The sequence below is a fragment of the Equus asinus genome, chromosome 9 (assembly GCF_041296235.1).
Source record: "Equus asinus isolate D_3611 breed Donkey chromosome 9, EquAss-T2T_v2, whole genome shotgun sequence".
In the NCBI taxonomy this organism is placed as follows: domain Eukaryota; kingdom Metazoa; phylum Chordata; class Mammalia; order Perissodactyla; family Equidae; genus Equus; species Equus asinus.
In genome coordinates this window covers 93,859,602-93,930,636 of record NC_091798.1, presented here as the reverse complement: position 1 = coordinate 93,930,636, position 71,035 = coordinate 93,859,602, and the positions used below count along the sequence as shown (strand labels likewise).

Below are 71,035 nucleotides of genomic sequence, written 5' to 3'. Positions count from 1 at the left end.
TGTTCAGAGCAAGGGAAAGACGTGATTCCAGCAGGTGGTCTGGAATGGCCAGGCAGGTGGGAGCTTCAGGTGGGCTGGCCCCTCAGGAGGCTCCGGTGCAGTGGATTAATTGTGCAAGGGCTACAAGGACCCTCTCAAGCCACATCATACGCATCTGTTCAAAAGCAGTAAAATCTCCAAGAGTGTGTCTGGAGTGGGGAGGGGCACATTCTTAGAAAAATGATTTGCTTTTCCATTTAAATGTTAAATCAGTTGATCTGACTCTTACATGTCCTTCCCTTTTCCATGTGGGAAAGTGTGGTTTTAAAGACCTGCTTAGCAGTTTAGCGACAGGTTCTGCTAGTTTGGCAGATTTTGACTATTAAAAATCAGCCAGAGAAGCAGAGGAAATGGACAAATAGTGCAAAGGTAAAAAGGTAAGCCATGTGGAGGTATGTGTGTGTGTGAGAGAGAAAGAGAGAGAGAGATGTTTTAAAGAAGATTGCTGATGGCAAAAAAAAAAAAAAAAAGGAAAAGTGATGCTAGAAGAATGTCGTATAGAACTAGGCAGAGGAAGCTGACACATCCAAAATCATTAGCTAGAGATTCCAAATGCATCTAAAACAAGGGGCTAGGGCATCTCTGGGAAGACCTGAGTGGAGGTGGCAGGAAGGAGGGTCGAGCAAGAAAGTAAAAAATTGTGTAAGAAATGACTCTTCTACCCAGTGACCTTTAATGCAATTGCCCTGCCACAGTGGGTGTCTAATAAATCACAGCGATGGTAACAAAGTGGCAGTGTGATGTAATGGAAAGATAAGGGATTTACGCTCTGGAGTCCCAGGAACTGTGACCGTGGGCAAGTCACTTCATGTCTTTTGAGCCTTGATAGCTTTATGTGTAAAATAGGGTCCATAATAATTCCTGTCTTCACTATTTGACAGTGTGGTTGAGAGAAATATTAGTAAAAGTCTGTTTAAAAAGTTAATATGTGCCGAAGTCAGTGACGGGAATAGAGAGGGAAGGATTTTCTGGGGTGCTAGTGACATCTGCTTCCTGGCCTGATGCGGGTTATCTGGGTGTGTTCACTTGGTGAAAAGTGGCTGAGATTGGTGCATTTTTCTGTATGTCTGTTATATTTCTCTAAAATGTTTACTTTTAAAAGGTAGAGTAGTTCAAAATAGTCTTTAAAGTTAGGATGATGATAAAGAAAAGGAAAATTACAAATGTGGGTCAGAAGCTCACAGTCTTTATCCTCTTCTCTCTTCCTAGCCATCTTACTATATCTGGAGACTCAGGACTCACAAAGGGATCGATGATAATAATCAGTTGCTTTCTCTGTGTGTTTTTTGCCTGGATACTGAACAGTATTTTCCTGGTAAAGAAGCGGGAGGGATTAACTGGGAAGTTTCCTGCATGTGAGAGGGGTGAACGATAAAAAGAAAGGAGCCCAAGCAGTTCACATCAAGGGAAAGACGTGATTAGAGAGATGTGACACGCAAAGAAATTATCTGAAAAGTGAATTCAGTTGAGAAAGTATAAGCCCCAAGGAGCCCTGAGCAGCTGGTCATGATCAGGTTCTCCATCTTTCTGTCAAATGTAATCGTATCTGAGTTGGCAGGCTATTTATTGCTAAAGTCGAAGGGCCAGATTTTACACTAAACATATTTACACATTTACATTCATGGCCCTATAAACACTCCACGTTTCACTGGCTGTGACATCAAACACATTTGCCAACAAAAAATACATGTCTAATTACAAAATCATAGGAGAGGAGGCAAGCAGCAGCTGTTGGGCAGTGAGCGTGCATGTCCGTGTGTGCATATGTGTGACCCAGCTGCAACACCAGGAAACCCGGGAGCAACAAGAATGGATGCTGACAATGCAGGGCCCCCTGCACTTGTCTTCTGCTCCCCAGGCCTGTCCTTGTCTGGTTCAGTTCTAAAGGGGGAAGGGAACCTCTGGCATTCCAATTAGTTCCAAAGTCACCCCCTTGGAGGAGTCCAGAGACACCAGGGTGGTTCCTGGGCAGATTCTGGATTTGGACAGATTCTGATGCTGATATGACCTGTAAGTCGCCCCCAGATGACTTTTCTGAGTCAGTAATAAAAACAGGTGTGAGCAAAATGTGTAGCCAGCAGAGAATTTTTAAACTAAAACTAGAGTACTCAGTTCCTGGCTTTGGGCGGTAAGCTCAGATCCCTACCCATCCACAGCAGTTGTAATAACACTATTAGCTGCTCCAAGCTTGGGCCTTGGTCAAGCAAGGAAATCAGAGCCACCAGGGCCAGAGAGAGAAAAACAGAACAGACGCAGCCTCAACCACTGGCCTCAGACAAGCCTTTAATAAACTACACAGGCTGGGGTTCCATCAAAATAACCACCTTCCATCAGAATGTCCACCTCCCCCAGCTCTCTCTCAGGACAGGCTACAGGAAGAAATGGTAATTTAAAAAAAAAAAAAAAAAAAAAAAAACTTTGAAGGGCAGAAGGCTTTCCCCACATGGATGCTCACTACATTCACTGTAAGAATTTTGATAACAAGATATCCACAGTTCCAGTCCTTCAGCAGAAAGTTTGGGCAAAAAAGGGCTGCTGAGCAGGGGATAAGGAAGTAGAGATGGGCAGACATTCAGATGTCACAGCGAGTAAAAAATGGGAAAGGTCCTCACAATTTTTTTTCCTTCTCCCCAGATTCTTTTTCTCTTCTTTTTTTTTAAGAGGAAGGGAAGTGGCTCTCAAATAAACGCACGGGATAGCGATGGAGAGGAAACACGTTATTGAGCAGACGCGCTAGCTTATTTTAAAGAAATAAAATAATTGCCCAGTGGAGAAAAAAAGAAATCAACCAAGAAACGATCTAAGGTCACGACACCATGTGTGGGACAAGGAGCAATTCAACCCATAAGGGCTTCATTACCTCGGCAATAGATAACATTCGGCTAAATCTAGCTGCAGATTACATCTGGGCAGCACAACAGAGCCCTGAATGGAGAGGCTCCTTTTTGTGTGGTCCCGCTCGCTCGGGAGCCGCCTGAACCATTAGCCCCAATATAGCCCTCTCTCTATTAACTGCAATTCCCTCCCGCCTGCCCTCCGGTCATTTGTCTCCAGGCTCTACGGGGCGTTTGATGAGCAGAGAAACAAGGAGAAGGGGAGAAAAGCGTCGGGTTAATGAGTTGTAGCAAATCCACACTTTGTAGCTGGGAGGAGGAGAGCTGGTGGCCAATGTTTGTCCAACTGGTTTATTTTTCGAGACCCAGGCTTTTGAGGAAGGCTCGTTCAAGCAGACTTCGTCCTTACAAACACACAAACATCCTTCTGTTTGCCTTCAAAGAAAAGGGGACCCGAGCTGGATTTGCATGCGAATGAGGAGCCCCCGGAGGAGACGTGCTGGCCCATCAAAGGCCGCGGTAGCTGGGCGCCCGGCGGCCTTTGTTCCAGCACCTGCTCGCCCGCGTGGCCTGACCGGGCGCGGCCCGCGGCCCGAGGCCCAGCGTCCACTCCTCGCCTGCCCCGCGGCCCTGGCCTGCGGCCCACAGCCCGAGGCCCACGCCCGCTGCTCGCCTGCCCCGCGGCCTGCGCTTCCCCCACCTCGTGCGTCCGCAGGCCAGCCTCGCTGGGCCAGCGAAATCCACGGGGGACCCCCAACCCGGAGGGCGGGGAGCTGAACTCGCGGGACGCAAAACTCAAGGCCGAGGCAGGCGGCCGGGGTTACCTGTCCTGAGGGCTCAGGGGCTCGCGATGCGCCCCGTCTCTCGTCTCTCGGGAGGGCGCGGCGGGAGCGCAGCTGGGGCCGCCGCGAGGGCGGCGCGGAGGGAGGGCCGGGGCCTGCTCGCCGCCCCCTTCGGAGCTCGGACGGCCTGGGAGGTGGCGCTGTCCGCCCCTGTCTCAAAGAGGCGGGAATCCGGACAGAGAGAGGGCCGAGCCGGGACTTCCCGCTCTCGGGACATCCAAGCATCATGCGAATAGTAACGATACCCACGGTTTGGCCCCGCGGCTCCCTTCATGACTCAGATCCACGCGTGACACAGGCCGCGAGCGGCCAGCGGGGCAGGGCCGCTGGGGTCGGCCAGCTGACCCCTCTCCCCCGGCCGCGGCGGCGTCCGCACCTCCTCGGTTCCAGCCTCCTCTCTCCGGGCCGAGCTAGGGCAAAAGCAACTTTCGCATATAAGATTACGGTGTAAGGATATTTGAATTTGTATCTGTATGTTCAGTGGTAAATTTGAGTACGGGTGAGTGTGTTTACTTTAAATGCTTAATCTCTTCCAAATATTTCATTGGAAAAAACCCCAGAACTTATTTTGAGGCTGAGAGTCAGTTTTTTCCTCCCTAAAAAGGGACAAGAGGGGAGGGCATCAAGAGTGAATGTCACTGGAAAATATTGGCCTTTAATGCAGTCTTCGTTAACTTGCTAGGTTAAATCTGCAGATCTTCAGATATATATCTGTCCATATATTTGAAAAAAATTAATAAACAGATTTAACTTCTCCAACTCACTGATATTCAGCATTTCAATTACATATTACATATGCCTTGGTTTTATTTGGAGCCGGTAATAACATCTGTAGTCATCAAAAACTAAAGTCTCACATTTTTTCAAAGAACTAGAAATTACCTGCAACAAGCAGTTAATAAAAACAGAACATTTCAAAAAAGATATCCTAAATCACCTAAATTGTATAAATATTAGTTCAATAAACATGTGATGCATTTTCGTTTTTATTCTTTAAATTGTGTACTATCCTAAAACTGAAAATTTCTCTTACATACCCCAGTTATTCATTTACATTAGAATGTTGATGTTAAGTTTGCCTGTTAGGATAAAAACTTGTTTATGCAATTACTGGAATGCCTTCAGTCGAGAAAATAATGGCTTTAAATACTAGAACTTTCAAGTACAATTTATTTTATGTATGTAAATATTTTCTTCTTCAGGTCTTTAAAGCTATTTAATTCATGATGATCTCTATTAATTTTATTCTATTCATTTTTTACACTAAAAATTACCTATTTGCTAGTGTTGCTTCGATGACAATATATTAAGTTGCAGAGTTTTTACAGATACGAACAATATTGTGCTCAAAATTGAGTGGAAATTAAATGAAGTGGGAAGCTCAAAAATCAAAAGTTCTATAAACTTATCTTAGGGTGACTACGGCTTTAATTTTAAATAGCCTCAAAACTCTTCAAAATGGAACAGAATGAGATTTGAAAATGTATACCAGAGTGACTCCTTTTACTTGTAGTCATTTTAAAATAATTTCTGCTCTTCTGCATTGGTTTTGACTTACAAGGCATACGTAAAAGATCATGGCACGATGCTTTTGTTAAATTCTCTTCGAAAATAGTATTTGTCTATTCTATAATGGGTTCCTACTTATCTCACATAGAAACTTCTTTTAACAGAAAAGAAAATAAACCAAGAAGTGGACCACTCAAGCCAATTCTTTTGGTAGATTTTCTTTGAAAATTAAGCTTTTTATTCTGAAAAAGTGTAAAAATCTTACATTAGAATAGTACAATAATAATTGCCAGTAAAATTTACAATACTCCTTGTAAAGAATACGCAGTAAGTACAAAATAAAAATTCCGCATGTCTATTATGATACAAAACACAGGTTAAAATAAGAAATGATGGTTTTGACTTTTTTCCTTGTGTAAACATGTTCATCATTTTTTCCTTTTCATGAAAGCGTACACCAGACAAGTGTCCTCAAATAAAAAGTATCTCTTCGCTGGCATTCTTCGGGACCTTTACTATTTTTGTATTATTCTTTCTTTGCACTTGATTGACTGACTTTTGTTTTTAACGCCTGGACCTGAGAATCTCTAGACCTCAAAAAGGCTTAGATTTTTAAAAACTTCCCCAAAGTCAAGGAAGCCCCTCGTGCTTAGACAGGACGCCACCCCCCCACCCAGCACCCTCTTCCTCCCCACCGCGGTCGGTCGGGGGCTGCAGCACAGGGCGACTTTGCATAAATAGAGGGACCCGCAGAGCCCAAAGGCGCGCCCCAGCTGGTGCCAAACACTGTCTCGTCTGCGAATCCGAAGCGGCGAAAATGGGGCCGCGCCGGGAGGAGCGATCGAAACGCCGAGCCACCGAGACGGAAAGCGGCCGGGGTGCCTACCTTCTCCCGCTCGGGCGCGCCGGCGCCGCGTTATTAACAATTGGAAATCCTAGCCGCGAAGCTCTCCACGCTGGACAGGGCGGGCCCCGGGTGCAGCGTCCCCAGCGCGGCCGACGACGAGACGGTGGAGGCGGCGGCGGCCGCGGCGGCCACGAGCGAGCGGGTGAGCGCGGCGGCCGGGCCCACGGCCGCCTGAGCCGCGCAGCCGCCGCCGGCCCCGGGCGCGGGGGGCGCGGGGGGCGCGGGCGGCGCCGCCCCCGGCGAGGGCGCGGGCGAGGCCTGCGCGGCGGCGGCGGCGGCCTGCGCGGCGGCGGCGGCGGCGGCGGCCGGGCCCAGGCTGCCCCCGATGATGCTCTCGATGGAGAAGGGCGAGCGCGCCAGCGCCGAGGCGCCCGCGCCGCCCGCCTTGGCCGCCGCGGCCTGCAGGGGCCCGGGCAGCGCGGCGCCGAGCGGCGGCGGCGGCCGGTAGGCGAAGGCGGTCCGGGCCAGCTCGGCGGCCGCGCCGGGCGGCGGGGGCGGCGGCGGCGAGTGCGGGTGGAAGGCGGCGGCGGCGGCGGCGGCGGCGGCGAAGAGGGCGGAGGGCGGCGCGTAGGGCGGCAGCTGCAGGCCGTAGCCGCAGCCGTAGGGGCCGTAGCCGTAGGCCGGCGGGGGCGGCGGGGGCGCGGGCGCGAAGAGCGCGGCGGCCGCCCCCGGGTCGCCCGCGCCCCCCGCGCCCCCCGCGCCGCGCAGCAGCAGGGACTCGGCGGCCGCGGCGTTGGGCGGGAGCAGCGGCTGCCGCTTGAAGCGCTTCCTCCGGCGCAGGAAGCTGCCGTTGTCGAACATGTCGGCGGACTCGGGGTCCAGCGTCCAGTAGTTGCCCTTGCCCGGGTTGCCGGGCTCGCGGGGGATCTTGACGAAGCAGTCGTTGAGCGAGAGGTTGTGGCGGATGCTGTTCTGCCAGGCGGGGAACTTCTCCCGGTAGTAGGGGAAGCGGCCGCTGATGAACTCGCAGATCTCGCTCAGCGTCAGCCGCTTCTTGGGGCTCTGCAGGATGGCCATGGTGATGAGCGCGATGTACGAGTAGGGCGGCTTCACCAGCGGGTTCTTGGCGCCGCCGCCCGCGCCCCCGCCGCCGCCGCCGCCGCCGCCGCCCGCGCCCGCGCCGCCGCCCCCGCCGCCCGTGCCCGCCCCTGCCGCCGGAGCCGGGCCGGGGGGCGCCGGGGAGCCCCCCGCGCGCGGGGCCAGCAGCATGTCATCGTCCTCTTCCTCCTCCTCCAGCTCCTCCAGCTCGTCCTCCCCGGCGTACGAGCGCCGCCGCCGCCGCCGCTGCGCGGGGACCGCCAGCCGCGCCCCGCCGCCGCCGCCGCCCTCGTCGTCGTCCTCCTCTTCCTCGTCGTCTTCGTCCTCGCCCTCCCCCACCACGTCGATGTCTGTCTCCTCGGCGAGGCCCGAGGCATCGGACATCTCCGTGCTCAGGGTCATGACTGTGGCGCGGCGGCGGCGAGGCGGCTGTGCATAGGGGCGCCGGGCTCCGGGCTCCCGCCGCGCCCCAGCCGGGGTCCCGGGCGGCGGGCCGGGCCGGGGGGCGCCACGCTGGGGGCGCGGCGGCGGCGGCGGCTCGAGCTGCGCGGGGGCTGCGCGGCGGCGGCCGAGGCTCGCTCGGCGACTCTGTAACTCCTGTGCTGCCGCGGTGGCCGCGCGGGCTCCGCGCTCCCTCGGCTCCGGGCGCGCAGGGCCGGGCGGGGGCCTTGCCCTGCCCTCGCCGAGCGCCCCTCGCCCGCTCAGTCGAGGAGGGGGTGGCGGGGCCCCGCGCGAGCTGGTCAGAGTGCGGGCGCGCGGGAGGGCGCGGGACGGGTGAGTCTGGGGACGGAGCTCGGCGAGGCGAGGGCTGAGTCCAGGAGAGGGCGGGCCTTTCCTCGGCTTATAGCAGAAGGAGGCCTGTCACATGGTGTGCACGTCAGAGCGCTACCGAGGGAAGCGAAAGCAAGCCGAGGAAATCAGCCCTGCTCGGGAGAGAAAGTTCCCCGGGAAGAGGCAGCAGCCGCTGAGAAGACGCGGGAGGAGAGAGGACCCCACGCTCCTCGCCAAAGCGGCGGAGACCTGAAGCGCGCGCTGGCCCGCGGTGATCTGGACCCGGGGCCCCTGCGCGCCTCGGAGTTCCCAGCCCCCTTCTCTTCCATTGGCCCTCAGCCCTAGCCTCGAAGCACTCCCGAGACGCGACGGTTTGACCACTCGATGGCCTGTAGGAGCCGTCCAGCGCCCGTCGTCTGAGGTGGTCCCTGGGGAACGGCTGTGAGGTCTGTTGGGTTCTCCCATCTCCCCCAGATTGGACCAGCGGCTCGCCGTGGAATCTGATGAGAAGCCCCCCCTCCCCCAGTTTAAGCACAATAATAATTGTTTATTGACCTTTTAACCTGTACCCTTCGGTTCTTCTCCAAAGACGTTTGTTTTCCGCCATCTGTTAATAAAAATGCTTTTAGGCTGGCGTTTTAGCCACTTATCTGCAATTGAATGCCCTAGAAACTTGACAGCTAAACTAAGCCACTCTAATGAGAGGATCTGACAAATTTCGTGGGAATAAAGAAAGTAATAATTGAATGCAGAGAAAAAATAGACAATTTTAGTGAAAACCCAAATACACACAAAAAAATCGCACCTGGGAACCACTCGAAAAAGTTCTTTCATAATCTGGTAAGGGTCTACAGTAACACGAACATTCTAATCAACACTTCACAGTAATCTCAAAATACTTCAATTACTCTAACATATATACATATCTCAGCACAGGAGAGCTTACTAATAGAAACTACAACGATAAGTAAAAACTTCCAGACCAGTTTTTTAAAATGTTTTCAGAAAATCCACTAAATATTTCCAATAGTTACTGGTGAAAAGAAACGAAATAATTTTTAAAATAAGATTCAAGTTCTGTTCAACTCAATTTTCTTTTTCAGGTGACAAGATAGTGCAAATGACTCGAATATGATGCTCTTTTTTATATACCTGTCTTTGTCATCAACTCCAATTATTTTTGCTAGTGGAAAAATCCTAATAGCTTGTGGAATTCACACTCACATAGCCATATCTTTCGGATTTTTGCATTTCCTAAATACTTCTGTTTCAAAGTGGAGACCTTGCCTCAAAATTTTAGCTTTCTGATTGAAATGACAAGAAGTGAGAATCAAAAATCAATGGCTTTGTGTAGACACAATCATCAGCTGCCCTTGTGTATGTCTTTTTATCGACCAAGTACTTTTCACGTTTTCAAATGTTTCGTTACTCCCCTTACCAATCGCAGAGCCTCAAAAATAAACTGTCCCCCCATCTAAGACTTCTTTTATAATTTGAGGTTTTTGTTGCTGAGGACAGCTACCGACTGTTACGCTTACAAATGACCCATAAAGTCCATCACAGATCTTTGAAAGATCTATGAAAACGCCTCAGAGTTCTAAACAAGTTATTTTGCATTGACTCTCGTTTGATATATGGCTGAACCGTTGAATTATTGTAAGGGGCTCTGCGTTAACCTGAGCCAACATTAATCAGCACTATTAATCAGGCATTACATTGCTTTGTTGACGTAGCCAGAAGTCCTTACCAAGGAGTTCTCTTCTACCTTTGAAAGTTTAAGCTGTGTAAGTACTCAACCGATATCTAAATAAACACCGTGATTTTCGCTGGACTGAGGGTTGGTGTGTGGCGGAGTATTTAGAGATGAAGCGGAGAGCGAGAACTTGTTCGCAGACCGCGCGTCATTTGGGATGATCAGTTGCAGCCGTCTTCCTCTCTGGCACCACTGCCCTGAACTTGGCTGGACCCGGAGGGCGCGGAGATTGCCTCTACGTTCCGTTGGTCCCTTCCCAAAGGGTTCTAGGGCCCTTCCCTGGAAACGTTTGAGAAACGTGGCAAATTATCTTCTGGCCACGCAGGGGGAAGCGTTAGGATGTAGTGCAGGTCAGAGCGGAGACCAGCCCGGGGGAGGCCTGCAGGGCAGAGTGTTAACGGAGGTTGGGGTAAGCTTTGCTGAAGCCACCCATGGGGCACTGCACGTGCTTCGTTTGCTTTAGTGAAGCTACACGTCTGCGTGCGACCTTTAACTCCAGCGCTCGCGCCCTGCCACGGGCATCCTGGAGCGAGTCCCTCGCTCGCGCGCTGCCGGCTCCCGGCGGCGGCTGGGTGTCTCCACCGCACCCATCCAGCCGTACGCGGGACGGGACCCTTTGCCGCGAGGCGGGCGTGGACCACGCCGCGTGGACGCGGACAGTGGCGGGGTGGCCCGGTGGGGAGGGCTCCCCCTGGCGGCGGCGCGGTGGGGCCCGGACCCGGAGCTCCCCTGCGTTTGGCGAGTGTGGCCGGCGCTCCCGGGCTTCCCCGCACTAGCCTGCGGGCCGCCGGGTTTTTCTTTCGTGAGGCCCCACTTCCCCTTCTCTGGAGCGACTGGGCGGGCGCAGAGGCGTTCCCTGGGGCTGCTGGATTCTGATATTCCCGCGGGCTGCTTAGGGGCGCCAGCAGCCCCCCGAGATTAGAGCTCCGGAGGCTGCGGGACCTCGGGAGGAGGCCCCCCGACCGAGAGCTCCCTGGGGTCCAAGGGCCTCCTTCGCTGGGCGAAGGCTGGGCAGAGACTCTGGGACGTGAATACCGGGGCGGTGAATCGGGTCTCCCGTCTTTGGCCCCTGGCGCATCCCGAGAGTTGCCCCGTGAACGTGTTTCCAAACTCGGCGGACCGTTGGGGCGCGTTCCTCCTCCAAGAGTCGTTCCACCAGACTGTGTTGTGCTAGTACTTTGTGCCTGGACTCTGGGTTCTGGAGAGAGAGAAAGAAAACGGGAGTCCCTGGCGTAAGGGTGCTCACAGTCTCGTGGGGGAGCCAGGAAAATAGACCGTTATCACGCTCAGTGTCCCCCAGCCGACAGCGAGCCATGCCTGGGGGTCCCTGCCCGTGCTCGGCTCCATTCTTTCATCCCGCGCTGCCCTTCCTGCGGCTGTGCATCTTCCCTTCTCTTTGTAAACTCTGACGTCTGAACCCCAAAAAGGGCTCTATTCGTTGTTGTTTTTTTTTTGGTTTTGTTTTGTTTTGCAGTGTGTGTGTGTTAAGATACACATAGCATAAAATTTACCATTTTAAGTGTACGGTTCAGAGGCATTAAATAATTCACATTGGTGCAACCATAACCACTATCTATTTCCAGAACTTTTCCATCATCTCAGACTGACACTCTGTACCCACTAAAGAATAGCTCCCATTCCTCCCCACCCGACACCCCAACCCCTCAGCAACCACCATTCTATTTCCTTCCTATGAATTTGACTACCTTATATAAGTGGAGTCGTACGACATTTGTCCTTTGTGTCTGGCTTATTTCATTTACCATCATGTCTTCAAGATTCATCTGTGTTGTCACGTGTCAGAATTTCATTCCTTTTTAGTCTGAATAATATTCTGTTGTATGTTCATAGCACGTTTTGTTTATCCACTCACCCATCAGTGGGCATTTGGGTTGCTTCCTTCTTTTCTGTTCCTTTTTGAACTTCCACTCACCTAGCTCTTTGTAACACTCTGCATGCAGTGGGCGCTCAATAAAGATTTGTTTCTTCATTTTCTGACATCTTTTTCATCCCAGAAAGCCTCAAAGGAACCCCCTTGTCCAAAGAGAGCACACACATTAATGGAGTCACAGTGACAGCTGTCACCGTTCTTCTGGATTTGTGACCTGCTCACAGTTTTGAGACTTTCAGACTCAGACTCTGCACATTATCTTCAGGAAAAAAGTAGGAGTGGAAGCTCCACCACAATTAGTTCCAGACAAAATTGTGATCGTTCTCCACCACCCCCCATCCCAATACACACTTTTTACATCCTTTTTATGCCTTCTTACTTGTCCTAAATCCTAGGGGCCCAAGATGACCTTAAAATGTTTCTCTGGCTGTCCAGGGCCCCTCACTTCAGCGTTCTCCTGTGGTATAATATTACATGCCATGAGTGTTCTTTACACGTGCCATTAAGCTAATTTCAAGGTCACGACAATGGGTGAAGTGGGTACCTCCATATGATGGCTGAGGAGACAGACTCTGAGAGTTGCTGCTAGCCATTACAGAGGCAGTGAGGGCAGAGCGGAGCCCTCCAGCAGCACGTCTCAGTTCCAGCAGCCTCTCCCAATACAGGACTCCAAGGGCCAGTTCTAGGCAAGGTATTACTGGCTGACAGTGGTTGGTACCTCTCCCAAGAGTAGGTACATATTAACCTGAAAATTCTGTTGATAAAATGCCATAATCCAGTTTCAAACGGTGGGTCTTCAGGCAGTATAGTTAAGAGGTGAGATTCCTTTGTGAAGAAGATATTTCACTGGCCTCCTGGGTCTTACTAGGCAGTCCATACTTGCATAACAGCTCCTTAAACAAGCGTTTTGTGGCCTGAGCAAGACTCAGAATCCCTCAAGAATTCAGAATGTCAGTAAAGGTCTAAATCTGTGTTTTATAACAGCAAAATTATTTACACTGACTCAGGAATTTTCATTACTGCAGTTAACTTAGACTAACCCTCCCACCCGACACACACCAGCACAGAGACTTATTTAGCTCTGGGTCTCAGTGGTTTGCAGTGGCAAACATTTACATTTTGCACCCCAAAATCAAAAATTCAAAAGGTATTTTTATCATGAATTTAGCTGCAAAATACACACCTCTCCCATCCAGAGAGGACTCCTCCTTTTGGGGGCCACCTTCATGCAGGACCCTCAAGGGTATGAATTTGTGGCTCTGTAAACTTCTACTGTTTATCTACATTGTTTAGTGAGTTAATTTCCTGGAAGCAGACTTAGTATTTTTAATTCCAATATAAGAATTGAAAAAATAATATTACCACATCTAGAAAGAGTGCATTTACTTATTTTTTATTTGTAGTCACCCAGGGGCTGTGACTGTGAAGAGAAATTTCTCTGGTTGGGAAAGATGGGGCTCCCTAAAGTGATTCTGGGAGGGGGGGGCTGTCTGCAGGACACACTGAAAATGAAAAGGAGCCTTATAAGGCACAAGAAAGCCTTGTCATGAGTTGTAATTCTTTGTGTGTTTAAAACGTATACGGTGACCACCTTTTTCTGTCACACGCGTGCACACACACACACGCACAGTCTTTATTGCCTGATGTCCAGGTTTCAACCAAGACTGAACTATCAGCCCTCTGCTCACATGTGCAAACACGCTGAAACCTCCATATCCACCCTCAGGGGCAATCGCCTACCTGACATCAAGCTGGGGTCCGGGGGAGGGGGCAGGTTGACTGCAGTCAGTACAAACATGGGCCCCTGTGCCTCAGGCAGTCTCCATGTCCTCCACTAGAGGCACGTGGGAGCAAGTCGCTTTTGCTAGAAAGCTTTGGTTGGCTAGCCTTCCAGAGCAGAACAACCTGGAAAGAGCCTGAATCCAAAATTTACAGAAAGGTAAATACAAACAATGAATGATCACTAGTAATGAAAGACAGCCAAATTAGAAAGTGGTGAAATGTCATTTTCCTTTATCGGATTAGCAAATTACGTGAGGTGATGGGCGTCATGGCAGAAACTCAATCATACACTGCCTGTGTGGAGTGTAAAGTGGTACAAACCTTCTGGCAATGTGGCCATACAAAGCATGGACCTTAAGTGCCATTCTTTTTAATTCATTCATTCTAGGATTCTATCCTAAGGAAATAACCAGAAAAACGAACAAAGATTTATGTAAGAAAATGTTTGTTGCAGTGATTTTTTTAAAGAGACAAAAATTGGAAACATTCTAAATGCCCAAGAGTTCAATATATTACTATATATCCTTAACGTGGAATATTTTGCAATCATTAATAATTAGGTCTGTGAACAGTTTTAATAACTTAAAAAAATCTTAAAGTTAATAGTAAATTAAAAGTCCAGATAGAAAATTATATATAGTATTTTATTAATTATTTAATATGCTACTCGTGTAACTAGTATGACTGGATGGAAGTGCCCTAAAAGGTCAGTTGCTTACTTCTGGGAGGTGAAATTATGGGTGGTTTGTATTTTGTTATGTATATTGTACTTTTCTTTGTTTTCCAAATTTTTCACAAAGAGCAATTTCCAAATTGCTGAGTTGAGACACCTGAGAAGGACAATTAGCGTAAAAGAAAGACTAACAAACTGGACAGTTTATGTCATCGGAAGCGTAATTATTGGAACAGGCACCAAGAACTTAAAATAAGCATGATAAATATATTAAAGAGGGAAGGGAACTTATTAGTAACATTAAGCAAGTGAAACAAATAATTTAGAAAAAAACCCTAGCAGAAACATTAAGTTTGAAGAATGTAATAGATGAAATAAAGAACAAATAGATGGAAAAAATGGCAGAAAGGCTACAGCTGAAGAATGGACTGAGTCTGAAGATCGGTTTGAGGAAGTCTCCCAAAAGTAGCTGGAAAGGACACACTTCTGGCTCTTGAAAGCAATGCAATCGGCACTGAGAGAGAGCAGAATAGGATGGGACAGGATGGAGTAGAAAATACAGCTGCGTGGCGCATAATAATGCTAAGAATAGTTTTTGAAACTTCTACTTCAGTTATTTTTGTATTTTTATTTTTTATGTATGTGTGTGTACTGAGTTGCTGTGTAAAACGAATCCCAGTGTGGATCACAATAAAAAGTGTTCGAAAGTTACTATTTTAAAGGAATATATTTACGTCACACTCGCTATTCTTTTCTAACTTCTCTGGGCCTTTGCTCATTAATTATCATCTTTCTCTCTTACCTCTTGTCTCAGCCCCTTGTATCTAAAAACAAAAACAAGAAAAAATGTTCCTCTCTCCTGTGCCGCTGCAAACCAGGGCCCCTCCCCGCTTCCTCTCCCCACCTAACTTTACCAAAGGCTGGTTTGTCCCCATTGCTTCCACATCACCTCTCGCCCACTCCTTAGGCCCTCACAGTGTCATTCCCACCCCGAACACCATTGCCACATTCCAGGGTGCCATGGAAGAGTCTGGCTCGCAGATTCTGGAAAAGCTGAGTTCAGTAGGGACAGCAGTGGCCTTTACTGCAGCACCGTGGGTTTTTTGGGTTTGTAAAGAGCATTGTGACTCTTCCAGCGGGGTATAGATACAACGGAATATCTTCCTGGTTTATTTTCCTATGGAACACCAGTTTGGGAAATGAAGCCCAAGGAAACAAACATGACCTAGAGTTAACAGTGACTGTCTAAGTGCCCAGAGTGAGGATCTTCTCATACATTTACTTAACATACATTTATTGGGTTTCTACTGTGAGGTAGGTACTGTTCTGGGCACTTAGGATACATCAGTAACAGATGGACAAAGCTCCTCGCCCTAAGGAGATTTATATGTTTAGCAGGAGAGACAGACCATAGGAAATAAACAAAGTGAACATTAACTGATGAATTACTTCTGTAGTATGCTAGAAGGTCATAGATGCTATGGGGAAAAGCAGTAGGCAGCATAGGAGGTTTGGGAGCAGTGGTGATACAGTGTGGAAGGTTAGGATTTTAAATAGAGAGCAAAGACTAGGATAATGATACGGCTGCATCTCTGGAGGAGGAGAAGCCCAAGCAGAACAAGCAGCTAGGGCAAAGGTCCTTAGGCAGGAGCAGGCTTGTCACATTCAAGGAGCGGCAAGTAGGCTGGAGTGGCTTAGCGGACTGAGCAGGGGGAGAATCAAAGAGGAGATGAGGTCAAAGGGGTGTGGGGTGGGAGGAGGCCATCAGGTAAGGCCTGGTAGGCATTATAAGGACTTGGGTTTTTACTCTAAGTGAAATGGGGAGCCATTTGATGTTGAGCAGAGCCGTGACCTGCTTGGACTTAAATCTTTAAATGCTGTCACGGATTCCTCTGGCTGATCTATTGAGAATATGCCATATCAAGCAAGGGAAGAAGCAGGAAGACAGGTTGGGAAGCTGTTGGAGCAAAGCAGGTGAGACCCAATCGTGGCTTAAAATGGGGGTAGCAGCAGGGGTACAAATTATTACAGTTTATCCAATTGTACTTTTAAACCAGTCTCTCCTTCATCTGCATCTTCTGTTACATTCCATACTGTTCTCAGTTGGCTTAGTTATAGGTGACCTCTTTTAGGAGCAGTGGTTGAATTCTGGATGTATCTTGCAGATAGAGCCCACAAGATTTCCTGACATTGAATACAGGCTTTAAGATCAAGACAGAGGCAGGGATAACCATCCCATCTGGCCTTTCTGCAGCATTTTTGGCTCTGCTCCATCTTCGCTTCTTTTTTTACGTCTTTTACCCTCCATCATCCCCTGAATGTTGGTGTTCCCCAAGATTGTGCCTTCAACTCTACCTCACTCTATATTCTATGCCTTGGTGAAACCATCCACCCTTTTAGCGTTATCTGTTATTATTATGCAAGTAACTTGAAAATTCTTATGTCCCCCCAGTTTCCCCCTGTGCTTCAGGGTCACATTTCCACCTGTCTGCTGGACATATCTGCCTGGACTTTGTGCAACTCAAATGTTCTTTTCTTACTTCTGAACCCACTACTCCTTTGGTACGCCTCATCACTTCCATGTTAATAGTCTTGCCATCTTGCCCAGTAAGAAACCAGTCGAGACGTGAGGTCACTGTTGACACCTCTGTCGCTCCATCACATCCAGTCTGTTGCCAAGTCCTTTCAACCTTCTACAGGGCCTGGCTCAAATGCCACAACCTCAATGGGATATGATCCAATCTCATCATTTTAAAGCAGTTTCTTCTAGAACTTTTATAGTTTTAGTCTTTCCATTTAGGTCAGTGATTCATTTTGAGTTAATTTTTGAACATGGCATGAGGAACGGATAGAAGCTTACTTTTTAAATTTAATTTTGTTGTTTGCATATGTATATCCAATTGTTCCAGCAATGTTTGTTGACAGGCTATCCACTGAATTGCCTTAGCATCTGCGGGTGGGAGGTAAAATGGTATAATCACTTTGAAACACAATTTGGCAGTTTCTTTAACAGTTAAATACACACCTATAATGTGACCCAGTCATTCCACTCCTAGCTATTCACCCAAGAGAAACAAAAAAGAATATGGCCATTCAAAGACTTGTATGTGAATGTCCATAGCAGCTTTACCAGTAACAGGCAAAAACTGGAAAAAACCCCACATGTCCCTCCACAGATGAATGAATAAACAAACTGTGGTATATCCATACGGTGGAATACTACTCAGCAATAAAAAGGAATAAACTACTGATACATGCAACAACGTGGATGAACTTCCCATCATTATGATGAATGAAAGAAGCCAGACAATAATGAGCACATTCTGTATGACTCCATGTATATTAAAGTTCTAGAAAATGCAAACTAATTTAGAGTGACAGAAAGCAGATCAGTGGTTGCCTGGAGATGAAGGGGGTAATGAAAGGATGGCTTACATTGGGGCACAAGGAAAATTTGGGATTGATGAATATGTTACTCCCTTGACTGTGGTGATAATTTTATAGGTGTACACATGTCAAAATTTATCCAATTGTACTTTTAAATCAATCTCTCCTTCCTCTGCATCTATGTTCTGACTTGGCTCAGTTATAGGTGACCTCTTTGAGGAGATTATATTAGCCACTTTCATACCCACATACGGTGTTTAGCACATTCCTGGCATGCTGTGTTTAGCAAGACTTTGTTGGCATGAAACAAATCTACATAAATCTACTGCTCTTCTATGTAACAACTGTAACTAGTTTGGTAGGCATGATAAATATTTCAAAGTTAAGGATTTTTCTTAGGTATATTTGTGAGTTTAATGCAATTATAATAAAAAGTATTATGGCTTTTTAATACGTCATTCAAAGATTAATATTGAAGACTAAATGAATGAGAATGACTAAGAAAGTTTTGAAGAGGAAGAGTGGGTGGGCATTGGAGCTTGCCTCACCAGGTGTTACTGTGCAGCTGCAACAATCACGTAAGAGCAGAGCAACGGTGCAACTGTGAAGTCCAGAAACAGGCCATCGGCTGTGACCATGGACACTGAGCACATAACTTAAAGGGGCCCCACAGATTAGACGGGAAAGGCAGGGTTTATTCAGTAAATGGTGTAGGACAGCTGATCAACGTTTCTTGGTGTCAAAAAAAAAGTTAGATACCTAGCCCATATACCAGAATAAATTCCAGGTGAGTAAAATGGGTGGTTCTTAGAATCGGGGAGAGGAAGGCAAGGATATCTCACCTGGGGAGGGTTTTTCAAAATCCCATGCTTTCTCCTCCTCCCATCCCACAACTGCAATGTTTTAGTTGATAGTAAATACAAATGGTAAAACCATTTTTAATTAAAAAAATAGGAGTTATTTATTGGCTCTTGGAATGGGCAAGGATTTTAAGTATCAGAGAATGGAATAAATCATAAAGAAAATGGTGGATAGATTTTGCTACGTAAAAATTGTGTAATATATATATATAAAAAGAGGCAAAAGGGAAAAAATAAGATGGGGAAAGTAACTGCAACAAATGTGACCAGCAGAGTTTTAATAAAATTAAAAATAGTCCTTACAGATTGATTTTTAAAAATAAAAATAACTTTATTTGAAAATAGGCAGACAATGAACGTTTAAAACTGTTGCACCTTGTTTGTAATTACTTTAACTGCTAGTAATTAAAGAAATGCAAAATAGACAGATACTATTTTTCCCCAAAAAAGGGGGAAAGTTAGCTACGCTGGCAAGGAGTGGGGACATGGGCACCCCTGGCTTGTTGGTGCGACTGGGTGGCGTCTGGCAGGAGGCAGTCAGTAGGAGCCATAAAATGTTTATATTGTTTGCCTGGCAATCCCACTTCTAGGAGTTGACCCCAAAGAAATAATTATGTGTATAAAAAGTGCTTCATAAAAAAAAATTACTTCATGCAGACAATCCCTCCATGGGAATTCGAGCCCGTGAAAGGACAAATTTTGTGGGTCTCTTGACCGCTGTAGCCCCAGTGATAAAACAGGGCCAGGTACGGAGTAAGCACCCCACAATATTTGTTGAATGCATAAACATCTTTACTTTCTAATTTTTTATTGTGAAATATTTTAGACATATGAAAAGATATATAATTTTTTATTGCAGTAATGTTGGTTTATAACATTATATAAATTTCAGGTGTACATCGTTATATATTTTGATTTCTGTACAGATTACATCATGCTCACCACCCAAAGATTAATTAATTACCAAAAGGGGGAAAGTTAGCTACCCTGGCAAGGAGTGGGGACATGGGCACCCCTGGCTTGTTGGTGTGACTGGGTGGCGTCTGGCAGGAGGCAGTCAGTAGGAGCCATAAACATGTGCATAATCACCCCTTTCACCCTCCCCCCCTCCCCTGCCCCTCCAGTAACCACCAAGCCAATCTCTGTCTCTATGTGTTTGTTTGTTGTTTTTATCTTCTACTTATGAATGAGATCACACGGTATTTGACTTTCTCCCTCTGACTTATTTCACTTAGCATAATACCCTCAAGGTCCATCCATGTTGTCAAAAATGGCCGGATTTCATCATTTCTTATGGCTGAATAGTATTCCATTGTGTATATATACCACATCTTCTTTATCCATTCCTCTTTTGATGGGCACCTAGGTTTCTTCCAAGTCTTGGCTATTGTGAATAGTGCTACGATGAACATAGGGGTGCATGTATCTTTACACATTCATGTTTTCACATTCTTTGGAAAAAATACCCAGCTGTGGAATAGCTGGACCATATGGTAGATCTATTCTTAATTTTCTGAGAAAGCTCCGTACTGTTTTCCATAGTGGCTGCACCGGTTTGCACTCCCACCAGCAGTGTATGAGGGTTCCCTTCTCTCTACATCCTCTCCAACATTTATTGTTTTCTGTCTTGTTAATTATAGCCATTCTGACTGGAGTGAGGTGATCTCTCAATGTAGGTTTGATTTGCATTTCTCTGATAGCTAATGATGTTGAGCATCTTTTCATGTGCCTGTTGGCCATCTGTACATCTTCTTTGGAGAAATCTCTTTTCAGACCTTTAGCCAGTTTCTTAATTGGGTTGTTAGTCCTTTTGTTGTTGAGCTGTATGCATTATTTGTATATTTGGGATATTAACCCCTTACCAGGTATATGGATTGCAAATATCTTCTCCCAATTGTTAGTTTGTCTTTCTTGTTGAGGTTTCCTTTGCTGTGCAGAAGCTTTTTAGTTTGATGTAGTTCCCTTTGTTTATTTTTTCTATTGTTTCCCTTGCCTGGTCACACATGGTACTTGAAAACATCCTGCTAAGACCAACATTGAAGCACGTACTGCCTATGTTTTCTCCTAGAAGTTTAATGGTTTCAGGTCTTACAATCAAGTCTTTAACCCATTTCGAGTTCATTTTTGTATATGGTGTAAGATAATGGTCTACTTTCATTCTTTTGCATGTGGCTGTCCAGTTTTCCCAAGACCATTTATTGAAGAGACTTTCCTTTCTCCATTGTATGTTCTTGGCTCCCTTGTCGAATGTTAGCTGTCCATAGATGTGTGACTTTATTTCTGGGCTCTCGGTTCTGTTCCATTGATCTGTGTGTCTGTTTTTGTGCAGTACCATGCTGTTTTGGTTACTATGGCTTTGATGTATAGTTTGAAATCAGGGAGTGTGATATCTCCAGCTTTGTTCTTTTTTCTCATGATTCCTTTGGCTATTCGGGGTCTTTTGTTGTTCCATATAAATTTTAGGATTCTTTGTTCTATTTCTGTGAAAAATGTTGTTGGAACTTTGATAGGGATTGCACTGAATCTATAGATTGCTTTAGGAAGTATGGACATTTTAATTATGTTAGTTCTTCCAATCCAAGAGCATGGAATATTTTTCCTTTTTTTTGTGCCTTCGTCAATTTCTTTCAACAATACTTCATAGTTTTCAGTGTATAGATCTTTCACCTCTTTGGTTAAGTTTATTTCTAGATATTTTGTTCTTTTTGTTGCAACTGTAAATGGGATTGTATTCTTAATTTCTCTTTTTGCTACTTCATTGTTAATGTATAAAAATGCAGCTGATTTTTGTATGTTGATTTTGTACCCTGCAACTTTACTGTATTCATTTATTATTTCTAAAAGTTTTTTGGTGGATTCTTTAGGGTTTTCTAAATATAAAATCATGTCATCTGCAAATAGTGACAGTTTCACTTCTTCCTTTCCAATTTGGATCCCTTTTATTTCTTTTTCTTGCCTGATTGCTCTGTCTAGGACTTCCAATACTATGTTAAATAAGAATGGTGACAGTGGGCATCCTTGTCTTGTTCCTATTCTTAAAGGGATAGCTTTCAGTTTTTCTCCCTTGAGAATGATATTAGCTATAGGTTTGTTATATATGGCCTTTATTATCTTGATGTACTTTCCTTCTATATCCATTTTATTCAGAGTTTTTATCATAAACGGATGCCGTATCTTGTCAAATGCTTTCTCAGCATCTATTGAGATGATTATGTGATTTTTATTCTTCATTTTGTTAATGTGGTGTATCAGATTAATTGATTTGCAGATGTTGAACCAGAAAAGATATATTTTTCAAAAATACAGGGGCTGGCCCTGTGGCTGAGTGGTTAAGTTCGAGTGCTCTGCTATGGTGGCCCAGGTTTTCATTGGTTTGGATTCTAGGCGCAGACATGGCACCGCTCATCAGGCCACGCTGAGGAGGTGTCCCACATGCCACAACTAGAAGCACCCACAACTAAAATATACAACTATGTACTGGGGGGATTTGGGAAGAAAAAGCAGGAAAAAAAAAAGAAAAAAGAGAAAAAATTGGCAACAGTTGTTAGCTCAGGTGCCAATCTTTAAAAAAGCAAAACAAAACACTCAAGTACCCACCACTCAATTTAAGAAAGAAAACATGACCAATATGGCTGAAGTCCCCTGCTGCATGCTTTAGTTTTAAAACGAGAAAACATAAATAGAAATTTAAAGCAAGGTCACCTTAACCTTGTGATCAGGCCAAAAATTCTGCACAGAATTTTCTCTTTTCTTTTTTTAAATTGTGGTAAAGTATACATAAAATTTACTATCCTAACCACTTCTAAGTTTATAGTTCAGTGGCATTAAGTACATTCACACTGCTGTGCCACCATTACCATCATCCAGCCACAGAACTCTTTTCCTCTTGCAAAACTGAGGCATTAAACATCCACTAAGCAACCCCTCCCACTCCTCCTTCCCCCTGCCCCTGGTAACCATCGTTCCACTTCCCGTCTCTATGATCTGATTACTCTAAGTACCTCATCCAAGTGGAATTGTACAATATTTGTCCTTCTGTGTCTAGCTTTTTTCATTTAGCATGTCTTTAAGATTCATTCATGTTGTGGCATGTATCAGAATTTCCTTAAATTTAAGTCTGAATAATATTCCCCTGTGTGTTGACATATATACCACATTTTTGCTTATCCATTCATCTGTGGATGGACACTTGGGTTGCTTCCACCTTTGGCTATTATGAATAATGCTGCTATGAATGTTGGCATACCTATATATCCTTGAGTCTCTGCTTTCAATTCTTTTGAGAATATACTTATTCAGAAATGGAATTGCTGGATTCTATGGTAGTTCTATTTTTAATTTTTTGAGGAACTGCCACACTGTTTTCCATAGTGGCTGCACCATTTTATATTCCCACCAACAGTACACAGGCTTCCCATTTTCCCACACGCTCATCAATACTTATTTTCATTTTTTTTTTAATAGTAACCATTCTAATGGGTTTGAGGTGGTTACTCTCACTTCTTTTTGTTGTTGTTGTTGAGGAAGACTCGCCCTGAGCTAACATCTGTGGCAATCTTCTATATTATGTGCGGGTCATTGCCACAGCATGGCTGATAAGTGGTATAGGTCTGCACTTGGGATCGGAACCCATGAACCTGGGCCACCAAGGTGCAGTGTGCTGAACTTAACCACTCGGCCACAGGCCAGCCCTCCTCTCGCTTCTTCACAGCTCTAGTGTGCTTGGGAGTCATCCCTCTTATCTCTTGCACAACACCTGTCGGTGTGAACATGCAAGAGCTTGGAATAGAAAATATACTCAAGAAGTTCTCAGATAACAGAACCACATCCCTGTGAGGTCTTTCCAGAGTAGTCAAGAAAGGGCCTGTAAAACACACACACACCATTGCACTCACACAGAGCCTCTGAAGTTCCACTTTTCTCCTCATCCAGGAGAGACATTTCCAGCAAGCCAGGCATGGAGGTCATTACCACACTCCGCCACTAGGGGCAATATGCTCCCCAAGCAAGGCTGACTGAGGATCAATACTCCCCCCTCCCTTTGTGGGGCAGAAAGGACAGAGACAGGGCCTTAAAACGACCAAGGAGGGGCTGGTCCAGTGGCACAGTGGCTAGTTTGCATGCTCTGCTTCAGTGGCTGGGGTTGGTGAGTTCGTATCCCAGTGTGGACCTACACACAGCTCATCAAGCCATGCTGTGGCAGCATCCCACATATGAAACAGAGCAAGATTGCCACAGATGTTAGCTCAGCGACAATCTTCCTCAAGTGAAAAAAAGGAAGATTGGCAACAGATGTTAGCTCAGGGCCAATCTTCCTCACCAAATAAATAAATACATAAATAAAATGGCCAAGGGATCTTTTGGGAATGATGGATATGTTCACTATCTTGATTACGGTGACAGTTCCGCCAATATATATATCTCAAAACATATCAGACTGTATACTTTAAATATGCACAGTGTATTGTATGTCAATTACTCCTCAGTAAAGCTGTGGTTTTAAAAAATTTCCCCATCCCTGAAAAGAATTTGGAATCTCTCAAAATGAATTTTGTTAAAAAAAACAAGGAAGGGCAAAGTAAAAAAAAAAACTAGAAAGAAGAGCAAGCTAGGAAATAATTGGGCAGGTTTCCAGACTCCATTGTCCTCGGGTTTGATCCCCAGATGACCTGATGGAGACAGACCCTTGGCACCCGTGGGCCTACGTCTTCTGCCCTCGTTCTGCTCGTGACGGATTCAGACACTTCGCTTGTGGGGGAGTCAGGCTGGCAGTGCTCCTCGTTTGGCTGAGATTTTAGGTCCTACTACAGTCTGCTTTCCAGTTTCCTCTTCTGGAACAGCCAACGCTTCTCATCCTCTGACAGGCTGGCACTTTTGCCTTTTTTTCCTGGACTCTGTGCCCCAAATGAGAAAAGTACTGCCTACGGGGCTGCACGATTCCTTCCCTGATCCAGGCAAATGGCGCTAACCCTGCTAATGAACGCTTAACCGTCTTTGGAAATTGTTCTGAAAATCCTGTCCGCCCTCCTGAACCACTGCTCTCCGTCCCGTTCGGTTTGTCTGAAACTCTTTCACTAGCGGTCCGTTAAATTGACTCGTGGCAGGGTCACCTGTTGTTCTTCATGAACGTTTGGGCCTGATGTCACAAACGGCCAAGAGAAGTGGCGACCACTGTCTAGGAGCTAAGGGACCCCATGGTTTCAACAAAAACACCAGCCATATCAGATAAAATTTTGTGAACAAAGATAATCTTAAAGACTCGTTGCCAGCTACTATATAACAAATTACCCCCAAATTTAGCAGCTTAAAACAATCATTTTCTTAGGCTCACAACTCCTGTGAGTCAGGAATTCCCAAGGGACAGACAGGTTGATACGTCTCTGCACCACAATATCTGGGGACTCAAATTTGAAGCTGGGGTGACCCAGGGCTGGAGACAGGAATCATCTGGAGTTGTCTTTATGTGTTTAACGACCTCAATTCTAGCCGTCACCTGGGATTGTGGGCTGGAACACTAGCATGTGAGCTTTTCAGATGACCGGGGCTTCTTCACAGCGTGGCTGACCAGTCTCCCAAGAGACCCAGTGGAAGGTCTATAGCCTTTATGATGTGGCCTGGGTCATAATGTCATCTCCTTAGGCACAGGCCAGTCCGATTCAGAGGAGGGAGCTGTGTCAGTTCACTAGGGCTGCCATAACAAAGGACCACAGACCGCGTGCAAGGCAGTGAACGGCTGTGCTTCAGAAGCTCGTGCTTCCTCCCAGAACTTCTAGCAAATTATCACTTCTGGCCCATTGATTTGCTCTCCTTGAAGGTCCTTTGGCGCTTTGCTGGTTTGCAGTCGATACTCACTGTTAGCGCCTGTCCTTCGGCTTTGACCAATCTCGTCTTCCCTCAGAGGATTTCTTGCCTGTTAGTTTTACTTTACATGCAAAGTAAATTCAAACATGTATTATTATCAAATTTTAGGAAAAGTGGATATTAAGTACCTACTATAACAGTAAATCTTATGCCTCATTTGTCGCCATGATCGTTACTACTCAAGATGACTCTTACAGTGCAGAGCAAACTGCACACACAGGCGGAGCTCCCACCAGACCCGGACGGGTGTTGCTAACCCTCTGTGGCCCCAACAACATCAGCAGATGTTCTGCAACACCAACCATTGAACAAAGAGCGCACAAAAGCCGTTCTTGAAAATCTAAATGTGCCTTTAAGAAGTAGGCTAGAAAAAAAGAGTGGAGACCACGTTACTCCACCCTCCTCTAATTTCCCATTCCCTTTTCTGCACTGCCCACTCTTGCCTCCTTGCTTTTCCTTGCCTCTGTCCCTTCCTGCTCCCTGGAGAGCACACGTCACAGGCCCACTCAGACCTGACCCAAACCTCTGGAGGTGGGGCCCGGGAATTTTTCTGGAAGCTCCCCCGGGAATTCCAGCGACCAGCTCAGTTTGCCAACCACAGCTCAGGGTGATCAAGTTCAAGGTCCTCAAGCTCAGACTAAAAAGACCTCACGCCAGCCCAGCTCCACAATCGCATGCCCCTGAAAGCCTGCTGCCCAGCCTGCTGCCTGCCAACATCCTGTTTTTCCTCCAAACTCCACCTCCTACTACCTCCCCCACGTCCCACCCCTTGCATCCAGAATGACTCCTCCCATCCTCAGCATCCCAGCTGCATTCGCTCCTCCACACCGCAGTCCGCACATGGTGGAGAAGTGTCCCTGCTCGCCTCTCCGGGACTCGTGCACGACCCGCCGACTGGAGGGCAGGTTCCGCATCCTCACGGGGCGGGCTGGGTATCTAGGCGGCTGAACTGAATCAGAGTCTGCAGGTGTGTGCAGGTGAGCGGTGGAGTCCTGGGTCGGTGGGTGCCTCCTTCCTCGTGGGAGCTGCTCTCCAGCGCCTCTGTCAGCCAGCTGCTGAGGGCGTGTTACCCCAGGCCTGACGTGACCAGGCAGGCTGTCTTTCAGGTTTGACAGACCAGCAAAACGCAGGCCCCAAACCAGGAAGGCAGATGTCACCCGTGGTTACGGCAAACTTGAAAGGGCCCAGGGTCCAAGGAAAACGGCCAGGCCGAGGCCCTCCTGGCCTCTCCCTGCTGAGAAGGACACTCACCTTCCCTCCTGTCCCCTCTCGGACTTCACATCCCAGACAACAGGGCCCACAGCTGCCTGGCACTGCCTGCCTTCCCTCCCGTGCCCTCTGCCGTGCTCTGATGGCACTGCAACCCACAACTGGCTCTCCCAAGTCAATGCTCCCAGTTTCCAGCCAACAAAAGCTCCACAGATTATGTAAAAACTCAGTCACCCCAAGACTTCTGGCATCGCTCATCTGGAAACTGGGGACGTGGCATAGCCCAGCGTTCAGAGGATTGAAGCCCTTGCTTCTTGCTCTGGCTGCTCTCCAGGAGGAGGGAAGGCAGGACCCTCAAGTAACAGCAGTGGTGACGCAGCGTGATTCTCTGAATTTAGGGTGCGTCCGAATCATCTAGAGGGCTTGTTACAACACAGATCGCTCCACCCCACCCCCAGCATTGCTGATTCGGTGGGTCTGAGGTGCAGCCTGAGAATCGCATCTCTAAACAGTTCCGCTGTGATGCTGATGCTGGTCCAGGGAGCAGACATTGAGAACCACAGTGTCTGGAGGGGCCATCAAGCTACCACTGACTTGTTCAGTCTAGAAAACTGCTTCTCAAACTTGTCTGCGTATTAGACCTATTAGAATCACTTCTGGATGTCCAGGCTGCATCCGATTACAAATCAGAATTTTGAAGGTGGGAGGAAAGTACCAGTATTTTTTAAAACTTCCCAAGTGCTTTCAATGTGCAGGCAAATTTGAGAACCAGTGATCTAGACCAGGAGTTCTCAACCCTGGTTGCAAATCAGAATCACATGCAGAGTTTGAAAACTTATTCCTGCCAGGACTCCCCCAGGCCCCAACTAAATCAGAATATCTGAGGGCTGGGCTGCCTGCCTGCCTTCCCTCCCTCCCTCCCTTCTTCCTTCCTTCCTCCTTTCCTTTCTTCCTCCCCTCCCTCCCTCCTTCCCTCTCCTTCCCGGAGGCCCAGATTTTTCTAAAATTTAGCCAGTGTTGGAGATTACTAATCTGGACTTCAATGTGCCCTTATCATAAACTGCCATTTCTGTTCCAGCTGATAAATTCCTTCTTGTTTTGAACAAAAGAGCTAGGCGTATTAATTATTTTCATTTTTTGAAAACTGGAAGAGACTGGTCTGAATAATCTGGGTGGAGGTGGGAGCAGGGGGAACGAATCTGTCAGGGGGGACCCTCTAGCAACACAGCCAGACCTTCTCTAAAATTTACCTCGAAGGGCACTTCTCAGAGCCGGCCCTGGACCGGCAACATCAGCATCCCCTTGGGAGCTTGTCAGAAATACACATTCGCGGGTCCTACTGCAGAAATTCTGAGGGTGAGGCTCTCGAATCTGTGTTTCAACAAGTTGTCCAGGTGGGTTCGACACGTGCTCGAGTTTGAGAACCCCTGGCCGGGAAGATAGCAGCGGGGAAATGAAGATCACGGTCTTCTGTTTCTGATGTTGATTCCCCTCTATTTTTCTTCACACACCCTCACCTCACCACCTCTCAAAGGAAGACTGTGGCAATAGCAGCAGCAGTGCCAGAAGCTGCCCGACTTTACCCCTTGGGTATCAGTGTGAGATGGGCTGGTCGAACCTCCAGCACCCCTGCTGAGTGTGGGCTTCCATCCCGACCTTTTTGTTTAACCTCAACACGTGGTTTTCGTGTCCTTAACATGATGGCCACAGGTAATCCTCACATTCTGATGGCCACGAGCATTCAGTAGACACTGAGATGGCACTGCTGTCCCACTGTGGTTCAAGCATCTTAGGAGGCCCCTGGGGCTCCTGTCTGCCCCTCGTCTGTTCCCCATTTCCTCACCAGATGGGGTCATACACTCTCCAAGTTTCATGCAAGCCACACACAGGAGGCTGTGTGGCCAGGGAGCTGGAGGCAGGCCCTGAAGGACTGAAGCCATCAGTGTTTTAGCAGAAGCCAGAGCCTTCCTCTCAGCCTGGAGGCCAACAAAATAGGAAGCAGCTCAATTTTTTGCCAAGAACCCTTTATCAAGGGTTAGCAAGCCCCTCAAGCAGAATGAGGCCTCAGGGCCTATTTGGAATGGACCCAGACCGCACACGGAATGTGTTGTTAGGCCTGTAAGGTAAGATGCCCTGGGCCGGTGCTCTCGGCAAGGAAGGAAACCTACTTTCACTGAGCACACACGATGTCTCAGGATTTTACTACGCAATTCTACTTAACCCCCAAAACAACATCATGAAGCTGGTGGTGTCATAGAAACACAAACATAGGAAACAAATTCAGAGAGACTGGACCATGCACCTGAGACCCCGCAGCTAGGAAACCCAGATGTGCGCTCTCCCTGTTACCCCGCCGGCCCATCTCGGGGGGCCTGACATCCACCCCAGGGATAAATGTCAGCCCTCGATTGTTTCTACCATTGCACTGTACTTCCTGACACAAATGCGGAAAATAAATACAGTTTTAAAAAGAAACCAGTGTAAATGTGTCCTGAGTTTTAAGAGGTGATTTTTGGGATGCTCTATAAAAATCAAAAGCACGAGCAATTATGAAGGGCACCTTGGATGTAATGGCATCAGAAAGTCTCCCTTATTCCTAGCACCCTCTCGGATCTGTTTCTCCCTCACTCTCCTGCTGCCCAACTTGCTACCCCGTCAAGAACTTTCATCGCATCTCCAGTAAGCCGGCTAGAACTAGTACCACACCCAACCTCTTTCCGGGCACTATGCTCTCCACCCCCGACTGTTCCACCCCTCTCTCCACATTCCATCCTAATGCCCACCTGTGTGTGAACAATTCGTCAAGACAGGGGGAGTACCTGCTTCCCCACAGCCTTGCCAGTATTGAGCACTGTGTTCCTTTAAAATCTTTGCCATTAAAATAGTAAAAATAGGGGCCAGCCCAGAGGCATAGTGGTTAAGTTTGTGCACTTAGCTTTGGTGGCCTGGTGTCCACAGATTCCAAGCCCAGGTGTGGACCTACACACTGCTCATCAAGCCATGCTGTGGCAGCATCCCACAGACAAAATAGAGGAAGATGGGCACAGATGTTAGCTCAGGGCCAATCTTCCTCACCAAAAAAAAAGTAAAAATAAAAATCTCATTATTTTAATTGGCATGTCCTTAATCACCATTGGGGTTGAACACATACATATTGGAATTTTTTCTTTTGTGAATTGCCTTTTCATGTTCTTTACCCAACTTCTTTTGGGGAGTGGTTCTTATTGATTTATTAGAACTCTTTATTTACTAACAATATTAATCTTTGGTCATATATAAGCAAACACTTTGTCCCAATTTGTCTCTTGACTTTGGTTGTTTTTGCAGCACAGGAGTTTTATGTGGTCAAATCTATGGTTTCCTCCTTCAGGGTCATTCTTAGAAAGACCTTTCCAACACTAGACTTTAAAAAATACTCAACCATACCTTATTATGTATAATTTTTGTGTCTCACTTTTTATGTTTAATCCATCTGAAATTTACTTTGTCATAAGGTATGGGGTAAGATGTTAGCTCAGGGCCAGTCTTCCTCAGCAAAAAGAGGAGGATTGGTGGCAGATGTTAGCTCAGGGCCAATCTTCCTCAAAAAAAAAAAAAAACTTAGAATCTAAGAATCCAAGTTACACAGGAGTAAAATCAGATAAAAAAGTATATAAAGTATATTTTAAAAAAAAGAAGAAAGATCCTCCATGCTAACTGTGAACATTAGAACCCAAAGATTCCAAAGGTACATCTTTAGGAGCTTAAAAAAATTCTACATTCCTCTTGGCATTGCCCAGTGGAGCCTACATTTCCATGTTCTCCTACCCCATGCTACAGCTTCCTCTGCAATTATGTCTCACATGCTGGAAAGAGTGCAGTACCCTTGCTGTTGTACGGCTCTTTACATCTTTCAAAGCATTGTCTGCTTGTTTTATACCATCCAAAATGCCCCACAGTCTTGTGAGGTGAGCAGATATCATAATTTCTATTTGAAAGATGTATAAATGGATGTTTGGCAAAGCTAACACATAAATTAAGGGATTCCTCCAAAGTGCTGGGGGACAGAGCCAAGCCTAGAAGGGAAGTGCCAGACTTCTAGGCCAGCTCTCCTTCCATCACCACCATGCGCTTCTCCTTCCATCACCTGCTATGCAGCTCTCCTTCTATCACCCCCATGGACCTCTCCTTCCATCACCCCCCATGCAACTGTCCTTCCATCACCCCCCTTCCAGCTCTCCTTCCATCACCCCCCTGCAACTGTCCTTCCATCACCCCCGGTGCAACCGTCCTTCCATCACCCCCCGTGCAACCGTCCTTCCATCACCCCCGTGCGGCTCTCCTTCCATCACCCCCGTGCTGCTCTCCTTCCATCACCCCCGTGCGGCTCTCCTTCCATCACCCCCGTGCTGCTCTCCTTCCATCACCTCCCGTGCAGCTCTCTTTCCATCACCCTCTATGAGGCTCTCGTTCTATCACCTTCTGTGGCCCGCTGAGTGAGCCCAATGTTTCTGTTTACAGAGATCCAATAGTCCTCTTCAACCTACAAGAAGGTACGTCCAGAACTCCATTCTCTCTCTCCTCTTCCCTTCACCCCCCACCACTGTAATGAAATGGTGGATCCACTTCTTTATACTTCTCCATCCAAACATGGGCTTGGGGAGAGGAGGAAAGAGGGTAGGACAAGACCAGGTGAGGATCTGGGTGGGGGCCAAAGACGCAGAGCAGAGGGGAAATGGGCCTCCCTGGGACAAGGCTCGAGGAGCCGTGACTGTGAGGGCTTCCTGCTAGCGGCTATCCAGGCTCCCGCTGGACCCCAGTCCCTCCACCCACCTCCTTCCTTTTCCAACCATTTAGTAGCTTCTGAACAGAATCCTTCCCCTCCTCTGGGAAACTGAACACCGGCATCCAGACTCAGCTGGTGCCTCTCAGATATACCTTTCAGAACACACACGTCCTTAAGGAGCTTTGTTTCTGTTTTTGTTTTTTTATGTTTTTTACTTTAAGGTTTCACACTCTTACTAGCAGTGGAGAAAGTGGTCGGGCCTGAAAATGCAAAAAGGCTCCACCCCGAGCACCCCTCCCGTGCCTGTGCCGGTGCCTGTGGATCCCACAGAGAAAAGGGGAAGGCGTTTCCCCCGCCCTCAGTTTCTCTTAAGGAACATCAGGGACAGAGACAAACCAGCAGCTCTTGCTCAACTGGGCATTTCCTTGCTGGGGCTGAGACTTAAAGAGAGGGGGCCTTGAGGTCAACGTGGGGAAACGGGCTGGATGCTGCCAAGACTAACATTAAGGATGGGCGGGGGCTGAGAACGGCTGTAGGGGGAGTGTTTCTCTCTACCTCAGCCTCCAGACCGCACCCTGGACCAGCTGGATGGGGTGAAAGACAACTGAGGTGGGGATCTGGGCCAGGGATGGGACAGCAAGGAAGGGAAGTCTTAAGTCAAGCAGTTGGGAGGCAGTTCCTGTAGCGGACTCTGCGGCAGGAGGTGGGTGGGTTTGGCCTCTCCTGCACATGTTGGGGACGGGGAGGGTGGTGAAGTTAAGTGACCTAAGTAACCAACCGAGCAAAGTCAGGCTTGGAAGACCATGGCAAAGCTTGCTTCTGCAGGAAATGTGTATACCAGCTGTCTCTCCATGCCAGCAGAAGCACTAATAAACATTACATGTTGGAACTTTTTCACTAGCTTGTGCATAAAAATTCCATATGCCAATTGACTGGACTACATGAACACATCTGTCCAGAACAGGTCTCTTAGGCACAATTTAGGACATTCCAAAGCAGCTTTATAACTGTTTCAGCCTTCAAGTGGTATGAATTAACTCTCATAAGCCAGGTCTATTCTCACTGAGTCAAGGATTGGGCCAAATGTCCAAATAATTCAAGTCAGAAACACTCTTTGGCCTTCGTTATAGAGCATATCAGTAGCAAGGTCTTTTTCCCCCCAACATCATGCTGCTGACTGACTCAGCCTTTGATGTCACGTTGTTAACATATGTTAATACGGCCTAAATGATAAAATGCTTTATGTATTATGGGATTGGAAAGGGCCATATTTTGCATTCTTACAAGATTCTGTTACTCCAATAACATTCGCAATCTACAATGTACATTGACACGTATTAGGAGATTAGATCTCAGGTGCCAAGAGTATTTTATTCTGAACAAGTCAGACTAAGGGGACCCTGGACGGGCCTTCTCTCCCTGCAGTGGGAGATGCACGGAGGAGGGAAGCAGCATGCACCCCCTCTCCCCTCTGTGGCGGAGCTCAGATGGAAACTTCATCGCCCAGTCTGGGCACTTGTATTAACTCTAGGAACTGGAAAATTTGCTTCTTCCTTTTTCCTCATACTGACTTTTTGTTCCTGTTCTTATTAATATCTGTTAATATCTGTTCCTGTTCTATGAAAATATCTTTAGAAAAGCAAGTATAAATAATGAATGAACGAAGTGGATAATAGAATAAGGATCTTCAAGTGTCTCAACGTGATGGAATAACGGGGAGAGTCTAATGGAGTGAAAGGCAGCAGGCGTGAAGACACACCTAGGTCTCAGAAAACTCGAACTGGATGGAGGAAGCGCTCAGCACACCAGCAGGACGTGTGGAGAAAGGCTTAGGGGTTTCAGTCTCCACTCAACGGGCATCAGCACCATCAGACTGTGCTGGTGTGATCTTGGACTGTGCTAATAGATGAACACTGGCCAAAACCGGAAGAGATCTCCTTCCCTGACTCTGGCTCAGATGTTATGCTGAGATAGAGACACCTAATTTTAACAACAAATTGGAGTGGATTCCAACAAGACAACCAGCCTGGTGAACAAGATGTGGTGCATGCCCCTAAAGGACGCCTAATGCAATGGGGTAACCGAGTCACGAGTGACGTGACTCAGGGAGCCTGTGGTTGAATTCAGATTCTGAAAGGAAAGCCTAGAGGAGCCATTCAGTATGTAGGGAACAAAATTTCAGTCACCAAATTTTTGAGGCTCTGTCATATGAAAGAGAGGTTAAATCTGTTTGGTATGGGAAAATTAGAGCCAATAAGTGAACTTCACTGGAAGATAGAATTCAGTGCAGTGTAAGGGGGAAAAGTTGCTCTTTAAGCTACCTATTATTAGCATATCCATTCTTTCATTTGTTTGTTTTTTGAGGAAGATTGGCCCTGAGCTAACATCTGCCAATCCTTCTCTCTTTGCTGAGGAAGACTGGCCCTGAGCTAACATCCGCACCCATCTTCCCCTACTTTATATGTGGGATGCCTACCACAGCATGGCTTGTGAAGCAATGCCATGTCCTCACCCAGGATCTGAACCAAGGAACCCCAGGCCACCGAAGCAGAACGTGAGACCTTAACCGCTGCCCCACTGACCAGCCCCACATATCCATTCTCAGTAGGAGTGACTGTGCCCTCAGGGGGGGGTGAAAATTGATGCTTGCAAGAGGGACGGGGGGGGGGGGGGGGGGGCGTGGTTTAAAAATGATATTACAATGGTTTCTGGCCCTCTGAAGCGTGACCCTACCCAACAAAATCTTCTTCCTTAGTATTTAATTTCTTTTGTTGAGCTTTCTTGGGTATCACCTGAACAGCATTGGCATTGACATGGAAGCTACTCAAAAGCAGGCTAGATCAGTACAACAAAACTATGGTGAAGAGATGGCTGTGATTTCAGGACTCTCTCTCAATCGGTTGCTCAGTCTCAAGGTCATATTTTGACAGGTGGCCTGCACGTGCCATTGGCTGCTGTGAGGACGTCATCTATGTTTGATCCTCAGTGACTCTGTGTGCAACCTGAGCTTTGAGAAGTAAATAAAAAATGGCTTTTTTTCTTTTGGCGAGGAAGATTGGCCCTGAGCTAAAACCTGTGCTAGTCTTCCTCTGTTTTTGTTTTTCTCTCCCCAGAGTCGCAGTACATAGTTGTATATTCTAGTTGTAAGTCCTTCTAGTTCTTCTGTGTGGGATGCTGCCTCAGCATCACTTGATAAGTCGTGTGTAGGTCCATGCCTGGCATCCAAACCCACGAACCATAGGCCCCCAAAGCAGAGCATGTGAACTTAATCACTATGCCACCAGGCTGGCCCCTAAAATGGCTTATATTTTACTGTTTAATTCTACAAAAGTTAGTCAACCCATCATTAACTATGTGAAGTGCTGAAAAGAAAAAGTGCCAACAATATTTGAATAAATATCTAGCATCTAGTTAAGCTAAAAGCCATTTTCTCATATCAAGCAAAAGTTAAAAGTTAGTGTTTAGGAAATTAATTTGCTTCTTTTGGTTGTTTTTCTTTCCTTTCCTTTCCTTTCCTTTCCTTTCCTCCTTCCTTCCTTTCCTCCCTCCCTCCCTCCCTCCCTTCCTTCCTTCCTTCCTTTCTTTCTTTCTTTCTTTCTTTTGATGAGGAAGATTGGCTCTGAGCTAACATCCATGCCAATCTTCCTCTGTTTTATTTGGGTGCCATCACAGAGCGGTTTGACAAGCAGTGCTAAGTCTGTGCCCAGGATCCAAACCCGTGAACCCCAGGCTGCTGAAGTGGAGCACGCAAACTTAGCAACTATGCCACTGGGCCAGCCTCTCAATTGGTTTTTTTTTTTTTTGGCTGAAAAAAAATAATCATTTTGAATGATTTGTTTCTAATTGACTACACTGCTATTATTATAGCTCTAAAATTGCTAATATATATGTATAATTTGATACATTACAGTTTATAAGTAAATAAAAGTTACCTAGCAAATACAGTTTTAAGTTAAATGTTAGTAGTTTTGATTTTCAATTTAACTAAAATTTTACCTTAAAATTTTATTTTGTTGTTCTTAACCCTGCATTGGATTAAAAAAGAGTAAGTTTTATACTTACTCTGCTTATGTATCAAGCACAGATATACACAGAGTGCATAAACAGATATACAGTATGTCTGCAGTATTAAATTTTCATGGGGGTGATTAAGCAGAAACATGTCTAAAAAGGCTCTTTAGGGGAATGATAATTTTTTAAAAGTTGAGAAACTCTGAATCAAAGCCAACTAAGCTTTTTGGCATAAGAATATTTTGCTGTTGGTTTGCCAGGATGAGTTCCAGCCAAAATTTGAAATAAGAACGGGTTTATTCACATTTTCTTCTTGTCCTCAAGTCCCCTTTCTTGCTTTTTTTCCACCCCAAGTTGTTGTACATCTTCTAGTAACAGCATCACTCCTCTCCTTTTGGGACCACAATCACATTACCTAGCTCCAGTGGTGGTAAGTGACCCAACCCTGCCCAGCAGTGGACGTGTCACTTGAGCCAGGCCAATCAGAATTAATCCTGGGACTTTTGCTGGAACTGAGAAGTGACCTTTTTCTGTAGGGGCTACATTTGTCAGACGGTGAGCTGGGAGCTGTTGGAGTTTCTCTTTGCTACAACCTGGGAAAAGCCTACCAGAGAATAAAATAACCCAGCAGGAGGCAGAGCCAGAGGACCAAAGGAAAGAGACAGTGTTCCGTGATGTCATCGAGAACCTAGATCCAGGCATGCCTGAAGCCGTCTGCAGCCCTGATGCTCTTGGTGTCTTCTGTGGCTTAAGCCACCTGGAGCTGTGTCTTGGTTATGAGCAACTAGAGGGTTTCACTTAGTAAACCAACTCTGCCCAGTTTGCTCCTTCCATAACCCTCTGTCCAGAGTCCAGGAAACCCTCTTTGCTTCCTCATCCAGACCTGCCTCCTGCCTGCAGCCCAGGCCAGGCACCTCCTCCCTCCTGCGCTCCACTCTCAGGGAGACAGCGACAGTGCTTGCTGGGCACCGCTGGAGACTGTGACATTAATCCTGTAGCAGTATTTTTGGTGCCATTTTCAATTTCTCAGTTAAATTGTGAATTACTGTTTATTTGAAAGAGTGTGTTTTATATCCTTTTTGCTGACACCTCCACAGTGTTTGCCATATAGGTAAATATATAAATTATATGACATTCTATTGTTATCAGCTCGCTTATCATTAAATTTGTATCATTAAGGTACCACACACTGAAAGGCCACAAACATGGATCTATGTTTGTGAAATTCTACTCAGACCTCCATGAGAAATGTCTATTGCTAATCTATGACAGATAAATGGAAGGTGGAACAGAGCTTCATAATTTTATTACAAAGTATGTAAATACAAATTTTAAAAAATTGAACTATAGTTCAATGTAGTATATATTGAAATTGTATAGTATATACTGAACTACAGTATATTGGCTAATACATTTTGGAATTTGTTTGTAAGGTTCTAATCAGTGCATTCACTAGCAACAAAGCTATCCAGTATTCATCATGAGTCTTTCATTTAATAGTGCTATACTCAATAATCCGAAATTTAGTGAATTCTTGATTTTCAACAACCTATTCCCAAATGCTTTCTCCTCAAAAAAAAAAAAAAGAAAAGAAAAAAGAAATTGGAATTCCTTAATTCTCTAGATGCACAATCCATTAACATAGTCCATTTTTCTGTAGACACAAACCATTGAACAGCTGATCAACTAAAGGGAAGTGGAGTCGCAGCCTGTCGCGTATCGTTCCATCAGCCTTGGAAACTGACAGGCAGAAACGGGATCATGAAGGCGATTTAATTCACTAGGAAGATGCAGGTTGGGACACAGCACACTTGAGGACATCCAAATGGATCCAGGAGACATCGGAAGACATGGGCCTGGGAACGAGGGGCCAGGGTTTGTGACACAAATTCAAAAGTCAGCAGAGACAGTTGTGGAGCCTCAGAACATGGCTGGACTCTCGAGATGAAAGAGAGAGAAAAGCAGAAGATCCTGTAGAAAGTCTAAGGACAAGGAGAGAAGGAGAGCCCAAACACGTATTTGAAAAAATAAGAGTCTCCATCAGGGGAAAAAAAAAAACCCAAGAAAGAAAAGAACAAAAGGCCATATTGCAAGTGTGTGTATCTTCACAGCTGGCGAGAAGGTGGGAAAGGAAGTCTTATAATTGAGATTTTGCTAAACAGGCAACAGAGCAATCTGTGTTTAGGTTCTGTGTTATATAAGTCATCTAGCGGGGAGGGCTGCGTTTTGATCCTGGTTGATAGAAGACAGATGTCTGGCATCTGGTCCTACCACCAAGTATGGTCACTGTTTCAGAGCAGCTGGAAGTCACACCCGGCCCAAGTCTGTGGGGGAACAGTGACTGGCCAACAGTTGTGCATGAAGATTTCGGGGGAATGGCGAGTGGTATGAAGTATTTCACCAAATTACATGGAAGAAGGGGGCTTTTGTTTTGTTTTTTGATGGTACATAGTTTTGGTACTTATTATCATAGAGCAGCTGTAATTTTGTCCTATTCCAAATTTCTTACAAAATTTCAGCATGAAATATCACCTCTGTGACTAAATCTGTAGAGCTGTCATGCTTCATATTCCCAAACTAGCTATTGTGTTCATACCTAAGCTACAGCTGTGAGTCAAATGGGGCTGAAGGCTCCTGAAGCGATCAACTTGACCCACTTCAGACGTCTCCGTTGACTTAATGAATAGACGAGTCCAGAGAAAAGAACAACTTTGGAGAATCTGCAGCCAAACCTACTGGAGAGTTCCCTTCAGCCGCCCGCCCTGCACCAGCTTCTCCCGTCATTCTGACGTTCCTTTGTGGCTCTTTCGAAGTTTAACTCTCTTGTTCAACACTCTTCAGGACTCCCCCACTTACTTTACAGTAAAACTCAAGGCTCTCAGCATTGCTTCCAGGCCCCTCATAATTGTCCCTTTGTCTTTGCAGCCGCATCTCCACGCAAGGCTCAAACGGTCACTCATACACTTCTTCACAATTTTTGGCATACCAAAGCACCAAATGAACTATCTACTTAAATTTTTTATATAGATCAGTTTTAATTACTTGAATAAATGATTCTAAAAAGGACACTTTGTATCTCTACCAAAAATAGCCACTTCCACTTGCCACAAAGTGAAGGTGAGTGCTGTTTAATTCTACCCAGATGATGCTGCCAGGTGAGGCTCTGAGTTTAAGCCGACTCTTTTTAAAAGGAGATTAGCAACCATTACAAAGGTGCTACACACTAGAACCAAAGAGACGTTCTCCTTACAAAAGATGTGGAGGGGCCGGCCCCATGGCCGAGTGGTTAAGTTCGTGCGCTCTGCTTCAGCGGCCCAGGGTTTCGCCAGTTGGGATCCTGGGCGCGAACATGGCACCATGCTGAAGTGGCGTCCCACACAGCACAACCAGAGGTGCTCACAACTGGAATATACAACTATGTACTGGGGGGCTTTGGGGAGAAGAAGAAGAAAACAAGAAGATTGCCAACATTTGCTAGCTCAGGTGCCAATCTTTAAAAAAAAAAAGATGAGGAAAAGGATTGGAGAGAGTATCATTATGTCACTATGTAATGACTTACCTGACCATGAACTGCTGAAAATCAGAATATTAAGTGTGATTAGTGTCCCAGGCTTTGGGAAATACTACTCCAGCTTCTCCAACTACGTGTGGTTTCGTGCCTCATTCTTCTGTGCTAAAATGCTGTCCTCTCATTCTCACCCAGTTCATTCCTCCAGCCCTTCAAGACCCAGGAAATCTTTCCTGATGTGCGAGTCCAGGCAAGAGCCAGGCCCCTCCTTCTAGCTTCCTCAGCACCTCATCTCATACAGCTTAATGGGTTTCAGAGCTCACAACACTATATTGCAATTAGCAGTTTGTCTGTCTCCTCCACTAAACTGAGTTTTTTTTTCCTGCTTTATCTCCCCAACCCACCCCCGCCCCCCATACGTACTTGTATATCTTAGTTGCAGGTCCTTCTAGTTGTGGCATGTGGGATGCTGCCTCAACATGGCCTGACGAGCAGTGCCATGTCCGCACCCAGGATGTGAACCAGCGAAACCCTGGGCCACTGCAGTGGAGCACACAAACTTAACCACTCGGCCATGGGGCCGGCCCCTGAGAACTTTTTTTTTTTTGCTGAGGAAGATTTGTCCTGAGCTAACATCTGTGCCAATACTCTATTGTTCTGTACGTGGAACACTGCTACAGCATGGCTAGTGAGTGGAGTAGGTCCGTGCCCAGGATCCGAACCTGCAAACCTGGGCCGCTGAAGCAGAGCACAGAAAACTCTAACCACTCAGCAACAGGGCCGGGCCCTAAACTGAGAACTTCTTTAGGACAGGGCTAGGTCTTTCATCTCTGAGACCTCAGCTCTGTATGACAATTCCTAGTCTCTCAGTACGTTTATTTCTATACACATGCATAAATGAATAAATACATGACTCAACCAATCAATGCATTGAAGCAAACTAAGACAGTAGTTCTCAAAGTCTGGTGTGTAATCAGAATTACCTGGTGAAACTTGGTAAAAATGCAGAGACCGAGGCCCTGGCCCCAGCCTGCTTCAGCGAGCTCAAGACTCTTCACACTTGGTTAGCTCTCCAGGTGATTGTGATACACACCAAAGCTTGAGAACCTTTTCAGGTGAGCAGACAGGTTCCGAGAGGTCCATCTATTTGCGCAAGGACTGAAGTGGAAGCGAAACTGGGATAATTCACCATTGTTTGTGAAGGTTTTCAATTCAGTCGTTGTAACATGCATGGAAAGGCAACTTGTCATGGAAATATGAAGCCATAGCTCTGTTCTAGCAGTACAGTAAGTATATAAACCCACCTGGTCCTCATGGTTTGAACCAACAGCGAAAGACACAGCCTGAAAATTACCCATGATACTTAAAAGCACAGATCATGGTTATAATTGAACAGACTTCATGCAAATGTCATCCTCTTCACGTGTTCAGCAGATTTGAGCTCGAAACACTGTATGCTGAAAGAAAATGAGGGAGTAAAACATTTAAATTTTGAATTCTGCAAAACTACAGGAGACTGAAAAATATTACTCTCTCCCACCCGATTTACATTTTATAGCAAAAAATGTGTGTCATTCTACAGGCCCAACCCGCCGAATAGAGAGTAAGCAGGAAAGCAGAGGCTACAGCCCAGACCTCAGCACTAGTTCAGACTGGAGGCCCCCCGTAGCCCCTCCTCGGGTCCGATTAATCTGCTAGAGCAGCTTGCAGAACTCAGGAACAGTTTACTCACTAGATTGCCTGTTTATTACAGAAAGATACAGCCCAGAAACAGTCAGATGGAAGAGATGCACAGGGTGAGGTACGGGGAGCGGGCTCCCCTCCAGGCACACCGCTCTCCCCGCACCTCCCCTGTTCAGCTCCCTCGCCCCTGCGTTTCATGGCCCCCCCTCACCCGGCAGAGTGGGAGCAGGGAGGTAAGGTAGAAGGCTGTCATAGGAGCCCCAGGTGAGTGATGATGGTGGCGTGAATAGGGCAGCAACAGTAAGTACGCTCAGTGGTCAAAGCTGGCACATATTTTAGACGTAGGACCAATAACATCTGCTGATGGATTTGATGTGGGAGGTTACCACAGGAAGAAAGGAAGGAGTTGGCTTAGTGTTGATCTAATAGCGGATGGGGAAATATTGTTCTGGTTTAGACATGGTACATCTGTGGTGTCTGTCAGTCACCTAGGTAGAGAGAATGAGTGAGCGGTTGACTATATTTCTATCGGGTATCAGGTGCAGAGTTGAGGTAACCATATTCATCAGTAGTCAGTAGCACAGTATAATGGTTATGGGCACAGATTGTGGAGCTGACTGCCTGGTTCCTACTTCAGCCGTGCCACTTACCAGCACTCCGGTCTTAGGTAAGTTACTTAACCTCTTTGTGTCTCAATCTTGTGGTCCTGAAGGAGTGACAGTACCTGCCTCATAGGATCCAATGAGTTAACATATGAAAAGCACTACGAACAACATAGAAGCTATGTAAACATCAGCCATCATTAACACATTGTCACCTTCAGTCCACACAAGGCCCTCTCATTGCCTCTCAGTTCCTTCTTCCTTGATCTTCACTCCCATCCTCCTCTCTCACAAAGGTACCCACAAGTGGTTTTCCCCCACACCAATTCTCCAATTCTCTGGACACCAACTGGGTGTCCAATACTTCAATCCAATGAAGACATCATCTACTAGGAGTTAGCATGAGATCCCACAAGTTAAAGGGGCTCAGTCCCACAAGACTGCCCCTATTACAGATGCCAATCCCAAGTCCTGGGCCACCCTTACTTCTGACAAACTGGCTATAAACTGGGAGTTCCCATGACCCTCTCCTCAGGTTCAGCCATCTGCTAGAGTGGCTCACAGAACTCAGGAAGATTCTCTCTCTCTCTCTCTCCTTTTTTTTTTTTTTTTTTTGGTGAAGAAGATTGGCCCTGAGCTAACATCTGTGCCAATCTTCTTCTATTTTGTACGTGTGACACCACCACAGCATGGCTTGATCAGTGGTGTGTATGTCCACACCTGGGATCTGAACCCACTTTGCCAGTTTATTACAAAGGATACTACTCAGGAAGAGCCAAACGTAAGAGGGCCTGGTATGGGGGGGAGGGGGATTTTTGGAGTCTCCATACACTTTCTTGGCTGTGTTACCCTCCCAGCACCTTGTATTTATGAACTGGGAAGCTCCCCAAATGCTGTGTTTAGGGGTTTGTACGGAGGTTTCACTACACAGGCACAGCTCATTAAATTATTGGCCACTGGTGATTGAACCCAACCTCGAGACACTCTCCCCTCCCTGGAGGTTTGCAGGCAGGATTGAAACTTCCCACCCTCAACCCTCTAATGTGCCTTGGTTTTTTCAGTAACCTGCCCCATCCTGAAGCCGTCTAGGAGCCCCCAGCACACGAGTCATTCCATTAGCATATAAGTCCCTCTTGTCCCTCCAAGGGTTTTAGGAGCTGTGGCCCAGAAACCTGGGACAAATAAATATTTCCCATTATAGCACAACACTCTAATGTTGAAATATGACCTTAAATGCACATATATCTTTGTATTATTGATGTTGTTTTGTGTGCTTTTAAAAGATTTCTATTCTTAAGTATAGAAATTACAGAAAACTGCATACCACTAAACAGGTTGCAAGGTAGGCCCTTGCTCACCCTGCAGCAACCTTCCATGTGCCTCCTGATTACACCCCTGCCTCTTCCCAAGAGTAACTACCATCCTGGTGCGTATGATCATACTTCCTTTTTGGTTTTATCGCCTAAGCATGCATCCCTAAACACTACAGTTTTGCCTGTTTTCCTCTGTTTTTTTGATATGTCTCTTAGGCCTCTTTTTATCTAAAGATTCCCTTTTCTCCTGTTTTTTCTTTTTTCCTTGGAATTTGTTTGTTGAAATACCAGATTAATTGTGCTGTCATTTCTGTAATCTGAATTCTGTTGACGGCATTCTGTGGGATAATTTAACCTGTTGTTCTGTTCTTTGTATTTTCTGTAAATTGATGGCTGGATCACCTTGGGGTCAAAAATTAATATATTTCTCTGTTCAAAAGACAAATTTAACAGACCAGGAGAAGATATCTGCAGTATCTAAAATAGGAGAAATAAAAAATGAAGACTATCATGTATCTGGGAATCCAGCTAAAAAAAGAATGCACAAGATCTTCAGAAAGTTTTCTCTAATAAAATACACAAAAGATTTGAAAAAATAGATGCACTATGTTCACGGATGTGGAAATCTGGGAGGATAAAGTAGATTTGGACTTAGCATCCATTCGAACTTTTTTCAGGCTTGCCTCCTTGTACTACAAGTCTTAAAAACATTTCCCAGACATCCTTGCAGTTGGGGTTCTAGAGGTAAATGATTTCTGCCAATTAAGTACATGTAAGTGAGATCCAGAAGGTGGAAATAAAGCAACAGCCTTCTTCCTGCAGCTTTGCTTGTATTTTGCTGACAAGCACGGTGGTGAGGATGTCAGTATTTTCTGCAGCAGCTGTCTAGGGCACAGTCATTCGCTTTGTGGGTGCTGAGTATTTGTGGCTGCAGTGCCTCTTGATTCCTGAATTGCAGCTACAGTAGTGTACTCTTAACATCAATAATTCCAGTGCTGGGGTCTTGATTCTCCACCATCCTCATGGGTAGGGGCAGTGGTAGCAGCTCCCTTCTGCAGTATTATCCTGGGACTCATTTCTGACGGCCTGGGGTAAACCCCACTCCTCCAGCTCTTTCAACAATTTTCTAGGCACCAATTCCCTACATTAAATCCCTATACACTTAAGGTAGCCAGATCTATTTCCTGCAACTGAATGCAGACTCCTCCAATGATTACTAAAGACATAAAAGCTTCATAAATTAATCTACACAATCAACTCCAAAGTTTTAAAATAATTGAACAAAACCTAAGAGCTATACGGAATAAAGGTCTGTGAACACATCTACTTGAAAAAGGAAAAAAGATAATCATCCTACCATATACTAATAACATTGAGTCTACATATTAATAATTGTTGATGCTGGGTGATGGGCCTATGGAGTTTCATTATGTTATTTTTACTTTTATGTGCCTTAAGTTTTCCATAATAATGTAAAAAGAATATTCAGTCTGGTGTTCCAAAAGTTAGGGTTGGAATTATAGATTTGGGACACATCAGAATAAAGATAACTTTTAAAGCCATGGGATTGGATGAAACCATTTAGGGAGAGTAGAAATAGTAAAGAACATGGGACTAAAATGTGAGCAACTCTAATATTTAGACGTCAGAGAAAGAAGATAAAGCAAGTAGACTGAGGAGATGCCAGTAAGGTAGGAGGAAACCAGGAAGTGAGATGTGCTGGAAGCCTAGAGAAGAAAATGTTTCAAAAACGTGCAAGTGGCCAGATGTGTCAAACGCTACCTAAGGGCCAAAATGAGAGCTCAGAATTTACCTTTTGTATTTGCCAAGATGGAGGTTTAGACAATTCTTTGGAGAATTTTTGCTATAAAGTGGAGCACAAAAATGAAGTGTGGCTGAAGGGGAACAGAGGTCAAAAGTTTTCTGTTTTGTTCTTTTAGGTACCTGATACTAAGGCATGTTGGTGCACTGGAAGAATGATCTAGTTGAAAGGTGGAAAACAGAGATAGAAGGGAAACAGTAACAAAAGGCTCAAGGTCCCGAATGAAATAATAGCAAAGGTAGATGGAATATTTCTCTCATGAGTAACAGGAGGGGAGGCCATATTTACAGGTTCACATATATAGAGACAGAAAGATTTGGTGGAGGGAAGAAGAGGTTGTTTGCATCTATTTTCACAAGTTTAACCCTGGAAGCCCCAGTTCTCTCACCAATGACATGGGAAGTACCCGCCTCACAAGATTTCTGTGAGGATCCAAGGATCAACGAGCCAACACTCAATATTAACCTAGTGGGAAATTGTTATCAAGACTTCTAATTTAATTCTCCATTAACTCAACAAAATTATCAATCTCTCATTTTGCATTTAATAAAATACCACAACTAAAAATAACTATGATGGATGTAACTTAATGGGGTTGAGTGTCTCAGAGGAGGCTTTCCTGAGACATTTAAACTAAAAGCTAAATGAGGTGTAGGTGTTAACTTGCCAGAGGTGGGGGTGCCAGAAGAGTTCAAGGAGGTTTAGAAACAAACAAACAAAAAGTCCCTTGTGGCACTCAGTCAAGGCCTAGATCATGAACAGCTAAAAGCATGGGAACACTAACCCTCAGTGATTTCCAGTATGTCTTGTGGGTCAGAATGAGGCTCTTAAGAAATAAACATAACATAAATATTTTAGCTCTTGCTGAAGCTGACTCAAGTCCCACGGAGGTGAAAACAATTCATGGACTTTGATTAGATCATAAACTATAAACCAAGGAAGGCAAACAGGTCTCCCCTTTCTTGCCTGCTGTTGACAGAGGCCATGTGGAGTGCTGAGTAAATGATTCTTAGGCTTGTTCAAGCTCAACAGTAAAGCGTGGGGAGCTTGGCATCCATATTTGCCACAGACACTGGGAGCACCGAGTAAATGGTAGCATCTAAGTTACTCTTTTGCCATCCCTGAGCTAAGACTGCAACTTTGTAACTATTTTTCAGAGTTAAAAAAACCCCTGCAGTTACTTTATGATAGACTGGTATATAAATACTTAGCAGGATCAGAATTTCCCAACTACTCACAAAATAAGTAGAAGCAGCTGATGGAGTCAAAAATAAAAAATCTTCTTTTCTTACTATTAGGGAAACTTTCATGATTTTCAACATGGCACAAGTCTTAAAAATTACAAAAGAATGAAAGAAAAGTGGGAACCAAAGGAAACTAAAAAATAACTGGAACATATCCTGAAAACAGGTATATAAAAGGTGAATCAGATGGCAGGTTACTTATCCAGAAGCTTGCTTATGTAAATGCTCAGAAAACATCACATGACTAGGAAGTTTCAAATGCCCCCAGTATAATATAAAGGGGAAAAAAATTGCTCCTGAACAAAGATATATTTTCAAAGAAGGGGAGTATTTCTCTATATTTTGTAGTAGTTCTGTAGCACTGACTAGAGTTAACAGTCATTCTGACCTTTATCATTGGGACGGAGACCCACGTAGCCTAACAGGACAAATATCTTTCTCTGTACTAAACTTGACTCATATTTAACAACAGAAGCAACATTGTTTTTGGAGAAAATATCAACTGTTACAATTATCCTAAACAGCAATGCAGTGTCCTCACCAGCTATTTTCTTAGAGAGTTTTAACCAATTTATATGTGAAAGTTACTCAAGAACAAAAAGGTTAATCTTAATTGGAGAGAAACCTGCACCTACACAAATTTTCCTGCTGTCTAAACTGTATTTTCTCTAGCTAGGATTTCGGACTCATTTTTTGAATACGCAAAGGCTTTTCATAGCTAAGGCCACAAAGAGGCTGATCAGAGAGCATTTGGATGTAAAGTGCCATTTTTAATATCGGTCGTTTTGCGTTAAGATTGTCTTAAAGCTTGTCCCAGCGTTTGGGGAATTTTAATTTACACCAGTTCAGCCTTTCCACACACACCGGACACAAATTCCCCTTTGCTTTTATTATTCCGTTAAGAAAGGTAAAGTTTGTTCTACTTTGAATCGCTCGTTGCCAAATCGCTGCCAACCGATATCCAGGAGTCAGCTTCTCGTGCGCTGCAGAAACACGAGGGGTCAGGTCACCACGTGCCCGGCCCGGGGCGGGATGCGCGCCGCCCGCCCCACCGCGTCCTCTGAGCGCTGTCTGCGGCCTGGGGCTGGGGGTGCATGCCGCATCCGCTCCCGACACTCTGAACATCGGCCTGCAACCTCCCAAACCCGCGGACCTGGAAAGCAGAGCCGGCCTGTTTTCGCCAGGTGCCGACAGAACGTCCAGGTCCAGGCTCGCTGGGGCGCACGCGCTCCGGCCCTTTCCCCCGAGGCGAAGAACCTGCGGGTCCGGCCCGCGGACAGGGCCGACTCCTCACCCCCAGCCCCGCAAAGCCCCGCGCTCCCTGACCCCTCCAGGCCTTCCCCACGGCTGCCCGCCGACCCGCAGTCCGGAGCCGCGCGGCCCGTCCCTCGGGGAACTGCGGCCCAGGCGGTGGCGGGGAGCCGCGCGTGCGCAGAGAGGCGCCGGGCTCGCGAGGAAGCGCGTTTCCTGACATTTGGAGGAAGTGGCGCTGCGTCACTTCCGGCCTCCCTCTAGCTGCCATCTTGCGTCCCCGCGTGTGTGCGCCTAACCTCGGCTGGTCTGCCCGAGACCCCCTGAGCGCCAGCCCTAGTCCCCCGCGCGGCCCCATTTCCGCTCCAACAAGGTACAAAAAGGCTGTGGACGCCGGCGTGGGAGGAGGACGGGATCGGGGGCGGGAAGTGCCCGGAAGGAGCGAGACAGGGAGGGACAGGGCAGAGGAGGAGAGGAAGGCGATGCGACGGACAGGCGCACCCGCTCAGGCTGACTCTCGGGGGCGAGGTCGAGCCAGGGGCGGCTGCCCTGGGGGCGAGGCGACGCCGTCTCTTCCTCCACCTCGCGGCGGAACCCGGGGACAGGAGCCTCAGGTACCGCGAGGCTTGCGGAGAGTGGCCGGGCGGGCCCTGGCTAGGCCGAGGCCGGGCCGGGGCGGGGCGGCCGGGCGGGCGGGGTGCTGCGGGGCGCGCGCGGGCCGGAGCGCCTTCTCCGGCCTGCCCCGGGGGGAGGGCGCGGGAGGGGGTCTGGGCGGCGGGGGTCCCCGCGCTCCCCGGAACTGCGGTCGGGAGCCGGGCTGGTGGGTCTGGGGTCCAGGCCTCGGCCTGGGCGGGACGTTTGTCTCCTGCCGGGGTCTCGGGAAATCACGAGCGTGGAATGCTCGAGCGAGCCAGACCTGTCCCCGCTGAGGCTTTCGTGTTTTCTAGATGAAAGAAACTATCATGAACCAGGAGAAACTCGCCAAACTCCAGGCACAAGTGCGCATTGGTGGGAAAGTAAGTGTTGATAGTGTCTCTTTTTAAGTTTAGGGTCTTTTTTTTTTTCTTTTGCATTTCTAACATCGTTGGCTTGTCACTTTGTCTCTAGAGGGCATTTCACAGAGCTAGCAAATCGGGGAGAGGGGGGTTAAATGAGATGCAATATAGTGTATCAGTGAGCCCTGCAGGCTGGATATTAAAAGAAAAAAAAGTGAATAGAGATGGAGAGCGCTTAAATTACAAGGTTTCTTTTACCAAAATAGATATTTTCAGTGTTACAGTGTTTTAAGTAAAACAAAAGTGTTTCCTCGTTTAATTAATAAGAGAATGTGTCATTTCAGTTACATCATCCTTGTGGCCATCATACCCCTGACTTGTTTTGGCATAAGTTGTATACAGTCAGGGCTTGTTTTTTTGTTTTTTGTTTTTTGTTTTAAATAACTAAGCCAACTCTGATTTTGTTTCACCTGTGTTTTCAACTGTAGTTTAAGGTTCTGGATAATTGTTGTACTTAATAGTTAGAAGTCCCGTGTCCTTTGTAAATGAAGACCTTTCTGTAAATGCTTTCCTAGCTGGATGTGAGCCAGAGTAATTGTGTATTTTCTAGAATGTTTGAAGATGTCTGTCTTATAGGTACCTTCTGGAATGTAAGAGCAGTGACTGTCGATTTGAAAATGTTACCTAAGTAGCTGTCTTTCCATTTTTACTTTGTGATTCCACTACAACTAAAGGAATGAGACTGGTGGGCTTTTAAATAATCAGTTTTGGGTTAGTTGGTTTTTCCTGGTGGGTGCTGATCCCCTTCAAGGGGGTTCTTTTCTGAACTTGGTGACGTTTTTGGATTGTTCTCTAGGTGATTTACTTAGAAGTGCACTCTAGGCAGAGGTCTAGCGCGTTGTACTTGGCGTTGTGTTAGCACATTCCTAGTGTTTAACAAGGTGTGGTAGCCTGCTGGCACAGAGCGTGTCTTTACTTGGTAAAACTTGTAAAGCTTCCACACTACAAGTTTATTACCTATTAGTTTTTCCCAACTTTCAGCATTTAGCTTCAAGTAGAGTCTACTGTGGAATAGCCAAAAGCTGCATTTAGACCTGAACAATAAGGTGCACATTTGTAAATTCCTGGGCTTGGCCAGCAGTGCGTGGATCCTGAGCCTTTCTTTTTCTGAAGCAGTCTTCCAGATCAGCACCTCCTCGTTAACAGCAGTCATGTTTCTTGTTCTTTTTAGCCATTGTTATAAGCTGGGTGTGGCCTTCAAGTGCCAGAGAAACTCATCTTCTTTGTGGGTCAGTGTTTTGATGCTCTGACACTGGCGTATTTAGCCGTCATCCCTTTTAGTACAGGATTCAGAAGGAGTAATTTGAATGATATGCTTGTGTGACATCTTTTTGTTGTTACCGTGATCTTCAGTCTTTAACTGGTGAGAGACATCATTCTAGGGCAAAGGAAGGTCGAGATTTTCTGGGATTCTTAAGGCTGATGTAGGATAAACTTTACTTGTTCAGTTAACAGAGAAAGTATTTTTGTCGTTATTGTAATATGGAAGCATTTTCTTCACCTTTTAAGAAACCTGCTTATTATGAATGGTGCCTTAGAGAAAACGGCAAGTGTGCGGTGCTTCTAAGTAAGTTAAAATTTCGGTGTCTGATCGTAGCATTGATGGCAGCTTCATTATTTCAGTGAAATTGAGCTCTACGTATGGGAGGTGAGTGGAACCCGTGGAAGGTGCGCTGGTTGGTTTGTAGAATCCTGCAGTCGTTCCTTGGAATGTCTTTTAGAGAAGGTTCGCTGGAAACCAGGTATCTACATGCGCACTCCAAGGTGATTTTCATCCCTAAAAGCTTTTTGGGATTTGGTAACCAATAATTTTTGTAGCTATTGATATTTTCCTCTCTGAACTGTGACTTCATTAGGGCTTTACTGTGCTTGTTCCTGAGAATACGAAATTTACGAGTTTTCAGCACCTAGGGCCCTGTAAGGCCAGTAGGGAAAATAGGGATCTTTTTTAAAAAATCTGTTTTCGTAGTGCAGTAGAAGCATTCCCAGAATATGGAGGCAGGAAGGCTGTGGCTTGGGGGCTGAACTGCAGCGTTTAGGGGAGGCGCAGAAGAGGTGGTGGATTGAACAGGATTTTAAAGGATGAGTCGGATTTGCTATGGCGGTGCCAGACGGTGAGGTAGGTGGGGGGTAGCCTCTCCATGAAGAGACTTGGGGGCCATGTAAAGGGCTTGGCCTACATGAGAGTTATTAAAGAGTTTTAAGCAGAAAATGTGTGGTCACATTTGCCTGGTTCTGAAAGTTTCTGGGGTATATTTGAGGAGGAGATTGGAGACTTGGCATATATGTACGAGAAACCACAAGTTTTCCTGAAGGCTGTATTCATTTGTTCCTCAAGTTATTGCGTGCCTTCAATGAGCTAGGTACTATTTTCCATACTGGGTTTTGTAGCATTAAACAAAGTAGAAGCTCTCAAGGAGCTTACATTCTAGTGAGGGGAGACAGACAATAAAACATCCTTATCTCTTATAATAGTGAGTGTTATGAAGAAAAATAAACCTGGAGAGGTGGGAAGTGATGAGTGTGGGAGTTGCTGTTTTACAGCGGGTGGTTGGGAAAGGCCACTCTAGGAACAGAGATCTGTAGTGAGGGAGGGAGCCGTGTGGATGCTTGGGGAAGAGAGGAAGAGTATGTGCAAGGGCTCCAGTGTGACCTGTTGACGGAGCAGCGAGGAGGTGTCTGGGTGAAGATGAGTACGCGTGTGACAGGAGGCGTGGTGAGAGCGGCGTGGCAGGGGCAGCGCGGGTGGTGTAGGGGCCTTGTGGGTTAAGATGAGAACTTCAGGTTGTGCTCTCGGGCGCTATAGACGTCTGCCTACAGACTCATTTGATTATGTCATACGCTAGCTTGCCTGTGAATGTTAATGGATGTTGATTTTTGTTTAATTAACGTAAAAACAGAAAAGGTGAACAGTTCTGGACATGGAGCTTCTAAATGAAGCTTACTTTAGGTTGACACGTGCCAACTCTTGGATCACTTCTAGAGCAGATAAGGTAAAAAGGAGGACTTTGAAAGGATCATCCCTTTACATCTGACAAAGCTAGATGCCTAGATGTTCTTAAGGGTTAGTAGACAGCTGCTTTTGTTGCCCACGTTTGGCTTCCATCCTTGCCTTGACCTGCCCGCTCGCTGCATCACCCTTGGTGGTTATGGTAATTTTCTACTACAGATCCAGAGGTCGGAAAGGAATTAGAAAGTGTTTCCATTTGAAAATGTCTCGTGCGAGGTATAAGTGTGTGCTGTGTTCTTCCCTTTCCTCCCCGCTTTAGGGAACTGCTCGCAGAAAGAAGAAGGTGGTTCATAGAACAGCCACGGCAGACGATAAGAAACTCCAGTTCTCCTTGAAGAAGTTAGGGGTGAACAACATCTCCGGTATCGAAGAGGCAAGTGTCAGATTTCATTTCTTTACACAACAAGATTTGGCTGAAAAGTTTAAGGTGTGTGCATTAAATGATTTTGCCTCTCCTTCTAGCAGAGGATTTCATATCCCTCTAAACGTTTCTGCTCTGTTAACGAGTGTCAGGGAGATGGTGGGGTGTGGAAGCGCTCTCCACTGCAGGCGGAATTGCACCTGCGCTTCCCAGTGAAGCACCAGATTAGTTAGCCCGACTTCAGTTCTTGCTTAATAAAATGCTTGCTTTTAAAGGGATTTTAGCGAGTGTTGCTAATTTAAAATTTTTCTTCTTTATAGGTGAATATGTTCACAAACCAAGGGACAGTGATCCACTTCAACAACCCCAAAGTTCAGGCGTCCCTGGCAGCGAACACGTTCACCATTACAGGCCACGCCGAGACCAAGCAGCTGACAGAAATGCTGCCCAGCATCCTCAACCAGCTCGGTGCCGACAGTCTGACCAGTTTAAGGAGACTGGCTGAAGCGCTGCCCAAACAATGTGAGTGTCCGGCCAGTGGCTTTACCTGCGCTTACTGATTTCTCGGTAGACGTCTAAGAACTCGGGGTGCAAAGTGGGTATGAACGCCTTTACATTTGGAAATGCAGGCTTTCCTCTAAAAAACATTAGTTTTTACACTGATTTTAAGCAAGTGTTCTTAGTGTGTTCAGTAATTTAGTATGGTGCAAACGTTATCCTTGATTCAGTGAAATGTTTTCTACTAGTTTTCTTGTTTTGGATCAGAAACTTAAAATTTTACCATTATCTGGTAATGATGAAAATATTAACTTTGGACTTTTTGTGTGTGTGTGAGAGGAAGATTAGCCCTGAGCTAACTACTGCCAATCCTCTTTTTGCTGAGGAAGGCTGGCCCTGAGCTAGCATCTGCGCCCATCTTCGTGTACTTTATACATGGGACGCCCACCACAGCATGGCTTTTGCTAAGTGGGGCCATGTCCTCATCCAGGATCCGAATCGGCGAACCCCGGGCCACTGAGAAGCGGAACATGTGACCTTAACCACTGCGCCACCAGGCCGGCCCCTGGACTTTTTAATAACTGACAGTTTAGAATTCTTATTTAGAATTGTTGGAAATTACAAATTATCAAATTTCTTTGGTTGTATCTACAACTGCTATTACCAATGATCTTTAGAAATTAGCCTGCCAGTATTCTGCTCTTTTTAATTATAGTGTAATAAGGATTTGTTCGGGGCAGAAAGTCATGCAGTTGAATAAGTGTACATCGGGGGACGTAGCTACTTTATGCTGAGGCCCTCTGATTGACGTTTTGACAAATGGGAATGTAGAAGCAAGGCAGGCTCATTCTTTAGCCTGTTACTGAGTCCCCATGTTTTTCTAGGTGTTCTCTCACTCTGCTTCTATTTATATTTTTTTGTCAACATCGAGAGGCGTGAGGTTCTTAGAAAGTCTTAGGCCTTCAGAGCTGAGAAGGCTTCTGAAGTGTCCCACTGAAAATCGTACAGGGCTGGTACTGTGAGCTCTCGACTTGCACATGTGGTCCACTTTCTTGTGTAATGAAAGAACAGTGAATTCTGACCAGTCAAAGACACTTGTAATTTCTTGATCATTGTATCTTCATTTCAGTAAAGGTTCATTGAGCATCTCCCTTATGCCATGCACAAAACAACAGGGTGTTTGAGAAAACAGCATCTTCATTTGCCTCCCCAAATACACCTTCTCATAGTTGGTATGTGGGTTTACCTGGACCCTGGGGGTTCCCTGTCCTCATGGTGCCTCAGGGCCTGTGGTGGGCCAGAGAGAGCAAAAGGATTGTGTGGAATCTGATTTGTTGGCCCTTACTAGTTTTCTGGCTTGTTTGTAGACATCGGAATATCATGTTATTGCTAGTACTATAGATTAAATCCCAGATCTGTCTGTCGTCATCATGAATGTAAGTTATAATGACACTTGGCCTTTCATCTGTTCTTTTGGTTAATGTTTATTGAAGACTTAAAGAAACGCGTGGTAACGTGTACGTTTCCATTTCACAGCTGTGGATGGAAAAGCACCGCTCGCCACAGGAGAGGAGGATGATGATGAAGTTCCAGGTAGGAGCCTTCACTTGTGATTCAACTAGAGAACCTTAGCAAGGGAACATAAAGAGGCTTCGTACTGTAGGAAGGACTGCCTCAGGGGAGGTGGCGAGAGGGCCAACGGGGAGAGGGCGTCATGCAGCTCCTTGAATGGAAAATAACATGGTGTTACTTAACTGGACGCTGTGTTTGTAGGCTTGGCTGTTTTCTGTTAGGGATCTACGTTAAATATGGAATAAATATGGGGTGTGTGTTGTGACCTAAATATGACACTAGCAGATCACAAATGACCCTTATTTCCTTCGAGATCCATAAATTTATGAGAAGGCATGGAGAAGTTGTTCAAATATCTCGGGACAGAACCATGCTAAAATGAGCAGAAAAACTCCTTTGGCAATCATGAGACATTTTTCTATCTTAGTTATTACTGGATAATTTATGTTGTTGTGAAACAAATATTTATTGGGCAGTAGAATCACTAGCCTCATAAATATTTCCACTTTGCATGGATAGGTATCCTTAAGAATCCAGGAAAACTCCAGAATGTGTGTCATGGTGTTCTTTGGTTCTGCCCCCCATGTTGACTAATGTGTTACATTGCTTAATTTTCATTGGAGTGAGATGGGAATGAGGAGGGTATATACATATTTTTTAAGCAGCATATTTATGTATCGGCAAATTAATGACTTCCCCTTTTTTTTTAATTATGTGCCAAAACATACATTTCAGAATGTACCAAATGGATAGTGGTCTCATTGGAAATAAATACAAGTATTTAAATGTATATCCTGATTTAACTGCAGGATATATTTTTATTTCCCTATCTCCTCTTAAAATCTAATGATTATTTGTAGATTTGGCTTTTTTCTGAGTTTCTCCCTTTTTTCCCCCTAGATCTTGTGGAGAATTTTGATGAGGCTTCCAAGAATGAGGCAAACTGAACTGAGTCAACTTTTGAAGAAGCTCAGACTTGAAGAAGTTACTGGGAGCTGCTGTTTTATATTCTGACTGCTTTTTAAAATTTTGTTCATGGATCTGATAAAATCCAGATCTCTAATATTTTTAAGCCCAAGCCCTTTGGACACTGCAGCTCTTTTCAGTTTTGCTTAGACTCGACTCATTCTTTGCAGCTCATTAAGCTGAAGAAGCCTGGGGATAAAGTTTGAAACAAAGGTTAATAAAGTTCTTTGCCTAGTATACGGTATTATTTTTATTTCATTGACACTGATTTGTACAGAAAGCAAAGTTGTTTATAGAAAGCTAATCATGGCATGTAATATGACTGATAATCTTTGATGGAATTTGATTAAAGATCTGAAATGACAGTACAATGTAACAAAGGTGGTATACGGTTCTCGTGTTTGAAAACCTTTCTCTCCAGCAGTCTCAGGGCTGCCACGCTTCCTTAGTGAGTGAGCAAGGGTTTTTTCCTCTTAATGTTGTCTATATTGTAAGCACATGTTGAGTGCCTTATATATATTATCTCATTTGATTTTCTCTTCATTTAATCCTCATTCTATGCAGTGGAGACTGGTAGCTCCATTTTGTAGGTGTAACCGGAGGTTGCTTCAAAAAAGTGAAAGTAGTTAATCTCAACTCCTATGTAGGATATTCTGTAAGATACCTGCAAAGAAGTAGTGTTTGTAGTAGGAATGTGGCCTGTCTCTTCCTTAAGTGAGAACACTAAATGAATAGGCCTACTTTTTTCTCTTTAAAAAAATGTTTATGGGGCAGCCCTGTGGCCCAGTGGTCAAGTTTAGCACATTCTGCTTTGGTAGCCCAGGTTTGGTTCCTGGGCAAGGACCTACACCACTCATCGGCAGTTGTGCTGTGGCAGCAACCTGCATACAAAATAGAGTAAGTTTGACACAGATGTTAGATCAGGGTGAATCTTCCTCAAAAAAAAAAGTGTTAAAATTAATATACGGTGAAATTGACACAAGTATTATAGTTGGAAGAATTTTAACATAATGTAAGCGTTGCCATAGGATACTGAACTTCCATCATTCCCTCATATAGGCCTACTTAAAAAAATTGTGTTAGAAGTCATAATGTTGAAATAACTTCTAAAAATTTACAAATGGCAATTAAAACAATTTTGTGTAACCCTCATCAAGGCCAATTGAGGAAGAAAATTGTCTTAGTTTCTACTTGCAACAATAAGAATTTGTTTGACATTTCCATACCAATTTGCAAGGTACTGTACAGCTGTATCTAAAAGTCACTATTAGTTAACTACCGAAAATGAAATGCTGTGTAAAATATTTGCACATCTTAACATTGTTCCATTTTCTTCAAAGGGTGTGTATGAGTTCTGTTAAAGTACACTGCTACTGTAACAAGGACCCAAAGTCTCAGTGGTTTACAGAATTACAAAGTGTATGCACGTGTTTCCAGATGATTGTGGGTCAGGTTGAGCTCTGCTACATATTAACTCCAGGTCCCAGACTGATGGGGCAGCGTCTCTGGGGCACTCAGCCACCTGGCAGTGAGAAGATGGGTCATGTGAAAGCGCGGAAAATGGCTAACTTGGAGGGCAGAGGATGGGAAGGTGGAGGGGCCTGAGGGTCTGCCTTTCTGATAAGCTCCCAGGTGATGCTGATGCTGCAGGTCCGCTGGCCACACTTGGGTAGCACGATCAAAGATTTTCTCAACTTATCCCAAGAGATTGAGGTGACAGTGACAGGCTGACTGGAGTATGTGAAGAATGCCACTATGAGTATCCTTCCAGTCATTTGCCCTAGATCTATGCAGGAAAGGGACTAAATGGAGAAGTGCAATAGATTTCCAGGCTGGACAACTTGTTTCTTGCAGCAGATGCTCGCTAAGGTTAATCCTGTTTTGCCTGTACTCAGAGACTTTTCCCCCCACAACCCCTAAAAATGTTATTTCTTTGGTCCATTATTTAAATGATGTGGTGTGTATTGGTGGCTATGGATTAATAAGAAAGGTTTTTCTTGTAATTTCACTATCAGGATAGGCAGGGTTATGGCACACTTACAAGTAAGTAAAAATTTTAGTTGCTACAAAGGTTTGTCCCCCTTAATGTTTGTAGTTTGCTTGTGGCTGGTCTCCACTTTACTCCAGGAGCAGCCTATAATTGGAACGTTGCCAGTCTCAGGACAGGGAAAAGAGATGGCAGACAACCAGCTGGCTTCTCAGACTAACATAAGGAAGTGATGCGTGTCAGTAATGATCCTATTTCATCAGCCACAGCAAGTCATATACATAGCCATCTGATTGCTATGATGGCAGATATTTTTTAACAGTGATATAGTCTACCATGTCCTTTTAACTGTTCTTTAATTGCCCACAATTCCTGTGGCTATAATATGTTAAGCACTGTGCCACTTGTTTCATATCATCTCATTGAGTATCATAACAACCCCCCACCCGCACCCCTAAAAGAGCCACATTGTACAGATAAGGAAACCATCTTCAAAGGGTGAAGTTACTTATGATGGGTCACACAGCCCCTTAAGTGGTGGGATGAGATTCACATCCAGGTTTGCTCTTTTTTTTTTTTTTAAAGATTGGCACCTGAGCTAACAACTGTTGCCAATCTTTTTCTTTTTCCCCCTGCTTTTTCTCCCCAAATCCCCCCAGTACATAGTTGTATATTTTTAGTTGTGGGTCCTTCTAGTTGTGGCATGTGGGACGCTGCCTCAGCATGGCGTAATGAGTGGTGCTGTGTCCGCACCCAGGATCCAAACTGGCGAAACCCTGGGCGGAGCATGCGAACTTAACCACTCGGCCCCGTGGCTGGCCCTAGGTGTGCTCTTTTGACCTCAGTGTCTACTGGAGAAATTTCAGGCCTTGGCAGGCTGAAGGGGCAGATGGTTCTGATCTGGTCAATCTTTTGGCTGATGTCACTACTTGCTGGCTGTTGTCCACCACATTTTTAAGACTAGCCCTGGCTAGCTTTCAGCTGGATCTGAACCAGGGCTACACTAATGAAGAGATGGACATTGATTTTGATCTGAGAACTTGTGGGTTCATATCCTCTATTTGTTGAAATAATCGAACTGGCATACACTTGTGTCATCCTCATAATAACCTTGTGGTGCACAGGGCACAAAGCTACATTCTAAAATTTGGAAACAAGTTCAGAAGTAGGCTGAAGGTCACTAAAGTTTGGGTCTGATTTCTAATCATTTTTTTCTCCATTACGTAACAGTGGCCTGATGTTTTAGTAGCCCCCTGCCTCCATAAGATTCATATGTCAAAGTTTTTTGGAGCGAAGTCTTAAGAGAACTAATAATAGTTTTCAGCTTTTCCAAAGCAAAAATTAGAAAAGTCTTCTCTTCACATGAGTTTTCGTCACTCCAATCAGCAGTGTTGAATGCCATTTTTGCAGCGAGTTCTGGGAACGCAGGCACAGTCGGTAAAGAAAACAGTATCACATCTCCCGCCTGAACGCTCTGGGCACTGTAAAACTAGACAACCTTATTTTTAAAACCTTTGCTGTTAAAATGTCAAGATGGACTGGGAAAGATGCTATTGGAAAAGAAATAGCCCTTTGGATCTTAAAACTTAGTGAGAACTGTCCAAGGGGAAAATTGCAGATGTTTACCAAAGATTCTACACGTTTGGGTGAAAGAATTTGTACTTTGAAAAGCCAAGAAAAGTACTACGTCTCTCCATCAGCCTGAAAATAAACATACTGACATACTACATAAACAAGGAAGGGTCCATATGAGTTTGTATGTTCAATAAGCAGGGAAGGAATCAGGATTTGCTGATTGGCAGCTAGCAAGAAGAAAAGGATCTGTTTATACTTTTAGCCTTTTGTTGTCAATGCATTGTTAGATAACATGCAACTCCTAGGAAGCATTTCTACTTCTGCCCTCCATCATGGCCAGACAAAAGGCAGGAAATGGTCTATTTAGGGAACCATATTTCTGGTAAGTCTTTTACATACTGAGCGGGGCCATGATGTATTGGAATTGTATCTCCTGCCGTGGTTTTAGAATAATCCAGCCTCGCCAGATCGTAAAGTGATCAGGGTCCTGCACAGTGTTAGCGCACCGGGGAGAACACTGTGGGAGGCAAAGAGGAGAGCGGGGAGGAGGGGCAAGCAAGTGCCAAAGGTTAAGTAAACAGAAAAATCTTCAAGAGCCAAAGCATTCAAGAGACTTTTCTTTGATCTTTATCAAAATTCCTGAAGAAATCCAAGAGGAATTTGATACCAGGCAAGAGTTGTCCATCAACATTATTTCCTTTGTTAATCTTTGCAAATCTGGCTTTATTTGCTTCTTAGCTGGAGAACTTGCCTACTTTAAATATGCAAACTACTAGAAATGATCCAATTGCGTGATGGTGGATGTAAGTATCCTTAGGAAGGTTTCTAAGTAGGAGTCAGTTTATGTGATTGAAATGTAAGGGTAGCCACTCCAAGATCCCACAAAAACATCAGTTACATATTTTCGTTTTTACCTGATTGAGCTGAACAATCACCACAGTCATTTCTTGTGTCACACACCTTGTCCACGTATGTCCAAGGCTTCTGGTTGGGACACTTGAATGTCAAGTTTTGTGGGAGACTGCAGGGCCTTTGGCCTACGTTAGACAAAGGTGTTATTTCTAATAGCAAACGTGTATGATAATGTTTTAATTATAATTCTAAATTTTAGCTATTAGTTGCTGGTGACTATTCCTTTTTTTTTCTTTTGGTGAGGAAGATTGTCCCTCAACTAACATCTGTGACAATCTTCCTCTGTTTTGTCTGCGGGACACCACCACAGCATGGCTTGATGAGCAGTGTGTAGGTCTGCACCTGGGATCTGAACCTATGAACCCCAGGCCGCCAAAGCGGAACATGAGAACTTAACCACCATGCCACACGGCTGGCCCCTGTTTACTGTTCTTTAATCTTGATTATTTGTCCACCTCACCGCAGTAGGTGGCAGATTCATCTTCACTGTGACTACAGTCCAGCTTGCTGCTACAAAGCAGAGAGGGTAACAAGCAAGTAGTGAGGTCATCACACAAGAAGCCAAGGCACTGTGAGGCTGTTCTGCGTTGTCGATAGGGCAGATGTGGAGATTTATAAGACAAGCACTGGATGATGATGCACATCCCTGGCCACGGACATGAAGCTGTGATAATACAATAACCTGCCTGCTCCTTCCCCTTCTGCTGCTTTCCATTGTTCTTTGTCCCATTATTTCTTCTCCCTTTCTTTATTTTCCTCCCCTAGTCTCTGAAACTCTCTAGACCCACTTTGCTTGCATTTCTTGCAATACCACTGGCATTTGGGCAAACAAGTGTGGACTCACTCCTGCCTGACAAGGAACCCAAGGTGGAGGGAGTCAACAAGCCTGTGTGAACTTGGCCTTGGGTCGGTTCTCTGCAGTCCCACCCGTTTTCTTAGCTGGAAATGGGAACAAAGAGAACTTGCTTCACCAACCTCAAGGGGGCGCTGTGAGTTAAACTGACGTCATTGTTGAAATGCAATGAAACCATTCTTCAAAAATGGGTGACAGTTTGTCAAAATAATGTGATGGTATTAAAAAAAATTTTTTCTAAGTACGGTAAAAATCTCATGGAAGTTAAGGTGTAAATAGCAGATTGATAACACTTATATCTCAAACATATTTACACCCAAAATAATGTATCTCCAGGAACTTTGAGTTTTGGTGCATACAGTCGTAAACAGGCTGAAAGTATGTTTGATACCTGGGTCAGAGTTGGTGAGGCCTTGGTGCAGGTGAGCTTTGCATCTTGAAAGTTTTGTAGTTGAGCCTAGGTTGACAATTAAGAGAGAGAACACCACAGTTTGTTAAGTTCCCTTAATCCATGAGGTGCTTGGCATGGAGATTGTCACTGATATCGCTCAAATTACTAACAATATTTCACATCCCACCCACCCTAATCCTGAATTATACGCTCTTCTGTACTGCTCAGCACTGTTCCCCCAGTCTCCCTAATTACAGCAGAAACTCCCTGAAGGTAGAGACCACGTCCTCTGTGAGCTTCAGAGCTGGGCAGCCCTGGATTGGAATTCTGGCTTGTCGACTTACCGACAGCATGATCTTGTGCAAGTCACCTGACCGCCCTGAGTCTCTGTTTGTAATGGTGACAGCAACCACCACCTCTCACGACTGTTGAAAAGGATGAAATAAAGATGATGTGTTAACTGTCCGGAGCAGGGGTTGGCACATACCACGTGCCCGTCACCCATTATCAGGAGACTCACCCATTTTGAAAATAGATGAGGAATAAATATACTGTTGTTGGTTGAGTGAGTTGTTGACAGATCCATCACCTAGGGGAGACACATAATTGCAGGTTTCACAGGTATCCCAAAGGTGATCCCAAGACCCATCAGAGAAGCCCTAAGTCCAAGTACAAGGAATGCCATGCCGGAGACACTGCCTGGTGGGAGGCGAGCGCTGCTGTGTCACAGCAAAACACAAATGCAAAGAACGAATTTTCATTTCAGGGCAGAGGCTCATGCTGGGGACACAGTGCTAATGAGCCAGCTGATACCTATGGTTATGTCAGTGTGAAAGGCAGGCACCAAATTACAGGACCCTAGAAGGATGCTCTGAGCTGTCGTGGTGCTTTCCTGTCCACAGTTGCTCAGTCAAGCTTCTGGGTGCCCAGCCTCCCGAGGAGTGAGAGTGGCTCCCCCTGGTGTGAAAGTGGAGCTCTAAAATGAAGAAGCAGGGCTGGTCAGGGCAATCCCTCAGAGGTTTAAGTGATGTAAGTGGAACTCTCTCACCTCAAACCCAGGTCCCCCGGTTCTGTCTCCAGGGCTCTGTCTACTCCGCCAGGGTTTCCCAGACCTGGTTTTCAGGCCGCCTCTATCCAAATCAGTGCAGGAAACGCAGACTCCGGGCCCCACCCCAGACCTAGAGAATCGGAATCTTTAGAGGGTGGGGCAGGGCTCCGCAGGTGTTTTGAGCACTCAGGTCAGTCTCGTACACATGGAAGTCTGGGAACTAACAGTCCTATGCCAAAGAGGAAACGCAGGCTTCGGTCTCGGGTTCCAACCAGACGTTCCCAGGGATGCTTGCTTGGTGGTTTCTGGAGTCAGCAGTCCTTGGAGAGCAGGAGAGACGGCTGCTTCCTCTAGAGCAGTGTGGCACCAGGGGAACTTGCCTGACCGGTGTTACTGGCACCCAGGAAGAGAAGACAGGGAGCTGCCACTGCTCCTGGGCGTTCGGCAGAGGCCAGCCCGCAGCACTTCCCTGCACAGTGAGGCTCCCTCTGATGTTTCTGAGGTCAGCCACCCACCGGCCAGAGGCCCTGACTGTCTCTGAGCCCACTTCAGGGGCCTGAGTCTGCAGTCATGGGATTTCCTGGGCCTCCACCTAAGGAATTAGCATTCAAAGCCACTTGTGGGTAAACAGTATGTTTTGATAGAAGAGAGATGAGGTGGCATTTTTTATGGGAACCTCTCCTAGACTCTTAGGGTTTTTGTCCCTTTGGAAATACATCAAGTATAAAAATTAATTCTGTTATCTCTAACAGCTAATAGCGCTTCAGAATCAACAGCTCTGTCACGTAGCTATGAATATTCACATTATTGGTGAAGAAACTGAGGCTTCAAGAATCTAAGTGTCACAGACAGCAAGTGTAGAAACAGGGACTGGAACTCAGGCAGACACTCCTAGTTTTTCTGCCCCACCACAGCGCTCCACTGAAGACTCTCCTCTGCTGGGTCACAAAAACCTGCCAGCCCTCGCTCCCTAAGCCGGGGCCTCCTGACCCTGGAGCCAGTGTTAATTTGTCCTTCCCACAGTAGCTGTAGCTTTTAAAATGTTCTTACTCTTTGATTTAGAAATCCCACTCTGGGACTCTATCCCGTGCACATAATTGGATATATAGAAGAAAGCTTTATGTAGAAAGATTTTTTACATAGTGTAATTTTTAATAGGAAAAACTAAATGCTAAACAATGCGAAAACACCTCAGTCACTTTAAATATTACACACCCGTTTACTAAAAGCGATCAAATAAGCTACTCGGTTTTCTATATGATGGATCCTTGACTGTTTAAAACAATCATATAAAGACACTAAGTGTGAAGACAAAGCCCAGGCAGTCAGCAGCGGCTGTCTCTGGATTGTGATTCATTTGTTCATCATTCATTTCTGCAGCAAATATTTGTGGAACATCTGTGTCAGGCGTGTGCCAGGCTCTGTAGACACGATAATGAACATGACAGATGTAGCCTTGGCCCTTGGCAAGTGGACAGTCAATGTGATGGTTAGCAAGCAGGTTTGCGTCAGAATCACCAGGGTGTGCTTCTTAAAAATTCACATATCCCACACTTCACCCCCAAAGGTCGAGGTTCCCTGAGTGTGGGTGGTGTTGGGACATAATATAATTTTTTTACAAAGCTCCCTTAGTGATTCTGAAACACAGCCAGGATGATAGGTACTCTTCTAGAAGTCTCCAACCTTCAGTAACAGAACAAATAAATGAAATAAAATGAGCATCACCCCACAACATATGAATATTTATTTATAAATTCTATGCCTGTACTAGTCCACTAATGTATTATGTATATTGTAAGATATTGTCCAAAATTGAAATTTAAGAAGGGTGAAATGAAATACACTATGTGAAAATAGCAATTCTAATTTCTCCCTGACCCCACTGGATCCTCCTGTACGTCCTGAGAGATTCATCTGGAAATTACTTCTCTCTCTAAAGGATAAGGAGGCTGTGAGTGGTGAAGAAGAAAGGAATCGACTTTCAAGAAGTCATTACTTATTCAGTAGGACGGCCCTCAAGGGGCTTCGAAAGGCTCATGCAAACGCTAATCATTAAAACAGAGTTAGACACTAAAATAGACCTGTGACATTACAGTGGAATCAGAACGACACAGCCTGTCTTTATTACCTGGGGGGCTGATGTGTAGTCGGAAATCATTCCATTGCGGGTCATCGGCCTTGAGGAAGCTTCACGGGGATCTGTGGGCCCTAAAATCCATCTTAGCTAAGCCATACCAACCAAGAAAGAGGGAAAAGGGATTGTGCAGACTCAAAGGTGAACAGGGGTTTCCACGAGGCCTGGGGCCCGACACCTGCCGTGAGTCAGGGCCAGGCTAGGGCAGCTGGTCCTGAGGAGGGGCTGAGGCTGGGATGCTGAGCGGAGCGGCCCGGAAGGCAGTCAGCCGTGCGCCTGCGCAGTATTTCCTCGCAGGCTGCTGAGACGTCGTCAGATGCAAGGCCAGATTCCGCCCTGAAGAGAGCAGCAGAGAGCAACAGACGGGCCCTGACTCCCCAGGCTCCTCTCAGCCCGCTCACCGGTACCCACCACCCTTCCTGGTCAGCAGCCCCATGGACAGGAGGGACCCCGCGGGCCAAGGGATGCTCGGGACTGTCCCACGCTACTCAGGATGACTGGCCAGGACGTTTTAAAGCGTTTGGAGGTACATCTGCAGCCGCTCGGCCCTGCCACTGTGATCGTGCTTTCCGTGGCTAAGCAGTGTGAGGGTCGTTTCAGCCCCCGCAGATGCCCTCTCATTTACTTTCAGAGGGAACCCGGGAGGTAAGTGGATTTGCAGGACGGTTCATGGGTGAGGAAACAGATGCGCCAAGACGTGAACACTTGCCCCACCTTCCATAGCTGGTTAGTGGCAGGGCCGGACTCGGGCCCAGGTCTCCTAAAAGCAAGCAGAGTAACTTCTCCTGCTGAACTCACCTTTCTTAGCGGTCTTCGGCCGCTTCTCAAGAATCAGCAAATTCCGTATGAGAACGCAAATTTTTGTCTTCATTGTGGTGGTAATCTGTAACCGTTATTAAAGCATGTTCTGAATCCCATGGATGACCACAACTGACTGGTGGCGTGTATCATCCGGGTCTTTATTTATTGTGTGTTTATCCTTCACTGTGCTTATCTTTGAGTTTATACCAAGTGAAACGCAGCTGACTTCACGGTGTATACCCTGTCACAGAGATTTTTTGGCAGCAGGCTGAACACAGAAATGTGGTGGGGAAATCGAGTCACCTCAGGACACACAAAATACAGGCATGTCCGATGAAAAAGTAACTTGCCCTGTGACGTCCGTGTTCACATTTCCAGGAGATGCACACTGTGGTCTCAGGCTCTGAAAATATCCACTTTCAACCGTTCAGCTAACAGTAATTTTAGTGGTAGGCATGCCTGGAAGAATGGGTCTGTCCTGGAGTCAACACTAATTGGATTGCCCAGTGAATGCAGACCAGTATCTTCACATAGAAGAGAACCGCACCGTTATGAAGTGATGTCGCTTTGCGCACTCACAGTGTCGGCTAACTGGAAGGTTTGCCTCTCCTGAACCCCACACGGAGGCTGGGATGTGTCGAGACTCCTGGTTGTGAGCAGACAGGCATATTCGGGGTTGTGTTTTCAAATTCACAATAGGGAAACAGACTAAATATGTGACCAGACCTGAACTAACATTTTTCTACCATTAACCCCAAATTGGCAATTTAGTTTCTGCGAGACAATACAGTAGTTTCCCCCGTCCGAGGGGGTGCGTTCCAAGACCCCCTGTGGATGCCTAAAACTGTGGATAGTACCGAACCCTATACGTCCAGGCTTATGATAAAGTTTAACTTATGAATCAGGCACAGTAAGAGAGTAGAGGCGCTTTGGGGCCATTATTAAGTAAAATAAAGGTGACAACACAAGCGCTGCAACACCTTGACGGTTGATCTGATAACCGAGATAGCTTCTAAGTGACTAATAGGTGGGTGGTGTATCCAGTGTGCTTCCGCTGGACAAGGGGATGGTTCACGTCCTGGGCAGGACAAACCAGGATGGCTCGAGATTTTATCACCCTACTCAGAACAGCGAGGAATTTAAAACTTATGAATTGTTTAGTTCTGGAATTTTCCATTTAATATTTTCAGACCGAAGTTGACTGTGGGTAACTGTAACCATAGAAAGAGAAATCATGCATCAGGGGGACTACTGTACCATCCACTCATCTATCTCGTTAAATTAATATTGCAAATTTGAATTTTATTAGTTTAAGGTATTTGATTTCAATTTTGTTCTGCAATTGTATAGTGATCTCTAAACAAAGAGTTTATACATTGTTTTATGGTTGTACATATTGAAATAACATTACAATAAAAATTGAAATGATAATTGCATGGTGAGAGTCAAGAGCCTGCAGTAATTTTCCAAGAAAGTGAAGGCGTCCATTCAGTACATGGGTTTGAGAAGCCGGCCCGTCCCCTCGGCAGTCTCGCTGCATCCCCTCCCGGCTCCAGGCTGGCTCACCTGAGAGCTGCCCAGATTCCTTTCTTCCTCTTTCTTCCTCAGCGATATCAGCCCCAAGTCTTCACTTACTGAGCCCCAGGGCCCATCAGGGGACTGTCCTTCTTGGGAAATGTTTTGAGACCGTCATCTAGTTGTATTACCTTACTTTACACATGAAGACTCTGGGGCCTCGATGGATAAAGGGACTCCAGGTCAAGGTCACTGGAGACTGCAGCCAGCATTCCTGACCCTCAGCCTGGGACCAGATGCATAGGAAGAGCAGAGGGAAGCACCGTCACTATTTCCCATGGGCCCTAATATGGGAGGGGACAACGCAGGCACAGCGTAAGGCTTGGCGAGAGGGGCAGTTACTGGTGCGACGTGCTGCCTGAGCCTTCCAGCGTCTGCGCAAGGCTGAGTGATGAAGGGCATGGTCACTGGAGTCAGCAAAGCTTCCCCTGGACTTGGATCTGCCAAGAGGAGCTGGGGACCTGGGGCGCCATTGCCCTCTGCAGGCCTCAGCTTCCTTTTCTGTAAAATGGTCAGGGTCACAGCAGAATTTCAGTGTCTCCCGATCTCCCTTGAGGATAAGAATCCCTTGGAGTGTTTCTCAAAAACCCACATTCCTTGGGCTGTGGAATATCTGTGGGGAGATGCCCAGTAACCACAGGCTACCAGGGGCCTCAGCTGCTTATCATCAGGGAAACACAGGACCAGATAAGCCCGGGGGCCTCTGCCGCCTCCCATTCTGCGTCAGCAAAAACCCCTGATACACTGCGAGTGCGATGCTGAGAGGAAGGACCTGGAATCAGCCCCAGCCCTTCACCCCCACCTACACGGTCAGTGAGTCACTCAGCAAGTCTCTGAGGGACTGGGGCAACGAGATGGAGGGGCTTTAATCAGAGGAATTAACTGAGAGAGGGCGAGGGTAGGCCTCCCAGGAGAGACGAGGACGACCGTGCAGGAGCAGCAGGGTGGCTGGGGTTAGACCCGTGGGCCGGCCAGAGCCTGCAGTGCAGCTGTCTGCACCTCCATCAGGGCTTCGAGTGGAGCTGGCTCTGTGGTTCTGCTTCAGAGGACGAGCGTCTGTCTGTCCAGTGTGGCGTGTAGATGAGTGGTGGCCCGGCTTCAAGGGGATCAGCTTGGCTCCCCCGGTGACAGTTCCTAACTCTATAGGAGGCCACGTTCCCTTTTCTGTCTTAATGAGCAGGGACACCATCCTGTCAGAAATAGACATGCAGAAGTGAGGGACATAACAGAAAAACTATTCTGATGCTTGTTAAGCTACTGCGGTAGGGGAGAGACTGACCCCAGCTCTGACGACAGCAAAGACGACAGGGATTTATGGCCAAGGAGCAGAGTGCGGGGCCAGTGGAGGGGAGGTTACTAAGAGGAACTTGATTCTACCTCAGGGGAGGGGTATTCCTGATAAACTGGCTGAGCAGGACGGTGCTCAGGAGGCCAAGGGCAAGGTCAAGTCCAGAAGAGAGCTGGGAGGAGCCTGAGCAGGCTTGGCCAGGGGCGAATGAGTTAATAAAACACTCGGAGGATCGTGAATTTGTCTCTGTGAGGCTCACGAGGCGGGCTGAGAGGAAGAACCATCAGAGGGTAAATACGGAGGCTGGACAGGGGCTTGCACTGCATGACGGGTGACGTTCATAATAGTACGAAGGGAATAATTATAGCTCTCGTGTTATTTTCCACGTGGCAGTCATTTTACATACGTTATTTCAAATCCTCAGAGAAGCCCTCCAAGACGATGTTATTATTTGAATTTTACGGGAGAGGAAGCAGGCTCAGAAAAAGCCTTGTCAAAGTCAGGAGTGGACCCCGGCTCCATCGGGATCTAAACTCCGAATATTTTCACTGTGGCATGAATCTTATCTATAGAAATTGTAGAGTGAATGAATTCGTAAAGTTAGTGAATGAATGAACACATGGACTTGATTTCAGGTCTAGGGTAGGTTTCAGATAAAATGAGTCCTTCTGTCTCTAACAAGCCCCAAGAGTTGTGTGCGCCTCTTCTGCATGCTGACTTCTCCCTCTGCCCTTGTCTCGCCGCCTCATAGTGTCAATTTTTTTCACTGTGACCGAGCTGCTTCACAGGAAGGGTGAACTGGCCCCAATCCTGGTGACTTAGTGGCCAGCTGAGCCCTGGGAAACCCTGGACCTGAGGAGGACTGACTGTGTCACTCAGACCTCTGTAGTTTGTGGATGCCCTGGCGCTACTGACTTCCTTTGCCCTTTTCTGCCTAAGGCCACCGGTCCAAGTGCTGACAGGAGAGAGAATGCCTATGACCTGCCCCTTGGTCTGCCGTCTGTGCTGAGGTAGCCTGTTTCCAGAAACGCACCCAAATGGCTGGAAATATGAAGAGCGAATCCAAGCCGTCAGAAATGTCGGCTCCAACTCCAGCAAAGAAGGATAAACAAAATCTTTCTAAACTAGGATTATTTTTCTTTGTTTTTCCAACTGATGGAAGATAGGCTTTCAACACAGGAATGTTCTATTAAACTTTTTCTGCTAGGCTCCGTTGTTTTGTTAATCAAGCGTAGCCTCTTTACATCTGTATTGCTAATTGGCTTCTTTCAAACCATGTTGACATTTTAGTTGCTTTTGAACCACCTTTTCTTTTTTCTTTTCATGAGATAAGTTCTATCTTATCAGCTCCTTTGAAGATTGGCTGCCTTTTTGGGAATATTTTTATCCTACTGATTTGTGTGCCTATAAAACAGACAGTGAGAACGGATGGACAGAAGGCTGGGGTGGAGAAGAAGGAAATAATGATCTGCCCGGTGCAAAGTGTGCACTTGCAAGTTTCTGTGTATGCCACAAACTACAGCAGGTCATGAAATAATGGTGTGAGCTATTTAAAATGGCGTAGAGGTTTTGTGTCCATCTCAGCCTATGATAGTGATGCTATCAGCTAGGAATGCCTGGGGCACTCCCCTGGGCCCTACCTGTGACAGTTCCTAAAGACATTTCCCGGACCTGCCCTCCAGGTGTGCCCCAGTAACAACCATGAGGGAACTGTGGGAAAACAAGGCTTATTACTCACAAGTCCTGAAGGGTAGATGGCATGCTTGGGGCCACACAGCAAGGTCACAGGTAGCGAGAGACCTGGAGGTTTCTGGGGACCCGGATTCTGCCTTTATTGGAGTCGATGGTGGGGTGCCTAGGGTTTTGTGGGTTTACTCTTTATTGGCAAATTCAAAGCTAAGATTAAAATATAACCTAGGTCCTAGGATTATGATCTGATCCCCATTTAAAATCAACTCTTATTGTGGTTGTATCTTGCTTCATTCAAGGAAGTCATTGTGTATTTCGTCAAATCTAAAGTGCTTTTGAGGTTGCTGTTGCAGACAAGGAAGAAAGAGTCCTCTGCTCTTGTAGGTTCTTCTGGCTGGTCTGAGAATTAAATTGACATGAGACAGAACAGGAAAAAATCAAACAAATTTAATAACACGTATACATGAGAGAAACTCAGGAAAACTGAGTATCTCACCAAAATTACCAAAGCCGCCACCTTTAATACCATCTTCAGCTAAAGACAAAGGAGGATGTTGGGGGCAGTGGTTTGGACTTCAGAGGGGAGGAAGGCAAGTTACATGGAGATGGAAAAGCAAATGTTTGGTAAACAAACATTTGCCATGCCTTGCAAAGACAATGAGACAGGAGAGGACTTTGATCAAATGGGCTTTGCTAGGTTCCTCCCCATGTACCACACCTAGCTTATATTATGTTACACATATCTGTGGCATTAGCTCCTTCCTGGAACAGGCCTTCTGTCTTAAATTCTTTTAGGCATTTAGAGAGGAGGTCAGAGTTTCCTCCTGAGGCTTTTGTTCTTAAAAATAATCAAGCCAGGGAGCTGACCTGGTGGCATAGTGGTTAACTTCACATGCTCCACTTTGGTTCTCAGGTTTGGATCCTGGGTGCAGACCTATGTACCACTCATCAAGGCATGCTGTGGCAGGCATCCCACATACAAAATAGGGGAAGATTGGCACAGATGTTAGCCCAGGGCCACTCTTCCTCGGCAAGAAAAAAAAAAATCAAGCCTCAGGCTGGCCTGATGGTATAAAGTTTGCATGCTCTGCTTCGGTGGCCCAGGGTTTGCAGGTTCAGATCCCAGGCACAAACCTATGCACTGCTCATTAAGCCATGCTGTGGCGGCATCCCACATATAACATAGAGGATGATTGGCACAGATGTTAGCTCAGGGACAATCTTCCTCACCAAAAAATATCTATCTATCTATATATATACAGTCAAGCCAAAGAGCCACATTTTGGGGCAGCCAATTCTGCTCCCCCACGGTGATTTCTGATCCTAACTACAGGAGTCAATGGATGATTTCACATTGCTTCAGCATGACTGTCACCTAGTGGACAGTTCGTGTATGACACGTTGACAACACCCTGCCTTCAGAGATGTGTGCTAATTTTGGAAAGGTTAAAGTGAGAAAAAAAGAGTGCACTTTGGAATTGTTGAAACAGGTTATGTTTGCACAAGAGAAAAATTAGGGACTAATTCTTCATTTTCCATAGTATACCCTTAAATAATGACTCTGGTCCTTTAAAATCTAACCTGGCTTACTAGATCCTAGTAGATGTGCATTTTGATGGGACACACTTCTGCACAAGGCAGGGACAGCTGGGCAGGGCAAGTGCCCTTGTCGCCTGCCTTTCACCTACTGAGAGAAAAGGTTCTCAGGTCAGCACACGATTTCGTCCTGATAATCTTTCTTTTTCTCTCTCTTTCCTTTTGGAAAATGCAGGTGACTGAAAATTATTTACAGTCAGCATCTTCTCTTTCAAATTAAAAAATTAACTGCAGACCTCACAAGACAGACTTAATGATTTTTGGCACTCAGTGTTTCAACCCAGAGAATGCAAGGCATAGTCCTCTGCTTGTTTCTGTTTTGAGCGTGTGCAGAGCACAAGCTTGGGTGGCATGGCTCCCTCGCCATTTACCAGCTGTGCAAGCCTGGTGCCTCCTGGGCTCTCAGTTTCCTTGATTGTCAAATGGAAAGACCCACCACTCCTTCCAACTCAGAAGGACTCCCTGGGGAATCAGACGAGGCGATGGGCAGGCACTGTGGCAACTACTACAGGCTTCGTACAAACGTCTGCTGAGAATCTGAAAAAATACTTGCAGGGTGTTTGGCAAGTGCCTGTGGTAGTAGAAACAAGTCTTTCCAGTTTAAGTACTTTTGACTTTTAAAATAATTTGGAACAAAAACAAAAGGTTGGATCTAAATCCACATGGTGTAAAGAATTTAGCTTATTTTTAGAGTTTAAAAATGATGACAAACTGTTACCCTGTGGGACAGTCATTAGGCCCCTGGTGATGATGTTGAAGTCCACTCAGTGGGTGGACACAGTTTGGTGCACAGGATGCTGGGAAGCAGGGGCCCAACAGCAGCCTCGGCTTTCTCGAAGGTGCGCGTCACCTGGCAGGTATGTGGGGACCCCCTGAGCTGGAGCAAGAAGCCCTCTCAGAAAGTTAGGCAGCCAAGGCTCAGAGCCCCAGTAGTCTCTGAAATGAGCCCCTCCTGAGGCCGAGGCGAAGCCTGTGCTTCGGAGACTCTGTGGGGAAAGCACCCAGGTGGACTCAGAGCAGGTGAGGACAGAGGCTTTCCTGAACTTCCCGCGGGTGCATCACTTGGGGGTCCTCTCTCCTTTTCCTCTTGAAGGACTCAATTTGGAATCATCTCTCCCTGGTCCTGACTAATCTCTGACAGAGGGATAAGTGGGTGACGCTGGCTCCTG

The 71,035-nt window shown here is 46.0% G+C and overlaps 2 protein-coding genes across 3 annotated transcripts; one reads left to right on the top strand and one right to left on the bottom strand.

Moving 5' to 3' along the window:
- Window positions 1–4,596: 4,596 nt before the first annotated feature.
- FOXD1 (forkhead box D1) lies at window positions 4,597–7,701 on the bottom strand. The gene has a single exon (XM_044777122.2). The coding sequence runs from the start codon at window positions 7,569–7,571 to the stop codon at window positions 6,144–6,146; it is 1,428 nt and encodes a 475-aa protein (XP_044633057.2). The 5' UTR covers window positions 7,572–7,701; the 3' UTR covers window positions 4,597–6,143.
- Window positions 7,702–46,323: 38,622 nt separating this feature from the next.
- BTF3 (basic transcription factor 3) lies at window positions 46,324–54,254 on the top strand. Of its 2 annotated transcripts, none has more exons than XM_014851875.3 (6): window positions 46,324–47,169; window positions 47,503–47,571; window positions 50,880–50,993; window positions 51,302–51,503; window positions 53,016–53,072; window positions 53,952–54,254. In XM_014851875.3, the coding sequence occupies exons 1-6, from the start codon at window positions 47,038–47,040 to the stop codon at window positions 53,996–53,998; spliced, it is 621 nt and encodes a 206-aa protein (XP_014707361.1). In that variant the 5' UTR covers window positions 46,324–47,037; the 3' UTR covers window positions 53,999–54,254. The 2 variants fall into 2 exon arrangements, with proteins under 2 accessions (XP_014707361.1, XP_014707362.1); XM_014851876.3 differs by having other exon boundaries at window positions 46,767–46,928.
- The last annotated feature ends 16,781 nt before the right edge of the window (window positions 54,255–71,035 follow it).

What these genes read in the sequence shown, in the direction of transcription:
- FOXD1 (XM_044777122.2), bottom strand. Translation starts at nt 7,571, where the DNA reads ATGACCCTGAGCACGGAGATGTCCGATGCCTCGGGCCTCGCCGAGGAG.
- BTF3 (XM_014851875.3), top strand. Translation starts at nt 47,038, where the DNA reads ATGCGACGGACAGGCGCACCCGCTCAGGCTGACTCTCGGGGGCGAGGT. An exon ending in ACATCTCCGGTATCGAAGAG is followed by an intron (nt 50,994 to 51,301) that starts GCAAGTGTCAGA and finishes TCTTCTTTATAG; the next exon opens with GTGAATATGTTCACAAACCA. An exon ending in TGAAGCGCTGCCCAAACAAT is followed by an intron (nt 51,504 to 53,015) that starts GTGAGTGTCCGG and finishes TCCATTTCACAG; the next exon opens with CTGTGGATGGAAAAGCACCG.